General features: G+C 43.4%; 3 protein-coding genes across 5 annotated transcripts; 1 reads left to right on the plus strand and 2 right to left on the minus strand.

Moving 5' to 3' along the window:
- Window positions 1-19,024: 19,024 nt before the first annotated feature.
- On the plus strand, window positions 19,025-29,464 carry LOC123139685 (CLIP-associated protein-like). The gene is made up of 18 exons (XM_044559420.1): window positions 19,025-19,312; window positions 19,717-19,882; window positions 20,553-20,714; window positions 20,821-20,918; window positions 21,183-21,257; window positions 21,351-21,419; window positions 21,491-21,576; window positions 21,651-21,768; window positions 25,509-25,607; window positions 25,689-26,007; window positions 26,107-27,656; window positions 27,820-27,867; window positions 27,977-28,078; window positions 28,200-28,274; window positions 28,365-28,433; window positions 28,558-28,626; window positions 28,961-29,062; window positions 29,324-29,464. The coding sequence occupies exons 1-18, from the start codon at window positions 19,025-19,027 to the stop codon at window positions 29,462-29,464; spliced, it is 3,636 nt and encodes a 1,211-aa protein (XP_044415355.1).
- A 4,174-nt stretch (window positions 29,465-33,638) lies between these two features.
- Window positions 33,639-37,796, minus strand: LOC123139811 (disease resistance protein Pik-2). Of its 2 annotated transcripts, none has more exons than XM_044559504.1 (3): window positions 36,776-37,796; window positions 34,092-36,109; window positions 33,639-33,999 (listed from the first exon to the last, which is right to left on the minus strand). In XM_044559504.1, exons 1-3 carry the CDS (start codon window positions 37,591-37,593, stop codon window positions 33,986-33,988), a joined length of 2,850 nt encoding a protein of 949 aa, XP_044415439.1. In that variant the 5' UTR covers window positions 37,594-37,796; the 3' UTR covers window positions 33,639-33,985. The 2 variants fall into 2 exon arrangements, with proteins under 2 accessions (XP_044415439.1, XP_044415440.1); XM_044559505.1 differs by lacking the exon at window positions 33,639-33,999 and having other exon boundaries at window positions 34,310-34,615; window positions 34,704-36,109.
- A 29,100-nt stretch (window positions 37,797-66,896) lies between these two features.
- On the minus strand, window positions 66,897-71,086 carry LOC123139812 (disease resistance protein Pik-2). 2 transcript variants are annotated; one of them, XM_044559508.1, is made up of 3 exons: window positions 70,123-71,086; window positions 67,424-69,431; window positions 66,897-67,289 (listed from the first exon to the last, which is right to left on the minus strand). In XM_044559508.1, exons 1-2 carry the CDS (start codon window positions 70,938-70,940, stop codon window positions 67,469-67,471), a joined length of 2,781 nt encoding a protein of 926 aa, XP_044415443.1. In that variant the 5' UTR covers window positions 70,941-71,086; the 3' UTR covers window positions 66,897-67,289; window positions 67,424-67,468. The 2 variants fall into 2 exon arrangements, with proteins under 2 accessions (XP_044415443.1, XP_044415442.1); XM_044559507.1 differs by having other exon boundaries at window positions 66,897-67,310.
- Window positions 71,087-72,089: the final 1,003 nt, after the last annotated feature.

A 72,089-nucleotide genomic window follows, 5' to 3' on the forward strand; every position in this document is an offset into this window, starting at 1 on the left:
ACTCGTTCTCAAGTTCATATGTATCCATCCTGGTTGATGTAATCTTAAAAGTATGTATTTCCATTACGTCAAAGCAATGCAAAGGGGCAAGCCCAGTTCAAAGCTCCGCCACTCTGTACGAATGCAATGCTCTGAGATTAGTATGTGTTTATTCAATTAGTTCCTCTACATTCACGTTGGGATTGATGTTCAAATCAATGCCCACAACGCCTTTATAGAGTAACATCACTCCCATCAGCTAGCTAGTCTGCCCTTATATGATATTGTTTTTTTTCTTCCAAAAATAGGGAAAACACTCGACCTCTGCATCTAGTGATGTACTAAGCCTATTAACTGGGATCTCTTACGTAACAATAGATCCCTATCAACTTCATCATTATCGTATCCACAAAAAACAGATGAATATTGACAAGTTGAACCAAGATATATGTACTATATTTAAGAACAAAACCTTGCACGTAAAGCAACTTGGCGCAGCCACTCGTGCCAGTTAGACATGCATGAGCATGACAAGCGAGAGACGTATGCATTGGCACGGTAAAGAAAGCGATCTCTCACAATACAAGCGGCTGATCAATGAGGCATCGATATCTTCTATCTATTCAAGGTCGCCGGAGAAGGAAAGAAACGTTCAAGGTCCATATGCATATGCATGGACCAGGGGCGAATTAAATTAAGGGTAAAAAAATCAGCTGCATGAGGCTCGAAATATGGTTGTCGTACATGGACAGCTCTGCATGATATGGACTTGACGTATAAGGCTGCCTGTAGTGGGTAGTACCATAACTAAAGAACACCATGTATTCTGCCACATTGATTTTTATTGAAGCCACTCATGCTAAGCGCACATGCATGTCATTGGCAACATCGCATGAGAGACATGTGCGTTGACACGGTGAAGTAGACCTCACAGCACGAGCAGCTGATCGACGAACCAAGCTATGTACGCCCTCGCCGGGGTAGAAATATTTTCTAAGTGTCGGAGAAAGGAAAGAAACATTCAAGGCCGAAAGAGAGTCTACCCCATGTGCATGCATGCATGCATGGCCACATGAATCCTAAAACTGCGGCTAACTCGCACTAGCATCGTCGTAACAGCCGGTGTGTAACTGTGTATATATACTAGCGGTTGGGGCGCCGTATAAGAGGAAGCTGGGCGGTGTCAGGTGGGATACGCTTCTTTCACTTCCCTGTTTATACTATCCAGTGTTACTGTTATTGCATCAGACACAAAGTAACAGGTGCATATGAAGCAGCAGGGTTTCAGATCATCGGGACAAAAATAGAGAGTTCATTACACACACTTGATGGAACAAGTGACACATGCATCTTGGTTCTAACATCACACTGATAAAGAGTACCGAAATCATCTCGACAAAAAGAAGGAAAAAAAGCGGTGAAATAAAACATGTAACGGCAATAACATGATCTGCAACCTAGATAACCAAGTACATCAAGCTAATAGTGCAGGGAGCGATTCATACTATACTCGGGTTTTCTTTTTCGAAAATAGGGGAAATACTCGACCTCTGCATCTAGTGATGTACGGAGCCTATTAACTGGGATCTCGTACGTAACAATAGAGATCCCTATCAACTTCATCATGATCGTATCCACAAAAACAGATGAATATTGACTGGTTGAACCAAGATATGCGTATTATATTTAAGAACAAAACCTCATACGTAAAGCAACTTGGCGCAGCCACTCGTGCCAATTAGACATGCATGAGCATGACTAGTGAGAGACGTATGCATTGGCACGGTAAAGAAAGCGATCTCTCACAGTATGAGCGGCTAGCTGATCGACGAGGCATCGATATCTTCTATCTGCATCGACATCTTGTATCTATTCAATGTCGCTGGAGAAGGAAAGAACGCTCAAGGTCCATATGCATATGCATAGACCAGGGATGAATTAAATTAATGGAAAAGAAATCAGCTGCATGAGGCTCGAAGTATGGTCGTAGCTGGCATGTACGTATGTACGTACGTGGACAGCTCTGCATGATATGGACTTGAACGTACAATTACCAGCTTGGAGAAAAGCAATCGGCAATGTAGTACGGAGTAGGTAGCAGCTTCGTTCTCACGGCTGCTAGAGTGACGACGGCGGGACATCGACCGTCTTTTATCCTTATTGTCGGAGTTGGAGTCACAGAAGTCTGTGCGCACCGCATGCTGTATTGCTAGCTGTATCGTATACGTCGATATAACTCTTCCATTGGTTCGTACAATCCCATTTTATTGTTGGATGGAAAATAGTATCGGCCAGCATTTTTGAGAATATATAGTTTCTTCCTGTCCAGGAGCTGTCATTCATCAGGCCTCCTTTGATTTGCAGAAATTTCATAGGATTTCTGTTGGATAGGATTTGCAAAAAAAAAAAAAAAATCTTTGGAGCCCTTCGGTTTGTAGGAATGGATTCCTATTCCTATGTAGGATAGGAATCAATCCTTCACATTTTGAAGGAAAAAAATACATTAGTTAAGATTTAATGAAAAATTCATATTCTATGCATCAAATGACATCTTTTTTTCTATAGAAATTGAGATGCATGTCATCTCATTTCCTATGATTTTCTTATTCCTATAACATTCATATCCTATGAACCAAAGAAAGCCTCAGTGTGAAAGTTAAATAGTATCGACCAGCCTTTATGAGAATATATATTTTCTTCCTGTCCAGGAGTAGTACCTTTTGTTCTTCATGTGGTACAGGGACCAGGATAGACGTATGTGATTGCTCTTCTTGCGCACGCTCCGTGCCAGTCATGCATGGGCAGATATTAGATAACTTGGTTATCCAATGAATAATATATATTTTTTCCTGTCACAAAGTAAAATTCATTTGCACAAAGAATAGAAAAGAGGTGGAAGAAAACAACTGCGCTTTGTTCATTGTTATTTCTTCGCAAGACAAACAAATACAACAAAAGCTACATAGTATGCTCGTGCACTTTCTTCCAATAACAGCACTTGAATTAATATGTTTGCTCCTTCTATGTAGTATTCGCTAAGACAAAAGAAAATCTAGAGAACACCATGTATTCTGCTACGTTGATTTTTGTTGAAGCCACTCGTGCTGAGCACAGATGCATGTCATTGACAACATGGCATGAGAGAGACATGTGCGTTTGACACGGTGAAGAATTAGACCTCACAGCACGAGCAGCTGATCGACGAACCAAGCTAGGTCCGCCGTCGCCGCGGTAGATATATCTTCCAAAGGTCGTCGGAGAAGTGAAAGAAATATTCAGGGCCGAAAGAGACAACGTACATGGTACATGGACAACTTTAAGAGTACTGAGAGCATAATTGGTTTGATGCCAATATTTGGCATGCCAATACTTGGCAAGCCAACAATTGGCAATATCAAAAGTTGCCAATAATTGGCAACTTTTTGTGAGGTTGGCAAGTAGCATGGTAGCCAACCAAGTACTAGCCAAAATTTGGCATTTGCCAAATGTTGGCATGCCAATTTTTGGCATCAAACCAATTATGCTCTGAATCTTCAACGCGGAAAAATCTATGCCTATGCCTATGTACCGTGTACGAATGCAGCGTACGTGCATGGCGTCCTCGTCACGGCTGCTATATATAATGGCAGCGGGACAACCGGGTGCATAGGAATCTCTGGGTGCATTAGGCCATCTTCAAAGCTGACCCGCAAATAAAATTATTTATTTTTGCGGACATGATGTGGAAGAAAGCATCCAATATTATTCACAAATTAATCCGTGGTTGTTTGGTTGGGAGGAGAAGAGGGATACCATGCATGCGGTTGCTTTGGTGCGGTGTTTGGTTGGGAGGAGAGAGAGGGGAGAGGAACTATGCAAGTGAAGAGAAAGAAAAAAGAGAAGAAACACGCGGAAGCTCTGTGTTGATGAACTATACGTCCGGACTCCTGCAAAGCCCCATGTTTATTGCTGGGATCCTGGGATACCAGAATCGTACATTCGAGTTACTAAGCGGATATATACGAGTCTCCGTTAGATGGCAAAACTGTTTCGAACACTCCGGTCTTGTTTAAAGGTCGCTTTGGAGATGCCATTATGTGATGTATAGTTTAAGCCAACCAACATGAGTAATTTACACTTGTTGAGTATGTATTTTGTACTGCATGTATATTGGAGTTGTGGCCCACATTGTAGTCTTGTGTAGTTGAGGTAGAGACCTTCCTTTGTATTATATATGCGTACACCAGCACCCCAATCAATCATCGTACTGCAAATCATCTGCCTATATGGTATCATCCTCTCCGGTCTAACCCTAAGGTCAGCCGTCGCCGCCGCGCCTCCCTTTGCCGCCGCCGCACCCCATCCTCGCTTCCGCACCCTGCGCACCCCGTGCCGCTTCTCCGCTCGTCACGCCGCGACCGCGTTGACCGTTGGCTAGCTAGCTTTCCATCGCTAGCTAGCTAGCTTTCCATCGCGCGGCTGCCTTTTTCTATCGCCGCGTGCATCTGCCGCTTTCCTCAGCCACCACGCCTTCTCGCCCCCGCCGCCGCCGCCCCCTTCCTCTTCCCGCCACTTCTGACGCCTTCTATGGACTCTCCGGGCTACTTCACCATCTGCGCAGGAACCGCTCTACCGGCCGCGCCGATCCAGTCGTGTCCTCCCGCACCCGTCGGGTGTTACCCGTCGTCGCCACCAGCGCCTCCCCCGCAGCACCCGCACGGGGGAGGGGGTCGACGCAACCGGCGTGGCGGCGGTCGCCGCCGCCTGCAGCAGCAGTGGGCTCGGGACGCTGGGGGGGGCGCCGCACTATCAGCAGGCTTTCCCCGCTGGCCAGCACGCGTTCATTGGCGCGCCCTTCCAGCCGACTGGCGTCGGCTACAGCGCCCTCCTTGCGCCGCCGCCCCTCGGTGGTTATGGCGCGCCCGTCCCAGTGCCGTCCTACGGGGGCCTCCCGCCGCCGCCGGTACCTGTGCCCTGGGACCCCACCCTCCTCGCCGCCCAGCACTCTACGTCGTCGCCGAGTAGCTCTGTCGTTGGAGGCGACTGGTACATGGACTCAGGTGCTACTGCGCACATGGCAGCTCATCCCGGTAACCTAACCTCCTCCACTCCCATTCACACACCCACTCGTATCACTGTCGGCAACGGCTCCTCCTTACCTATTACTCATATCGGTAGCACTAACTTTCCCTCCACTTCCACACTCATCACTATGTCTAATGTCCTTGTTTCACCTGATTTAGTCACGAACCTAGTTTCTGTTTGTCGTCTTACTCGTGAGAACCCAGTTACTGTTGAATTTGACGGTGTTGGTTTTTCTGTGAAAGACGCCTGTACCCGGATGGTCCTTCACCGATGTGACAGTCTCGATGAGCTCTACCCCGTGCACGCCGGCGCCTCCACCTCCACACCCGTCGCCCTTGCCGCCGGTGTTTACCTTTGGCACGCTCGCTTGGGTCACCCCAACCACACCGTCTTACGTCAAATTTTTAGGAGTTTCTCTTTCTCATGTGATAAGCTCGACGAGCACTCTTGTGAGGCTTGTCGCTTAGGCAAGCACGTTCGTCTTCCCTTTAGTGCATCTTCTTCAGTCTCCACTTTTCCGTTTCAATTACTGCATAGTGATGTTTGGACATCTCCCGTTGCGAGTAACACGGGCTATCTTTACTACTTGGTGATTTTAGATGATTACTCTCATTATGTGTGGACTTTTCCCCTTCGTCGTAAATCCGATGCTTTAGCCACACTCACCGCCTTTTATTCCTATGTCACCACCCAGTTCGGTCGCCCCATACTCGCACTCCAAACTGATAACGGAAAAGAATTTAACAACGTCGTTTTTCGCACACTTCTCACCTCTCACGGCACCACCTTCCGTCTGACTTGCCCCTACACTTCTCAGCAGAACGGTCGCGCCGAGCGCATTCTCCGCACTCTTAATGACTGCGTTCGCACGTTACTCTTTCACTCTAACGTGCCCGCTCGGTTTTGGCCCGATGCCCTCGCTACCACCACTCTCTTAGTTAACATTCGTCCATGTCGCCTTCGGTGGAACTACGCCCCTCACCACCTTCTCTTCGGCACACCACCGTCCTATGATGGTCTCCGCATCTTTGGGTGTCTCTATTATCCTAGCACCGCGTCCACCACGCCACACAAGCTTGCACCACGATCCCTCTCATGCATCTTCCTTGGCTACCCTCCTAACACCAAACGTTACCGGTGCTATGATCCTGTCACTCGTCGTGTGTACACCTCGAGGCATGTGTACTTTGTCGAAACGGTGTTCCCTTATTTTCAGGTTCCTCCGGCTTCGGTCCCTTCGGCGCCGTCCCCCGAGCCCCCTTCGTGGAGCGATGCGCGGCGGCAGCCCCCAGCGGCTCCCCCGGCACGGCGCCCTCTGCCGCCAACACCTGGCTTCGCGCCTCCCTCCCCTGAGGTCGAGTCCGAGCGCGCCCCCGGGTACCCGTCTCTCTCATACGAGGTTGAGCCCGGCACCCCGCTCGCCCACCTTGTGACGGGCTCGACGTCACCCTCGCCCGTCTCCTCTTCCGCCGCCGGCTCGGCTGACGCTGCTACCGCCGCGGCCCCCGCCGCTGCGGCCCCTGCCTCCGCGGCACCCGCCGGCCCTGCTGCCCCGCCACTTGGTGTGACTACCCGTGCCCGAGCAGGAGTGCTTCGGCCCAGCACGTGCTACTCCGCTGACGAGTATGCGTGCGCCGCCTCGATGTCGACGCCATCATCCGTCCCCACCTCCGCCCGCGCTGCCCTTCGGGATCCCCACTGGCTAGCTGCGATGCGGGAGGAGTTCGACGCCTTACAGCGCAACCGCACGTGGCAGCTTGTTCCGCGACCCCCTCGTGTCAACATCATCTCTGGCAAGTGAGTGTTTCGCCACAAGACTCGCCTGGGCGGTTCTCTCGAGCGCTACAAGGCTCGGTGGGTAGTTCGTGGTTTTCAGCAGCGCGCGGGCGTGGACTTCACCGACACCTTCGCCCCGGTTGTGAAACCGGGCACGATTCGCGCCGTGCTTTAGCTGGCGGTCTCACGCGCCTGGCTGTGCACCAGTTGGATGTCTCCAATGCCTTCTTGCACGACCATCTCGCCGAGCAGGTGTTCTGTGAGCAGCCCACTGGTTTCGTCGACGCCGAGCACCCCGACTTCGTGTGCTTGCTCTCCCGTTCTCTTTATGGGTTGAAGCAGGCGCCTCGGGCTTGGTAGCAGCGTATCGCAACCTTCCTGCAGTCTCTCGAATTTTGGTCCACTCGCTCCGATGCTTCACTATTCGTGTATCATCAGGGAGCTGACACGGCATATCTGCTGCTCTACGTCGACGACATCATCCTCACGGCGTCCGCCCCCGACCTCCTTCAGCGGCTAACTGCTCGTCTTCGTGATGAGTTCGCCCTCAAGGACTTGGGGCCCCTGCACTACTTCCTCGGCGTCGAGGTGGTCCGATGGACTGACGGCTTCTTTCTGCATCAGCAGAAGTACACCCACGAGCTCCTGGAGCGTGCCGGTATGCTTAACTGCAAGCCGGCGCCCACCCCCGTCGACACGAAGGCAAAGGTCTCTGCTCCCGAGGGGTCTCTTGCGTCCGATGGAGCGTTTTATCGCTCTATTGCCGGTGCTTTACAGTACCTGACGCTGACTCGTCCCGACCTGCAGTACGTTGTCCAACAGGTGTGCCTCCATATGCACGCCCCGCGTGACTCTCACTGGACTCTGGTGAAGCGTATTCTCCGTTACATACGCGACACCATGTCTTTGGGACTCACCCTGACGGCCTCCGCCTCCACCGACCTCGTGGCATACTCGGATGCCGACTGGGCTGGCTGCCCTGACACGCAACGCTCTACGTCAGGCTACTGCGTCTACCTTGGGCCCTCGTTGATCTCTTGGTCATCGAAGCGGCAGCCCACGGTCTCCGCTCTTAAGGTCGAGCCGGGCCGGCCCGAAGCCCGACGGGCTTTTACGTGCTCGGGCTGGGCGCGGGACTAGAAACACAGGCCCGATGGCCGGGCCGGGCCGGGCCTGAGCCTGGGTTTTTTGTGTCGGGCTTGGCTAGGCCCGGCCCGAAGCCCGGCCCGGCCGAGGTTTGGCAAGGTATAGTGTCCCCCCATCAATCTCCCTCCTTCCCGTGCTTTCAGCCGTCCCATGCAAAACGGTTCCTCCTTCTTGTCGTTGCCAATGCACAGCCGGCCAAGAAGGGCCTCCAGCTCGCAGGTAAACTCCATGAGCTCGGTCATCAGGCCGAAGCCGACGAGGCTGAACCGCTGAACGGGCGCCCGGAGATGTCGTCTTAGCAGGTTTCATCGGATTCATCATGGCACGACGCGACGGCCTTCGTCGCTTCCTGGAGAGGCAGCGACGGGCAGAGCTCCACGGGGGTGGGATCGAAGATGGGAACACGGGTACAGTAGGTTCACCTCCAAGGCTCCAACGCCGATCTCCTCGTCACACTTCTGCTCCTCCGACGAGTTCCTGCCGGACGGCTCGGGACAATGTGTTGGAACCGCCACTGCCTCGCTGCAGCTCTCCTCTCCCTCTCACTCTGCTCACACTGGCTTGCCGTGGCTCGATCAGCAAAAGGAGGAAGAAGAGATTCAGAGAAGTTCAGAAAATGGTGGACACAGGGATTTTTCCAGCGCACGTACGCTTTTTCCTTTCCTCGAGCACTAACTCATGTCAACGAGTTACAGAGAGGAACCAGGGTTTTATACCCGCGAACACCGGCCTGCACGGCCTCGCCTTGCACCCACTCGCCCACCCTCTCCCCCACGTCCTCCGCGCTCTGGCCGCGTCCACGCACCGCGCCCGAACGCGATCGCCACGGCCTCCCAGCGCGCCCGACGCGGTCTACCCCTCCTGTTTGCTTGCTAACAACCCGGCGTGGCCCCGCGCACACACGCACTGGCTCACGCACTCACACACGCACACCTACGCACACACACACCGCGGACCTGGCGCGCCCGGCACGTCTGGTGCGCGCCCATACACGCACCAGCCGCGCCTGGAGCGATGCCGCGGCTTATTACGCCCAACACAATGAGCCACCTCGACGGGAGCTGCCCTATGCCCCTTGTTTGCGAGCGCCTTCGGGACGACCAGCCTCCTCGACAGGAGGTGTTCGATGCTCCTGGCCTGCGAGCGCGAGGGTTCATGGAGTTACGCACCCCAACATAGGAACACGTAGTCCGCCGTGGCACGCACGCGCCGCCTTGCTCGCCAACATACTGTCTGCCGCCTTCCCAAAGCTGCTCATCAACTGAAAATCAAAGTGGCAAGCCGCATCGCGCAACATACCAAACTAGAATCTATTTCGTGTCGCTCTACACTTGGTTGCAGTGGCTTCGGCCGGAGATTCGCCGTCGGCATGGAGATTTTGCGGCGGCGTGGTTTCGGGAGTAGCGGACGAGTGGGTCGGCGTGGATGGGATGAGATTAACTTTACATAAAATTACCAATATATCCTAGAGTTTAAATTTTACCGATCCATATTAACCATTACATCAACTAAATACTACTCACTCTATTGGGTAGTATGATGTACCGTAAAAAAAATCTCTTTTTCTTGGTTTTCATATTTGTTATGTTTCTTTATTGTTCTGGTTCTTTTCATTCCTATGTGGGAAGAACAACACAGGAGTGCTTCACGCCGAAGCACAGGTGTGCTTCTTTTTTTTTTTCTTTTTTTTGCGGAAAGAAGCACAGGTGTGCTTCACCTCCACATGAGCACATGTTAGTACCGTTTGGGAGCAAGACTAGTACACTTGGGTACATCTGGGAGCACACATGATAGTGCAGATCTAAAAACACAGTTTAGTGCAGTTTGGAGCACATACTAGTACAATTTGGGAGTATAGGTTAGTAATATTTGTGCTTCACCCATGCGGGAACACATGTTAGTTCACTTGGGAGCATATGTCGGTACATTTTGGGAGCACATGCTAGTTCACATTGGGAGCACAAATTTCACTCGGAAAAAAGTTCGTTGGAAGCTGTCAACATGAGATCCAGTTCTGAAGATCTCAAAGCGAGTAATGCAATAGAGAAAAGATTTATAGTTTAGATGAATAGTTCACGAGATATTTCTCTACATATCCCTTAGAAAAAAAAAGCACAGACATACAACCACGTATCCCTTACGTGCGGGTGAAAAGACCAACAAAACTCTGGTGGCGCCAAGTGACGCATATGCCTTACGTCACTTGTCACAACCTGAGGAGTTTTATGGTAAGATTTGCAAAGAGTACCCTTAATTAGTGGTTTCTGTGAAGCATGGGAATAATTGGCTAAGGGGTAACCTTCCCCAGAGGTCACTTACGGAGATCTAGTGGCCCAACGTGTGACACACGCATGCAAGCGAAGTGGAGCTCGAGGGGCTTGGTGAGCGAAGAGAAGAGCCCATAGGTGAATTTTCTTCATTGTCTGTCTTATTTGTTTATTATCTCTGGGTTTTTGCATTGTATTTATACCTGCGTCGCGCGACTGATCATATATGTTCGGCAAGAACATGTACTCCGCAACACATTACAGTTGTGTGCTCTGTGGTGGAACATAGTTATGCTTCCCGGTGCAAAGTAGATGTGATGCGTAGTGTGTGGAGAATCATGAGGTATTGGAGGTGTGCTATACGCGCGAAACCACTATGCATTGGGAGCACAACCTATACTACCATAAGGATTACGAGTATAATACATGGATGATTACAAGTTTACTAGAATGAGCAAAAATTGAGTGAAAAATGTTTGTCAAAACCTATCATTATGCAACCTAGATTGGAAGATACTGACCCGAGGAGCATGAATGAAAACGGTTCTCGATTTGGACTGATTTTTGAGATATATCCTTTTGGGAAAATGGATCTAGCCAAAAATAAAAAGCACTTATCAACCCTCCCATCCCTCACACATGTGGATAAGACCCATCAATACTTCCTGGTGTGACGCACATGTGTTATGCCACTTGTCTGTGATTAGAGGAATGCAGAAGTAACCTTTTCAAAAGGTATCCCTCTAATGATTTGGGGATTTGATTGATGATGCACAAACTAACTTACCATATCACGTGTTCAAGCATGGGCTTACTTTCCCTTCGACTTTCTTGACCCAAAATAAACAGTACACCCAAGAACACAAGTGGCGTCAATCACATTTCAGATAAATTCTATTTGCAATGTAACGTGGCCGATACCACACAAACGCACACCATGGACAGAACACTAGCAACTACAAGGGTTGACCATCTTAAGAGTTTTCTTGTGTGAGCTTCTCACCAGTTTTGGGAAGGTTCTAGAACCTTCTTTGACCTACTTTTTCAAGTGTTTCTTTTTGCTGGTTTTCTTTTTTTTCCTTTTTTCCTTATTTTATATCGTGGAACCAGCAAAATACAGAATCCGCAAAGATTTTTTCAATTTTGCAAATAATTTTTGTATCCACAATTTTTTATCAAAATCATGGAAAACTTTATACCCGCTAACAGTTTTTGAATCACGAACACCATAAAACAAAGTCACAAGCATTTTTTGAATCCACTAATATTTTTAAAGTTCATGAACATTTGTTTCAAATTTGCAAATAATTTTGGAGGTGTTTCAACATTTTATGAATTTGCAAAGTTGTTTTCAATTTCTTAAATATTTTTATTTTTATATCCGCTAATATTTTTTGTATGCGCAAACAACAACAAAAAACTCACGAGCATTTTAGGAATCCGCTAATATTTTTCAAAATCATCAAAAACTGTTTTGAATTCGATCTTTTGGGAATTTCACAATATTTTCTGATTTTGCGAAAAAAATTGTGAACATTTTACTAATTATCAAAAAAAAATGGAACAGAAAACCTTTTCAAATTTGCAGCTATATCTTAAATCCACAAACGTCTACAAAATTTTCGAACATTTTTTCAAATTCACTAACGTCTTTAAAATGCTTTTTTGAACACAATATAGACGCATGTGCATATGTATGAATTTTTGGCTGTGTACTGTGTTAAAAAACATTTTTTACAACCTTGAACATTTTTTAAGTTCACTAACATTTCTTTACTTCCTGAACAATTTTTGAATTCATGAAAAAGTTTGAAATCCAAAACATTTAGAAAAATTCTTAATCATCTGAAAAAGCCAGAATATTTAGGCAAAATCACTAACAATTCCTAAATTCCGTTCGTGTCTGGCTTTTGGGAGGAAATCCGATTATAAACTAGAGTTTTTTTAGCTCATAAAACCAGAGCTACAGAAGGCCTGATACCCATATCACGAAAAATAGAAGGAAGCGCTCGAAAAACGGCCGCCCAGGACACAAATGGGTGTGCGTTTGCTAGATATCCCGCGCGCTACATTTCCTGAACTGTTCCTGAGACGTTTCTCTGTGTCTCTTTCTAGTGGTTTTCTTAATTTTCTTCCTTCAGGTATTTATTTATTCTTTCTTAATTAAACATTTTTCTTTATATTTTCATTTTATCTTTACTTCATTTTCTAAATTTGGGATCATTTTCTAACTACTCCGAATTTTTTAAAATACACAACTAAATTTAGAAACCGTGAACATTTTATTGAATTTTGTGATCATTTTTGGTACTCAGGAATATTCAAATTCATTATGCTTTTTCAAATTTTCAGATACTTGCTGAAATTTGTAGCTTATTTTTCAAAATTTTCAACATTTCGAAACTGAAGAATATTTTTTAAAACTATAAAATAAAATTGGATCATTTTTCAACTTTGCTAACATTTTTTGACATCAAGAACATTATTTGAAATTCCTGGATATTCTTTAAATCAGGATTGTTTTTTGAATTTACAAAAAAAATGAATTAAAAATGTGGCAACATTTCTGGAAGTTCGAAACTTTTGTTGGAATCTGTGAAGAAATTTCATTATCGACAAATTCTTTATTGCTTCAATTTTTTGTTCTTTTCAATTTCATTTTCGCTCTTTTTTTTTCTTCATTTCTTTAGTATTGGCGTAGGCTGAGTTCGGCCGATCGCCCATCAGCAGAAGCGAGCTTCTCCATGTTCCCAGAGTTTAAATAATCGAACCAGCAATCGAATCGGTGAGGCTACTGTTCAGATTTTTACTGGTCGGATCGCTGGTTTTATCAGTTCATTTGCGAAACAAACGGAATATTTTAAGGTATTTTTTTAAAAATTTGACCTCACATCATATAGTATGTAAACCATTAATAAATCACAAAATGTTATGAGCCTAGTTGGTTATTGGGCTTTTGGCATGCCTTGCTTCAAGATTAGGTATTCAATTCCTTGTTGATGCAACTCTTTTTGAATTTTTTTGTTTTTTTCTAAAAGACCTATACACTGTTAAAAAATGGGAAGGCACAGTTTTTCCAGTTAGACTACCGGTCCGGTCCAGTTTTTAAACTATGAACGCCGCCTTAGTCTGGCCCAAACTGCGCGAGTGGTTGCGTGCGTGGTCGCTCCTCAACGCATGGCGAGCACCTATTTAGTGACATGCGTGTTGAAAATCGAGCAATCGCGTAGCGTGAGTGAGTCCAGCATCGGTACTTGGGCTGTTACAATTCTCGTTTGCTCACCTTTTTCCTCTTTCCAATGCTCTTTTGAAGAAGCGAAGGTTACTTGGGTGCGACGCTCGGCGAATAAGGCGGCACATAAGCTAGCGCGGGTAGGTGTAGGAGATGAAATAACTAATGTATGGCGTATGGTGCCTCCAGACTCTATATTGGATGTAATAGCGGATGAAATTCCGAACCTTAATAACTAAATAAAGTGGAGTGGTACCCTTCAAAAAAAAATTTGCTCGCATGCTCGTGTTTACATTTCTTTCACTTCCGTTGTGAACTTCCTTGGCCGTTTTTCTTTTTTCTTTTTTTTCTTTTCCTTTTTTTCTTTTCCCCTCTCTATACCCAAATAAAATAAAAATCTTACCAAACTTCAACTAAATCAAAACTTTCCTTGCATTCCGCTACACATACTCAGATTAAATCAAAATGTTACTAAAATCTAGAATAAGGTGAGTGTAAGGTATATGTTGGACACAATTGATGTTGAACTATTAGAATATGTATGCCCCGCGAACCAACCTGTGGTTGGATGGTTAGAGAAACAGTGACATCCCCAGCCCACCAAGGCTTAGTCTCTCGAAAGTGCTCATAAGGATAGGGTGTGCGTGTGTGCATTCATAGGGGTGAGTGTTGCTTCAGCGTTTCAACGAGAACATACAGTGTATGTACTTTCTCCTCATGCATACCATCGATGAGGGTTGTACATTCACAAAACCATGGAGGCATGGACTACAGAGAGGGAAAACGTATAAATCCAATTCACGCATGTCTTTAGGGACAGTTAACATCAGTTCACGCGTTGGTGTCACTGCTTCGGTCAGAGACCTAATAGTGGCTATATATAGCAACCATGAGGTAAAATGTACAGTGCATTTCAGAAATAAAAATACAACATGAAGTGGCGGTCGCATTTGATTTTCTGACAGGCTTGTTAGTTGAAGTCCTAACACTCAGTATCACAGGCTAACTGCTCCCTGCCTCCGGGTGATCTATGAGCACAAGACGTTGAAGGTTGGTAAGCCATCATCATGCAGTGCGTTTTAATTATTAGCGAAAGGAACACTTAGTCTCTATAGTATGCGTGGACGTCACTTGATGAGAGGCCGGGAAACTATACAAACGTACGTGGCCGCGTTGTGTACATGGTATGATCAATGCTGTGAGTATTCTACAGGCATGTACGTACACAACAAACGTCTGTAAAAGACCCAGACGTGTACGTATGACCCACCAAACATAGTCGCGGAGAAATTTAGTTCGTGATCAGTTGGTGCGTCGTTCGTCCAGTGCATGTCCTAATCGTGCCTCAGTATGTACACCGCATCACGAAAATACGACTAAAACAAAGCACAGCATATATAGTTGTGGTTAGATTTGGACTCCTCATTCTTGTTTTTAAGTTCTGCACCGTCCGTTCGGTCGTATGGCCACCTCCGAGTACGGTACGAATACCGCAGCCTGTTTCTGTTGGGGTCGGTCGTCTTCTCCGTGGAGCCATTTTTTATTGAGGGCAGCTGAGCCTACCTTGTAACGAGACAAGGCGAAAGATGTTCGGATCTCAGGGCTACGTGAGAAAGTCAAGATCAACGCTGCTGGCTTTGCATTTGTTAAACGACGACGTTCCGAGCGGTCGTCGTCGTCGTCGTTGTGTGTGCTTGTTTCTTCATTAACTGGCCTTCACTGGCCCGATCGTTCGTTGGCTTCTAGCCACCGCATAAGAGCCAACAGAAATCTCTCCATGCATTTGTAATCATGCATGGCAATCTTATCAAGCAATCTAGCTAGCTGGCTTTCTTGCCGTGTGTGTGGTTTGACTTTGATGGTTCATACACACGCGGTGTCTGTCTGTTCTCGAGTCTCTGACATGCATGTAGCGCTGTGTGCCCGGCTCTTTTTTTTTTACGGCTGGTGTGCCCGGCTCTTTCAGAGATGGTACATGCATGAGGTTCCACTACTGGTGATTACAGCTTAGATAATTAGGGCGAGTAGTCACTTCTCAAAATATCTACCTAGATTAATTGATGCCCTCAAAGCACGTGGAGCCAGCTAATTAACCTATTAGCACATTATCTCCAGGGAATATTGTAGGTACTCCCTCTGATCCGAGTTAGTAATAGAAGCATGTATAGAGGCCGCGTCAATTAATTGAAATCGGAGAGAGCACTATTTTTAAGTCGCGGCAAATATATACTCCTACACTGCATTCTGCACTCACTGATCACCGCTGCACTCACTGCTTGTGACGGGCGAACGAATGAGCACGTAGGACGTATGACGACACGTCCTCTCTGAAAGAAACACTGAAGCAATCATGCATAGAGTGCAAACTATTATTTTATTTTTCTCCGGCGAAATTTGTTGTACTAGCTAATTAAACCACATGTTGTTTATTCAGTCGCGAACGTATGACACGTTTCCATTACAAACAAACTTTGGACAACAAGACAAAGAACGAACAACCCAGCGTGCACGCGTTGTTGAAATGACGTACATATTGGTCCGTAGATAACTAAGAATAGTCTCGAGGACATGAGTTCGGGTTGTCACAACAACGATGCTGCAACAGCCAGGGGTTGGTCGAATTGACATTCATTTTGACCGGCATTTTATCATACAACTCATAGGTAGTAGGAGAGAGCTAGTATAAATTAAGTCTTCCATAGGTGTCCCTCATTTCTCTTTGGATGTATAGCTAGGTCTCCATTTGTTTTAAGGAAACATTATATTTTTATTTGCTCAACTATTGCCCAAGTCAACAAGTTAGGTTGTAATATAGTCAGGATTCCCACCCCTAGTCCGGTGTGTGTGGTCTTCGCCGGTTTCCCTTAATTAACCGATGCATGTATGGTTTTTGGGTCCGGTTTTTCTTATTAACCGGACCAACTCTCTTCTTCTATATGCAAATGCGGGAGCTCCCCGCCCTCTGACGAGGTTTCGTCAAAAAGGATTCCCACCCCTAGTCGCCACCATCAAAGCTTTCCTACACTTCGTTGCCTCGGTCCCCCTCCTCTTCCCCGTCCAGTGGCCTCATCAGCAGCAGGAGTGGGATCCATTCGTCTCGTCTTTTTCCCCTTAGCCTTTTGTTTCCTTGGCAACATCGATGAGGTGGTGGCGGTGATGGTGTGTTGGAACAAGGTCTCTCCAGTCTTTTCCTACCTCGACGATGTTCGATCCAGCACTGACGATGGGTCTTTGAGAGTATGTGTCCTTAGATATGTTGGCTCCCTTTGATCTTGATGATTGGTGTGCGTTCCAAGGAGAGCTATTGGTTGACTATTGGTGCAGCGACTACGACATCTTCTTCATGTTGTTACGTGGTTTGGTCCGGTTTCTCCAACCCTCTAAACTTGTGGTGTCGGATAGCAAGCATGTACTGCATGAAGTGATACTCCAACCGATGTTGTTTCAATGATTTCTAGATCTTTTCTCAAAGGGCCAATGACTATTGCGGTCTTCAAAGCCTGGCATGGCCGGCGAGGGCGTTTGCAGATGTCCTTTTTCCATTACTGCTGGTTCAGTATAATTTTCAATCTTTTTGTGCAGGTGGCGTACAATTGAAGGATGAAGAAGACTAGTATGATTTCCAATGCATTTTTAATTTTTACTGGTCGTTCCACATCCAGTTACCTGTCAATTGTACTCGCTATTGTTTTCCTTAATATTTATCAGATCTAAGATGCTCTTTAGGTATCTTTTTGAAAAAAAAGTTAGGTTGTCCAATACTAAAAAAAACTATAATCATACTTGAATTTTAAGGTAACCATAATCACAAACAGGGTGAATATAATGCACACATGTGAAACTAACCAGATGGATAATAAAAGTATGTCCATAGACCTTTGGAAAACCCCTCCAAGATAATAAAGGAGAAGGAAGTACAGAGGTACTGATGCAAGTATCATCGCCGCCACTAACCTTCATCGGATTCGGAGGAGAACCATATCCTGGAAGGGCGTTTGGAGTTGAGGAAAAAGTCCGTCATCGGCAAGCTAGGTCTTTGTCAATGTGGAGCGTCGACAGGGGATCATCTGACCCTCCTTGTGTCCTGGAGGCCTGAGCCACCTTCAAACGTCAACATCGAGCGCCAGCCGCTGCCGCCAATCCTCAAGCAAGGATTTGGAACCTCCATCCCCTCTCTCGCCCATTGGTGGCACTACTAAGATAACAACCAGCAGATCGAACCTAAAACCTCCGACCGGAAGGGTTGATGGGAGACCAAGCCCACCGGGTCTGATGCTGCCATCAATGCCGTCGAGACATGACTAGAGCTCGGTAATTATTCTTGGATGTGACGCCGCCATCATCGCCAGAAATAACATCGTCCCACACACGAGGCCTACCCTATCTACAGGTCGGCGCCAAACCATTGGGGTCCCCAACCCCTTTAGTCGTTGGAGAAGGAAATGGAGGAGACAGGGACTAGCGGCATCAACGACGGAGAAAGGGAGTAGCAGTTCGTCTTCCAAGTCGCCTCATACCATTGGGAACGAAGGGAATTGTGCAGATCAATTACCGCGATAAGTTTATTTGGGTTACAATGTTCCTTCGTTGGCGAACATCACAACAAGTTTGGTTCCATGGTTCGTGATGTAAGGGTATAGATGCAAGGTGCCGGCAAATCAAACGACTAAGCAACGACCACGAAGACATGACAAATACAGAAGAATCGGACATAAGCAACATGGACGATGAGTGTAGGACAAGAGAGAAGGTTGTTGAGCATAGATTGGTCATTTGGGTATCAAGACAAGTGTGTTGGGCGATGATAACTTCTCAATCTTTTGTGGTGGATGGAGGAGGACTAGGGACGATTGAGAGGTGTGGCACGGTGAGGAATTGCTAATTCTTGGATAATGTAGTTCTCCCTCTTTTCTCTAGTTTAAAAGGCTTGCGTGTATTCTTAGATCCACAATTCAACGAGTATAATACTAATTGTATGCCATCAGAGTTATATGATTATAAACACTTGACGTTTCTACTGGTATAGTTTTGTGATATATACAACTCTGCTATGTTGGCCAAATTATTGATCTACTGATACGCATGAGCCTTTTGAACCGAAAATGAGGTAGTATATCATTGATAGGTACCATTGAGATGAACAAAAAATTGGATGCTTGTATAAAGAACACGGCCGCGATGTCATGCTCATGCCCACTTGAATCCGGGCAATTGAGTCTGTACCCATATTTGCTCGATTGGGTGGGAAAGAAAAGGAAAAAAACATTTTAGCTAGGTTTGGATAGAGATGGGTTTTTATTCGAAAAGCAGCGCAAAAGAATCACTAGGATTTAATTCTAGACATTGATCAACAGAATATGAATATTTTGAAGTGTCAACCTCCAACCCAACAGACGCAACCTGGTCAAAAAATCAGTTCTAGACCGCGAAACCCGCGCCCATAAAACCATCACTACTCCCATGCCAAAACCTCGTTCAGTTCCCTCTCTCGCCTCAGTCCGCTCCCACCATTTCCATCGCCTCGCACACCCAGCAACCACCAAACCCACGCGCCGGCGGGATGGCGTCCTCCGCTGCCGCCGCGGTGCGGCTGCGGGAGCTATCGCCCGGGCCTGGTGCGGAGATCTCAGCAACTGACGCCGCCGCCCTCGCCGAGTGCTGCGCGGGCCTCCTCGGCTGCGGAGACGCCGGGGCAGCGTGCTCGGCGCTCGACGCGCTGTGCGCCGCCGGAGGAGACGCGATGCGGCGCCACGCCGACGAGCTCACGCCGCTGGTCGTTGGGCGGCTCGGGGACGGCGACGCGGCCGTGCGGGAGGCCGCCAGGAGGTTCCTCGTGCTGCTCATGGAGGTATTGGCCTATCGTGGTTCTGATTTCGATTCATTCTCCTCCAGGGTTTAGCTCTCGTCGCCATGTTATTGCATGATTATTATCTGGGTATTTCGCGTCAGTACTAGTTGTGTTTCAGGCTTTCAGCTAATTTAAAAGAAGCACACATGGATGTGGGGGCATATGTAATTATTTAGTGTATATTTGACTAGCTCGAGTACTTAATTAACATGTATATCTCCAATCAAAGGTCTGGGCTAAATGCCTGCATAATTGAAAACTTGAAAGAATACTTATCCAATTTATCCCAATTTTATAAGAAGCTGTTTGTTCTACCTCCTAGACTAAATGCGGAGTCCGGAGCGATCACTTATTATAATAACTTCAAAACAAAAAGCTTGACTAGTTTGGTTGTGATTTTGCAGATGAAGGAGATGAATGCAAGATCAGAAAATATACAAACAGCTTCTAGTATACCAGATGTCCACCGCAGTAGTTGTACAACAACCGAAGCTGAATCTTCTGGTACCAATCAAGTAAAGAGAAGTTCGAAACAAAGGATCAGCACAAGAGATATGTCCCTTCTAGCAGGTATAGACTTTACTTCTCGTCAAGCACCCAATTAATTAGATCCAGAATTGTAGAGCGCGTATATAGTAGGATTACTCTGTTTTTATCAAACAAGAACCTTTCATACCAAACCCATTATAAAAAACTAAAACATGCTTGTTTTGTTAAACATTATACATTTATACTATGTAATTTACCATTTCCGTAATAATTTAACCTACATAATTCAATACCACTGAGGTAGATAACAAAAATGGTCATGACATCATATTTGAATCAGAGTCTGTTTCTGAAGAGATGCCTCAGTTTATAATGAAGTATGTTATGGAATAATCTACAATGAAGTTTAATGTTAAGGCCCGTTGACCATCTGTCTATTCATACCGGTTGACCATTGTATGATACTTACTGGCCTATACTCAAGATCAGTTTTCGCAGCAGGTCAACCTCATTACTATACTACTACAACAAATAATTAGCATCCAACTAACTGGCAGTACTCAGTAGCAAGCTTAGAGCAAGCAATGTTGGTATTGGAAATTTGAAGGCCAAGAATATGATGTTTGATGACTTATTGTTCGTTAATTATGAATGCCCTTCCACTTCTGATATCCTTTGTTTAAATACTTTTAATCTTACATTATCTTTTTCTGATTATTGGTATTTGATCTATCCGCCGTACATTATGCAGGGGAAGAAGATATTACAAGAAAATCAGCTGAACCTATAAAAGTATTCTCTGAAAAAGATCTGATAAAGGAAATGGGAAAAGTAATGTCTACTTTACAACCAGATAATGTGTGGTCAATCAGGATAACTGCAATGCAAAGAGTGGAAGGCATAGTTCTTGGAGGTGCTAATTCCATCTTGTTTGTGTTGGCTTCACTCTGCACATTAGACAATTAAGTTTGTCGAGAAAGTCAAATCTTCTGAGTGCATTTCTTCTTCTTCTATTACAGGCGCCGCAGATTATTCAGCCTTCCCCACGCTTCTAAAACAACTCGTGGCTCCTCTTATAACCCAGCTTCTGGATAGGAGATCTAGTGTTGTAAAGCAGGTTTGGCTATTTCTGTTTCACGTCCGTAGTAGTGAGACTTATTTCACTATTCTGTTGAAGTGAATGCTGCAAGTATGTACTGCAAATCAAACATAGTTGCCACAAAAGGAGCAGAGCAAACAGTAAAGTAGCGTGACCCAAAAGGATATATTATGTTTAATCATCTATGCGTCTATGGCCCTATGGAACTCATCACATTTTGTACCATTGGTTTGCACACCCACTGAAGCATGGCTTTCTACTTATTTTCTATGATATTTCTAGGCATGCCATTTGCTAATTTTCCTATCAAAGGAGCTACTGCGCGACTTCGAACCATGTGCTGAATTGCTTATTCCGGTATGTTGTTGATTTCCTTTATTTTGTGCATCCTATATCTATGACTATTTTGTTGTATATGAAGAGACCCTCTTTGCTGTCTGATATCTGCAGGCCCTTCTTAAGAATGTCGTAATCACCGTTCTTGTAATTGCCGAGTCTGCTGATAACTGTATAAAAGAGGTACATACACAAGTGTTTTTTTTCTGGACATTTGATTGTAACGTGTTTGATGTACAATGTTATCTCTACAGATGCTACGAAACTGCAAAGTAGCTCGCATTCTACCAAGAATTATTGAATTCGCAAAAAATGACAGAAGCGCAGTTCTTCGTGGCAGGTAACAGGAAGGCACCAAGATGGGTGATATGCATTGATCTTGGATGAATGCTTAAGAATGTCTTACTGCTGTAGGTGTTGTGAGTATGCAATACTGATGCTAGAGTATTGGGTTGATACTCCCGAACTACAGAGATCAGCTAATCTGTATGAAGAACTCATAAAGTGTTGCATAGCAGATGCTACTAGTGAGGTATTTACATGTCTACAACTCTCCATTCATTTTACATTTTTGAGGAGTGTGAAATGAATATTTAAATTCCTTTCTTATCTTTGCCTTTTTATTGATTCATCTCAATGTATCTAGGAAAAGTTTGACATTTGGCTACAAACAAATCTCTTGCCAATAATTTTTGGTTATCTAGTTGAATATTTTTTGTGTTAGTTACCCTTAGTATCGTCAATTCTGCCCTTAGTAACTTGATATTATATGTAGAAAACACGCACTTGCTGAAATGAATGAAAGGAAAAAGGAGAAAATTATAGATAACCCCCACATATTCCGTTTCGGCCACTTCACCCCCAAATTTCAAAAATCACGATCTAAAACCCTCAACTATTACTTCACCTAGTAAAAAAACTATCACTACGTGGGAGGTGGGCAGCCTAGTGGAGGTGTGATGCGCAGGGGTGTGGTGTTGGGCGGTGCTCCAAGCGAAAGCTTGTCGGGCTCTTGCCAGCCGTCGGCAATGGTGTCTATGGACGTCAGTTCACCTCCTTGGAGGCGTCGGTGTGGAGTCCAACCCCTGCACACCCCAGGATCCAGTTTCAATCAGGTTGGGCGTTGGCGTCGGCATCGTCGGTTCCCCTTTGGGGCATCATCTTGAAGACCTAGGGATTTCGTTTGCACTCTCTATGTGCTTGGCTCTCACAGCATTGCGGTCAACAGGTGCCAGACTAGCAATATGGTGGTGTGGCGTCATGCTTGGCAAAAATCATGATGGCTAGTGGTGTAGGGTCGCGACAGTGCTTCGGTTGTCGGTTCCTTTCCTGGTGCTTCAGTTGTCGGTTCTTTCCCGGCGCTACAGTTGTCGTTCTTTCCCGGCGTGCTCAACAGGTCCCTTCTAGGTCTCGCCATGTTGTCGCAGAGTTGGGGGAGGTGCCTACACAGTAACAATGACAGGCGACTGGTGGTCTTCATGGAGGTGTTGGTTTTCGCAACTCTGCCCGTTTCTCCTGTGTTTTGGTGATCTTCTTAGTCAGACCTTTCTGGGTGCCTGCACCGGTGGTCGACCGTCTGACAATGGGCCGACATAGGTTCCGGCGTTTGCGGCAATGAGGACTTTTTGGCGAAGTCAGGGTCGCTGACTCATGCAGGAGTGATAATGATGACACTTGGTGACGTCCTTAACCTTATGTTTCTTCTTCGTGTGGGTGGCTAGATTGGCCGATGTTGCCCTGTGTGAGCCGCCGTGACGGTTTTAGCCCATTTCCCATTAATTAACCAGGAAACCCTCTAGCCTGACTTAAAAAAGACCAGAAAAAACACCCTCCAAAGACCATGAAGCTGGTTTTGTAGATAGGGTTTCCCGCGTGCACACTGACCAGATTTGACTTACACAGCCATCCCATTCTAGGACCCACATGTTAACATAATACTCCCTCGACCATCTTTCCTCTCCCTGTGCTATGACACACTCTCCCGGCCAAGGCATGACCTCGCCGTCGAGCTGTGTCTGGGCGCACCTGCGCTGCAGTGTCTCATCGACCCCTCCCTCCACGATGAGGGTGGCGACGCGCTCGCGCCAGATCCGCTGGAGGTCGTGCAACGCCTCCATGAGTGATGCCCCCGTGGGCAGTGAGGACTCCATTGAGCTGTGCTCCAGCCAATTAAACAATCTCTAACAGCAATGTCTCTGGCCTCCGGTGTGGGCGGCGTGGCCTGGATGCCCGTGGTAACACGGAGGTGCGTGCACTAATCCCGGATGACAAGGACAGACGGCTCTAGGTGCGGAAGAGTATGTCCTCCATCTTGGCCGGTATCACGACGCCGATGTAGGCACCGAGCATGCATGCGTTGATGGGCGCGCTACAGGGTAGGTGGAGCTTGGGAAGGTGTCCCGCTCTGGATGGTCTCCACTATCAGCGCCGCGGTCGATGGCCTCGACCGTGGCTCCTTCTGTGGGCATGGTACACCCAGGGTCGGCCCATAGGCCAGGCAAAGAGGGCGACCGCTCCGGGCCCAAGAGGAGAAGGGCCCCAAATATGAAATATGGTACTATCCATATAGTATTATCTATCAAGTCATATTATCGGTTATGTTCAATAGATTATTCCAAACATGTAAAATAAAATTCAAATTTTACAGGAGCAAATCAACATCACATAACTAATAACCAATATGATAGGCAATAGTGAATGCGACAAGTGACAATTGGCTTAGTTAGCCTGCTAGCCTCTCTTTGATAGATAGATTATAAGTTTAATCTGTACAAAACCTTTCATTTTAGAAACTGGCATGAGCTCTATGTATACACTAGATGAAACTAGATGTCTAGATGCGCATACCAAGTCAATAAATTGTATGTAAGCATATCTGAATTGGTGATATGTTATGTTCGTCGGTGACTATTTTCAATATCATGCATATGTTAAATTTATTATTGTATCTAACTTGAAGCACATTTGCAAATAGGACAATTTTTAGGTTCTAGAAATATGCACACCTAATAATACACTAGAAATCTCTCACACGGTATTTAATGAAAAAAACCATACATGAACATATGTACACACATATAACTATATAGTTGTGCACTATGCAGAAAATTTCAATTGTCACAAAAATAATTCAAAGATAACTTATGTCACATCATTTAATTCTAATTTAGCACAAACAAAGTGACCAGTCATAAACATTACAACTCACAACAAAGAACACATGTTAACTATATATACCACCTAAATTATGTGATTAGATTTACCAACTAAAACTAAAATTATACTCCTTAATATTGTAGGAAGATAAAAATAAAAATAAGCAAGTATAAAAGTTTGGTATAAAACTATCAATGTTATTTTGCCCCAGGCCCCTACCGCACCTCCAGCAAGATCTCAGCATTGCTCCCATATGGCAACCACGACCTTCTTAGGGTGTGTTTGATTCTCTCATCAAGCTTACTTAGCCAGACATTAGAATCTGAGCGTAGCTCATGTGAGAAGGCCAGTCGTTTGGTTCTTTTGGTAAAGCTGGGTGGGAGTTGTGCCAACCGACAACCTTTCTTCGTGATCCATAATTTTCGTTCCTTGCCTCAGAAGGAGAGTCGATTCCACTCTCCTGGCCTAGCAATGGTTTCCTAGCCCCAACTGCCTCTTTGGCCTAGCGAAGCGAGAATTTTTTGGGTTACCAAATGCCCAGTCTTGTCTGACAAGCCTAGCGTGGCTTTTGACTAGTATCCAAACATGCCCTTATTGTCTTCAGCTGCTACGACCACCCAGTCTTGGGCCGCAACGCCGATCTCTTAATGGGCGCATGAGAAGTGTTCGGCATGATAACGAGCACATTGGAGACTTTTGTGTCTCGCTGCTTAGGCAAAACCGCCACGAGAAGACGCTCAACGGGACTAAGGGGGTGATTTATTTGGTTTGTGATAGTTGAGGGGGATTAAGATCCTATTTTTATTTGGGTTAAAAGTACTTTTTTTCAAGGATAAACTATGACCATAATGTATCTTGGCTACAAATATATTTGGCTACTCAACTCGATATTCTGAAACATGGTTCTGAATCTCTTTCAGAAAAGATGGTTCTACATTCATTAGTACATTTTCTTCTAACCTTTTTGTAATGGTTCCTATGTTTCGCTTAGGACTTCTATTTTATAACATGGCATTGTACTCTGAGCTACTTAAGTTCTTTTTCTGACTGCCCTATCCAAAACTATTCTGCATGGTTATTTGGTTCTAGGTTTTGAGCAACTTTCTTTATTTGAAGGTTCGATCGGGTGCTAGGGCATGCTACATGATATTCTCCAGAATTTGGCCTGAACGTTCTCATCAGCTCTTCTCATCATTTGAACCATCCAGGCAGAAAGTATAAATATATCCTCAAATTTTTCTTACATATTTGCCTATTTGGTCATACTGTTTGACTCTATCATATCAACTTTTGTAGATGATAATTGATAATGATGCCGAGACACATCAAAAGCAGTTGTCTCCAATAGAAGGAATTAAGCTCGGGCAACCTCAATCTGTTCCTTGCATTTCAACTGCAATGGACAAGGTTGTCATGGTCGATTCTCAGACATCACTTTCTTCTGGAGACCTACAATCAACATTGGTGAAAATATCTCTTCGGCATTCTGATACGACCCTTAAAATTCCAGCGGAAGATAGTAAAGATGATTTAGCTATTGGAAGTTCATTCGAGGATATGAGCCCAATAGAAAAAGAAAGAATTCCAGTTCGAGACACTGATGAACGCATTTCAGGTATCTGTCATGGAAAAATACCTTGCTATTTCTTCTTTTTTCTCGGTTTGGACCACTCTGCTTTATTGGCCAACTTGTTGAATTCATACCAAAAAGCAGGTATCAGTTCATCATCCCATGATTTGCCCTCTGCCACTCCATTTGAGCCAACTCCAGAAATTTTATTGTCAGAAGCAATTGTCATAGCAACTTTCGAAGACAAGGCCGAGTGCAGGCCGGAGGTTGAACATATAATTTCTTGTCAAGTTCAAGCACTAAGGGATCCTTCTGAGATGTTGATCCTCACTCCTGCTAGTTCAGAAGAGTCAGAAAACTTGCTAAACCAAAGGCCCACTACAAGCTCTAATGGAATATTAGGTGGAAGATCAAGGACCCAACAAGAAGAAAGACCATGTGTTAGAACTCCTCGTAAGAGTGTAGTTCCGAAGCAGTCACCGAATAACCACACTCCTAACTTCCGGCGACCTCTCCTGAGTAAGCTGATGACAAACTGGTTCTATGCTAGTACGAGAGGTGATTTAGATGGCAAACAACTCATCATAGGTGAAATGGCCAATAGCATGGATGTGCCCTCATCTCTCACAGGGGCACTTTCTTTAGGCCTCAATCCCAAGTCAGATTGGATGATGAGGGTATATGCATTTAATTTCTTGCGCCAACACTTGCAAGAGCGAGGACCAAAAGGCATTCAGGAGGTTGCACAAAATTTTGAGAAGGTTATGAGGCTTGTTAGTCAGTATTTGGATGATCCGCACCATAAAGTGGCGCATGCTGCTCTCTCATCACTTGCTGAGATCATGCCGGTTTTCAAGAAGCCTTTTGAACATTATCTGGACAAGATGTTGCCCCATGTTTTCTCTCGATTAAATGATCCAAATGAGTCAACCAAGCAACAATGCTTAACAATTCTGAAACTTGCAGGTGAAAGTTACTCCATTGATTCTCTCTTACCTTCTCTGCTTCGCTCTCTAGACGAGCAAAAATCCCCAAAGTCAAAGCTTGCAATTCTTGAGTTTGCAAATTCCTCTTTTGTGAAATGCACAGTTAGCTCTGACATCTATCCTGGTAGCAGTTTTCTTAAGCCGTGGCTTGGGAAGCTAACTCTTCTGTTCAAGGATAGAAACAAGAAGCTAAAAGAGGCTGCGGTGGTTGGTTTATCTTCAGTCTATTGTCATTATGATCCGGAAACCATGTTAAGCTTTATAGTTACCTTGTCCATGGAAGAACAGAAGCAACTTACGTGGGCAATTAAGCAGTTAATCCCTATGATAGGGACCGACCTGGAAGAGTTCTTGCAGCAAAGGAGACATAAGCAGAAAGTGCCATCTTTTGCTCGCTTTGCTGCTACAGATCCTCATCCCAGAAGTTATGTTGGAAGGCAGCATAAATCCCAGCAGCATGACGCATATCAGTCCAGTGATGTCAGAGGTGATCAAGTATTTAGCTCCGCATTCCACTATCTCCCGAGCACTCACTTGGAAGTCTATGGGCGTCGTACTGCGAAGGATGAATCTCAATTGGGTGGTGAATCTTATGGTCACAGAGCTGAAATGATGGGCAAAAAGTTTAGTCCTGCAAGGCGAAGCAAGGATATGATGATGAATGGTAGTCAGAGCCATGAGCCAAGCATTTCCCAGATGTATCATCAGGTTTGTAACTATTTGATTGACCTGTTTGTTTGCTGTTATTTCTGTATCATTATGTTTAAGCCTATTTCCATTTTGACTACAGTTATAGCGCATACATGTAGTGCCGTTAGAGGATTCTTTTAGGTAGTTACCTAACTAACAGATATGGTTTTCCGATAAACAGGGCACGAGGAGTGTTTGTGTGACAAATGGTCATTCAGCGCCAATCAAGGTTTGGCTGATCTATTTGTATCGCCGAATTTACTTTTTATCTTAATAAGGGGTATTCCACTCCTAGGTTTGTTGGTTCTGATGTCACCTCATACTTATTCCTTTCTCAGAATTTACATCATATGTCCTCTCTCCTTGAGATGCTTGATGACCCAGCTGAATCCACCAGGGAGCTTGCACTTTCTCTATTGGTTGGAATTCTTGAAAAACAAGTAAGAGTTTCTTTTTTGGGTGGGAACACAAGTATTTCTGATGAAACTACTTAATAGCAAGCATTTGTGCCATTGATGGGCCTTCCATGAAAATGACCTCTGCTATGGTCATATGTTCCAGGAAAGGGCCCTGGAGAATTGTTTCGAGACTCTTGTAGTTAAATTGCTGCATGCAACCAAAGATGCTGCCTTGAAGGTACTGCTGCATTGGGGGCATTCTTCTTTGGTTTGCATTGGCTCAACCGTAAAGTTACCTTCTCAAGCCTTTATGTCATTGTGATTGCAGGTAGTAAATCTGGCACATATCTGTCTGACAACCGTGGTTACTCAGTTTGATCCACTGCGATGCCTTCGGGTGAGGTTCTTTTTATATTATGTTTTCAGTTAGAACTGTAATTTGATAGATGCCTTGGAAAACATATTGTTCCTTTCCCTTTTCACAGTAGCTGGCATCTTATCTTTGTCATCTAAATACGCAGGCAATTGCTTCTCAGTTGGTCTCCCACGATGAGAAAATCCTTATTGTCAGCATCAACAGTCTGAGCAAGGTAAATCCCTCCAAGTCATACAGTTGATGTATGTAATATTGTGTGCGGTCACACGATTTGATCTCGGATTCTCGGTATTGGAATGAAAAAGAAAATTTGGATAGTACTTCAGAGTACATCTCCCGGCCTATGACTAGTAGGATGCACACAAGTATTGTTAGCATCAACAGTTCTACTGTTTTATGCCGTCAGATTACATTGCAGATAAGCTTGTGTTTGATTTTAGCCCATTTCATTAGCAGCATCACTATTTCTTTCCTTTTCACTTTGCTATTAGTCAAGCAAGTCATAGTAGTTTGCTTCCGTTTTCCTTACTGTCTCCGATTTTTTGCAGCTTGTGATGCGGCTGTCACACGACGACCTCATGACTCATCTGTCAACATTCCTACCCGCGGTCTTGGACGCCTTCGAAAACCACAGTCCATATGTTCGCAAGGTTCATCCATCACCACTTTCCCTTATTTTTAGATTGTGTTTAGGACCATCTTCTACTTTCTGGGAAACACTGCTCTTTCCTTTCATCTCCCAGAAATTCCTGAATTCGCAAAGTAAAATTTCATGGAACCCTCCAGAAGATTAAAACTTAACATGATAACCAATTTCATTTCGTCTTGCGACCGTGCGGGCCTTGCATCTGAACATTGTGCTAGAATTTAAACCTGTCTGAAACTTAACACTGCGCTGCATTGCATTGCAGGCTATTTTGTTGTGCCTGGTGGACACGTTCCTGAAGCTGGGGCCGGCGGTGGCGCCGCACCTGGAGCGGCTGGGCGGCCCGCAGCTGCTGCAGCTCGTCGTCTCCACGTCGGCGGGCAGACTGTCCAGGGCGGGCGTCTGATACTCTGACGATCGATGATGCCAGCGAGGACTGGTGCGTCGATGGTTCAGGCCGGACGGAAGGCAGCTCTAGCCATGACTCGTTTACGTGTACGTTTACGACCATGTGTCCATTGGAGCAGCTACGTCTCCTGTAATTCAGTCGATGAAGAGTTGAAGACCACAGTAATAAAGCTCTTGCTGAACGGTTTCGAAAGTAAAAAAGATCCCCTGTTTTTGGCCGCCATGGCAGCGGCAGAGCTCTGTTTCGTCCTTCATTCAGAACGAAAGGGAAGAGAGGTCACACGTTTTTTTTTTTTTGAGAGAGAGAGAGGTCACACGTGGGCCATAGGCATCCGATGGGATTGCTCGTGGCCCAATTAATTTCCCAGCAGCCCCCCAGTCCCCCAATTCACGCCCGTTTGTTGGTGAGACACAGCCGCAGCCGCCTTCGCTCTCGGTCCCGGCGACTCGGGGGCTCAGCGCTCCCGCCCAGCGGCGACGGCGGCACTGCAGGTGACACACCACCGACGGCCAGGCCGGAAGCGGCGACATAAAGGTGAGGATCATGGCTGCTCCTTTGGCTAATTTTCTTCAGTCTATGCACTTTTTAGCAAACCATCAATCGGATCTTCAGTTTTGGTTAGCTGTCGAGTGATCTATGCTCGGTGAATTATTTTTTCTTGGATGAATACCCATTGTGCAAATCCTTCGCCCACCACTGGTTCAGAGTATATGAGTGACAATAACGTTACTACAACTCTGAAACCTGACAGCATATATCTCTCAACCCAGCTGTTTCAGCTCAACTGAATGTACACATATCTCAACCCAGCAGTCCATCAAATTAAGTTACATACACAAGTACTCGAGTACATACGCAACAGAGAAACTTCACCTAGAGGCGAACTTAAGATCTTAGCAATAGTAATCAAGGCAACAACATCTGATAGCACAACAGTCCCTGAAAACAAAATAGTAACATATAGCAGAGCAAGTAACGACCACTTCTTGTGGGACACTTTTATTTGAGCTTCCACCCACAACTAATCAATCCAGCTTCATGGTTCAGGCATCACCACAACATTCCAATCAAACCGGCAGCACACCATCACACACTTGCATTCAACGGAAGATCCCCTGAATAGATGAAGGGAGAACATGTCACGTATGGGCATGAGAAATTGTTGATGAAATGTCATGATATACTGCGTCGTGGACACGTCGGCGAGCAGACTGTCCAAGGTGAACGCCTGATGGTTGAAGGCACGAGGGAAGGCGGCATCTGGTAGGCGTGTACGTGCAGCTACTACATCTCTTGTGATTCACTCAGTGTAAACATCAATAATATAATGCTGCCTCAACGGTTTCATGAAAAGAAATGCGTTCACCAGACAGTAAAAGGTCGCTCTGTTCATTCTCACCTGCTGGATCCCCTGTTTCTGGCTCCCATGGAAGCAGAGCAGCTCTGTTTCCTTCTTCATAGTTTTTTTAGGAAAGGGAGAACCCAGGAATTTCTGCTTCTCCTGTACAGCCCGTACTGTGTAGAAGCCCAATAACAGTCACTGGCATGATGACTCAGTCGTACATTTAACCGTTTCTGCCCCTCAAAGAAAAAAGCTACTGTTTCTCACAAAAGTTAACTTTCCTTTCTTTCTCTGTTTGAATCTCGCATCTCGAGATATGATCGACTGTAAACGGACGACCAAATGACTCATTTGTCGACATTTTTTCTTGGGCCCTTCGACACTTATGTTTGCGAGGTTTCATTCGTTCCACCTTACTTTGGTAGATTATGTTTAAGACTAACTAAGCATCTTCCAATTTCCTGTCAGCACCGCTCCTTCTCTTTGATCTCCCAAGAGTTTCTGAATCCCAAAAGCAATAGCTCATGGAACCACTAGCTACAAGTTTAAAATCTCACAAGATACCATCCCAGTTGGCCTTGCAACCGTCCAGGACTTGCAAGCATGAATGAACCATAGCATCCAAACATTTTGTGGTATTAGAATCTAAAAGTAGCCTGAAACTCCAAAATCTGGCCTGAACCTCACGTTTTCACTGCAAATTCACTAGCGGATGCATGTTGAAAGAAGCTTATGTAGAGGGTGATGTCGTGGTCCTAAGACTGACGAGTTCAGGCCCTTCGCGGAGGAAGTAATAACCCTACGTCTCGGTGCCCGGACACGGTCGACTGGATTATATGTGTATGGTGTTACAGGGGGTGCGAACCCTTGTCCCAGAGGAGGGGGTGGCTTATATAGAGTGCGCCAGGACCCCAGCCATCCTCCATTACAAGGGCGTAATGTACATAAAGTAGGGGCGTTACTGATAACGCCAGCCATAAGTGCTATTAATGACCTTAAAGACTACAGAGTGAATGTCTGACCATTGCAGTGTTGAGTGACTCCTGGCCTTCAGTAGGTCGAGTGATTCCTTATATGGTCGAGTGACAACAGGTAGGAGGGGTACCCGAGTGATATGATTGGTCGAGTGGATTGCACTCGACACCTTTGACTGGGGGTTCTTTGTTGCCTCTTGGACTTCTTATCTTCTACGGTAGTGACCTTGGGTAGGGCGTATAGGTCAGACCTATGACCCTACCCCGGGTCTGTATCCTCATCAGTAGCCCCCGAATGGATTAAGGTTCGAGTGGAAAGTAGGTTGAAGTTGAACTTGTTCCGAGCTTTGTGTCTCGCGAGTGTTTTACGCAGGACGGAAGGCTTATGTCGGTACTTCAGCTTCGATTCAGTCGCCTTGATCCAAAGAGTTGCCGACTGAACTTGTAGCATCATCCGCCGAGTGTTGTCTTGGGGTGCAGAATCTTTGGCGCGATTGATTGTAGTGTATCCCGGATTTCACGGGATTCAAAATTTCAGGGTAGCACACGGGACGGGGCGTGCCGAAGTAAGCGGGGCGGATAAACAATAGCGCCTCGATCTCCATGCCACCTTTTTCGCCACGTACGTCACGCGCGACTGTTGCGGGATTTGACAGGATCGCCCGGTCCCACGCGTCAGCCACTCGGAAGCGGCATCTGGTAGGCATGTACGTGCAGCTACTACATCTCTTGTGATTCACTCAGTGTAAACATCAATAATATAATGCTGCCTCAACGGTTTCATGAAAAGAAATGCGTTCACCAGACAGTAAAAGGTCGCTCTGTTTATTCTCACTTGCTGGATCCCCTGTTTCTGGCTCCCATGGAAGCAGAGCAACTCTGTTTCCTTCATAGTTTTTTTAGGAAAGGGAGAACCCAAGAATTTCTGCTCCCATGCCCAGAGTTCCTGAATCCAAAAGCAATAGCTCATGGAACCACCAGCTAAAAGCTTAAAATCTCACAAGATTTTCCTTCCAGTTCTGTCTTGCAACCGTCCAGGACTTGCAAGCATGAATGAACAATAGCATCCAAAGATTTTGTGGTAGGATTCTAAACTAGCCTGAAACTCCGAATCTGGCCTGAACCTCACGTTTTCACTGCAAGTTCAGTAGCGGGTGCATGTTAAAAAAAAGCTTCTGTAGAGGGTGAGGCCCCTGATGCGCTATGTTGGCTAAGATTTCACATGGAAATACCCCACGGTGGTTGTTGGCCAGCAGTCCAACGGTGGATACTTGTTGCCCTACAGGACAGCAGCCGGTGCCGGCGGCGACACTACTAAGGCCAGTGGGATTGAGTGGCGTGGGCGCCGTCGAAGAAGGAGCGACATCGTAGCGGCTAGTGCAAAGTCTTCGCCTGTTCCTGCTGGAGAAGGTGAGCAACCTTACTGAGTACTTAGCACACAATCGATTCAGGTAGTGTAGTTACCGACTTACAGTACTACTACTTGTTGCCTGTAGCAAGTTGTACATATGAAGAAGTGATGTACGACATTGCTGGCCTCAACTTCTGTGGTAGCCGAAGCATCAAGCAACAACTGTCCTCTGTTTTATTGACTTAATTACAAGATATGTTCAGCAGATTACTGGAGCTCACTATCCAAAATTTCGGTGAATTTCATTTGAATTTGGTGGGTCTGAAATTAACCAAATATTTCCCAAGATGTCTGAAATTTCGCGGGTCACGGAAACTTTCCCATCACAAATTTTTCTTCCCTGGTTCAGAGTATAGCAGTCCACTGACAGTAGAGTTCAGAGTGTAGAAGTGACAAAATGTTACAAGTCTGAAACCTGACTGCATATATCTCTCAACCCAGCTGTTTCGACTTAACTGAATGCATAATCCATCAAATTAAGTTACACACAACACAAGTGCCTGAGTACATAACAATGGAGAAACTTCACCTAGAGGTGAACTTAGTTCTTAACGGTAGTAATTGGTGCAGCAAATTCAAGTTCAAAACAAATAAATAGATGCAGCAAGATAGTACAAGATTCCCTGAAAACCTAATAGTAGCATGTAGCAGAGCAACTAACACCAGTCGTCCTGGGACACCTTTGTTTGAGCTTCCACACAAATTGTTGGCCGTCTGAAAGGCAAAATGAATGACAGCTTCAGGGTTCAGGGCCCAATCAAGCCAGCAGCACGCCATCACGTGCTTGCATTTCATAGAAGACCCCCTGAATAGATGAAGGGAAAACATGTGGCATCAGAGCGTGAGAAAGGTTGCCTACTGAAAGTGTTGTACGAAATTGTTGATTATGATTAATACCTCTTCCATTGGTAGCTCTCTTCCTCCGTGTAGTTCCCTCACTCCTGATAGTTAATCTGGGATGGTTGGGGTGGCTCTTTGCCTCTTTCTGTATAGCGACAATTGCTGCAGAGGTGCTTTTGAACAATATGCCATTGTAGATAGTAACTTCGACAGCTCTCAGACAGGGGAGGTGGCCAAGACCCAAGTAGAACCCATACGCTTCTGCAAGTGAAACAAACAACGGCAGCCTAAGCTTGTCCAGCTTTGGCAGTGCCCCTTCTTCAAACGTCAAGTAAATTGCACTTGCACACGAGGCAGAACGAATAATGAAAAATTCCCTCAGACACTGGAATGCAACGCCTTGTATGGTAAGCCTTTCTTTTTGGACAGTCTTGAATGTTATACTCAGGCAAAGTAAACTAGGCATCTCTCCAAGTATCCGCAGATCCTCATCTGTTGCTTCAACCAAATTTATATCCAGGTGTGCAAGACTGGTGAGTGCTCGTACAATCCACTTTGGCATCTTTGGTAAATAGTAGTTACTGCACATCGAAAATATTTGGAGGTTATCCGGCAGAGGGGACCAGGAATTTAAGAACTGAAGGGGCGTTGAATCACAAGAGATTATACATAAAGACTGAAGTTTGCAGGTGCCAAGCTTGCATAGTGAGGAGAGTAACATCTCTTCGTGCCTCTTATATTCTTGAGATCCTCCCCCTTCCAACTGTAGATAGAGTTCTTTCAACCCGGTCAGGCTCCCTAGCTCCTCGACTGCACATAATGAACTCTTGAAAATATTAATGCCCGAGATAACCTGTAAATTCCTCATATCTCCAATCCCATATGGTATCTTTGTTTCACCGTAAGGATCACCAGAAGGGCAATATCTTGCAATGAGTAAATATTGTAGCTTAACAAGCTGAATAATTCCAGTGGGCAATTCTTCTATATGTGTATTTCTAAGATCTAGCGTCTCTAGATCATATAGCCTCACAATTCCTGATGGTAGCTTTGACATGTCAGTACCCCTAAAGCTAAGGTACTTCAGCTGGAATAGTTTATCTATGCCATTCATATCATACTCATGCAGATTCTGACAATCTTGAAATTCTAGGACACGCAAAGCTTCAAAATGAACAAGCCTAGGCAAGTGTTTTATGCAAGGTAATGATATCACTGTCACAGATCGTACATGACTTAGATCTTCATTTGCCAATATTGATGCAAGCTCTTGGTCAATATGCTGGACAGATAGTCGCCGAATAAGACCATGACGATTTGCCAAATAAGTTTGGTCATGGCCTGCCAAAGAGATGAAATTATCTTCAACCGATTTTGAAATAATGAGCTCGAGCATCATGTCATGGACTTTGCAAGCACGAGCCTTTCCATCATAGCCAACTTCCAGCGGTTGAACCATACTTTTGTTTATTAGCTCATAGAAATGGTTCTCGGCGACCACTTGTTTTGTATGTCCACGTTCTTCAGAGATAAAGCCTTCGGCTATCCATCGCCTCACTAAAATATCTCTCTCAATCACATAGTCCTCGGGATATGTACATAAATATAACAAGCAGGTCTTTAGATGCGGTGGAAGGTCATTGTAGCTAAGGGATAATATGCTATTCATTCCTTCTAAGCTTTGGTTTTTGTCCAATGCAGAACCAATAGACCTTCTCACCCTCTCCCACTCATCTTTGATCACCGGTCTGTTTGCCAATAAACTTGATATGCTGATAATTGCCAATGGGAGGCCTCCACATTTCTTCAATATATTATTTGAAATTTGTTTTAGCACATCAGGGCAACAGTCTTCGGAACCAAATATTCTTTTGAAAAACAATCTTTTGGAGTTGAGATCACTCAGGGCTTCCATTTCATACATGCGACCATTACCACCTTGACAACAAGATCTTGCTACATCAACATTGCGTGTAGTAGCAATAATTCTGCTACAAAAATCATTCTCTGGGAAAGCATACTTAATAGCGTCCCATGCTGATATGGACCATATATCATCAATAACGATGAGATACCTAATGAATATAAGTACATATTGTTAACCACTATGAAAAAGATCTCAAATATAGAACATAAAGATACCAATATCATGTATAAGGAATTCAAGCATAATACACACAGAAAAAGCACTACAAACTCCAAGGGGATGGTAATAACAAAAATCAGCAATAAAAATAAACCAAGATACTCTGAGCATCATGTAAGCTGCAAGCACTCAACAAGTTATCTAAGGTCCACAATGTGCTTATTACATATGTTGCCTTGTGTACTTTGCTTAGTTAACCGAGACTTCAGACATAGATGCAACACCAAACTAACCAACTTATGTTCAAAAAAATTCTCACTTTAACAATGTTTTCCCATGTTCATACACACATCATTTCAAATACTAGTTTGAGTATTTTTGTCCATAACACTTGTTTGAATATCTAATGTGTGTGGTGCCATACTTAGAAGTAAATTTTTATATCGTATACTCATGTGTCAACAACCTGCATATATGTTATTCATGCTTTAAAGGTTGAGTATTTTCTTTTTGAATCGTTTGAGTACATCACTAATCTTGAACCTCTATACATATTTGTTTACAATTTGATTTTATTTCAGTGCAGTATCGTTAGGCTTGTATTAATAAGAAACTAAAAAAGATGTGGTGGGGAAGGGGGGGGGGGTGAAATTACCTCTTATCTTTTAAGAGCGCTTTTAGCTTCGCAATACGTTTCACATCATCCCAGGTGTCGATACCTTCTCTAAAATCTTTCTTGCAAGGCATCTGGGAGATCAAATCCTTCATAATTTTCTTTACATTAGGCCTTTGTGAGACAGAGACAAAAGCCCAACAATGGAAATGTCCTTGGATCTTGCGGTAGACCTCCCTCGCCAGTGTCGTTTTCCCCAAACCACCAAAGCCAACAACGGACAACACCTTGCGCTGCTTGGCCGAGTTACTTTCATCTTCCAGCATCCAATTGATAAGATCATCTCTGGGACCATCAATGCCCACAAGGTGTGCTTCATCAACAAAAATAGCAGACAAGCGGGGATCCACAGTTGAATGTTCACAGGGAATATCATCCAGCTTGTAACTAGTCTTCAACTCTTTTACCTCCTTGAGACGAATCTTCAGATCGTCGATTTGGCTGGCAAGTCCACGACGAGAGCCTATCGTCTTGAGACGACGAGCAGTCTTACGAAAAAACTCCTTGAAACCACCCTGGTGGTGGCCGCTAGTACCGAGTTGGTGGATGAACTTGTCGATGACATCCTCGATGTCATAGGCCAGCTCCCTCAACAACGATATCCACGCCTTCACCTGGACATCAGGATCTTGTAGTGTCGTGTACTTGTGGACGGCAGCATGCACGCCGCTCAGCTCAGATTTGAGCGAGCGGATCTCACGCCGGACGCCTTTGAGGCGGGCACACTCACCGGCGAGCAAACTGGTGAGCTTCCCCAGCAGGGGACCCAAGACGCCATGTGAAGCACTCACAGCATCCATTGATCTCTCTATTCCTCTCTCGCACCCATTTCTTAGGTTGTGCTTGGTGTGTGTTCAAAGTGGAGACTAGTGCAGGAAGAGGACCGACTAATGGAGTATATATTACTGCAAGTGCCTCTTGAAAAAAATGAAGGGTACATCTAAAAAAAGATTCTCTTGCACATTAAAAAAATCAAGGGTACATCTCATATGCAACTGACTCTTAAAAAAATCAAGCAGAGAAAGGCAAGTGGAGTAAGCGAGTTGTCCTACTGCCAGATTATTTATCATTGCAGGCCAAAAAAGAAGAGCTGAAAGCATTGAACAGAGGGAGCATCCAACGCTTGAACGTCGTGGGAGACTGGTTGTGGACGGACTGGGATCAGGTGAGTTGCCCACTGGCAGTCACGTCGTAGCATACGGCCATCAATTCAGCGTCCATTCAACATTCAATGGAGGGGATTATGAGAAACAACCCAGCACTTAGCAGTTTTTATATAGGACGCCCACACTTGTAGTTTTACGTGTACATGCAACAAGCTATGCACTAAGCTATATGTCCTGTAGTGAATTTCTCTAATTGAATTGATCAGCAAGACAACAACTTTTCCTCTTTTCCCCCATCTTTACTAGGCAAAGACTTTGGGAAAGCGTGTGGCGTCTTTTTTGTTTGGCTAGAAGGCAAGCTAGGGTTTCTTGGCCTCCCGCCGGCGTCACTTCCGGTCCGCCTCGTCTCCGGTGGTCGTAGGGTCATGGAAGCGTTGTGGATCCCGGTCCTTGCCGGTGGGAGAGCTCCATCTTCATATTTTTCTCTGAGTTTTGTTAGGATTTGTGTTCTGCTCAGGAAGGCGAGATGATGGCGACTCCCTCAAGATGAAATAAAGGTCTCACCACTTAGTCCCCCTTCCGGTGGTGCGTCTAGCATCATTGGTAGGCGTGTGGAGGTGTGTCTCCGGCGGATCTGTCTTTGATGGATTTGCTCGGATCTGGTCGTCGTCTGTGTATGTTCATGTGTTTTGAGGTTGGATCTTTCTGATCTACACTACTATTCATCGGCGGTAGTTGCTGTTCTGGTGCGTTGGCCCTATGGGGCCTTAGCACGACGACTTCCCGACTGTCTACTACTCCCTCCATTCCCTTATACAAGGCCACTATCAAAAATACATTTTGCATCAATACAAGGCCACCAACAGTAATCGAGGCAAAATTAATGATGTTTCCTCATACTAGCAACTTTTTAATACTTACATGCATGTAGTCATAATGACACTTAGGCACTTCCTTCCCATTCATTCGTTGCATGCTTGTGGTGTATTAATGATCCCAGTTAATAAAATGAAAAGTTGACTTGCAAAGGAGTCATTAAATTTTATCTTGATACCTGTAATATGAGTTTGTGGCCTTGTATAAGCGAATGGAGGGAGTATTACAAGTTTTGCCCGACTCCGGCGAGGGAGGGGCGATGACATCGGCGTGCCTTAGGCTCGCTCAGTGCTTGTAGTCGTCGCTGGGTGGTTTACGGATCTGGATATAATTTTTATTATTTTTAGTGTTTGTTGTACTAAATTGTTGAAGATGAATAGATCAGAAGTTTTTTCTGGAAAAAAAATAAAAAGGCAAGCCAGCCATGTGGTTTAGTTTTGGTAATTTTTTCTAACACATGGGGTGAGCTGTTGCTTCTTTCTTCGTGGAGGTTAGCTAGTGATGTGTGGCCGAGCTCATATAGGATTGGACGCAATTGCTGTGTAATTGCATGTATCAAGAGATTATGGTGGTCTAATGGGTAGAGTTAGTTATACTCCTTTCTTGTGAATTTATTATGCATATCTTAAAAATCACTACTATAACAGGTTTGGAGATTCTCGAAAGAATGCATGGGTTCCTCCTGTTCAGATTCAACATAAGTCCTTCAAATCATGTCGACAAGGACGAGTCAAAAATTCTCAGTGTTGAGAGAAAATGATCCCAATCATGTGTTGGACGATGTAATAATGCAACTTGCGTGGTTTGGATACTCCTCTCCTTCACTCGTATTCCATACTGGAAATCAAAATCAGACTGAAAATTGATGTGATTGTAATTAAAATTTGCCTATTTCCAAAGAAAAAGATCTTACAAAACTGAAAGATTGAGATTTTTAGATGCACTCACATACGAATATAAAAAAAAGCCAATGTGAATGGACCCGTTCTGACGTGAAGGCCTTGTGCGCTTCATACTCGAACGATTACAAAAGAGAAAAGTATGTTTTTGGTCCCTCAAGTTTCCAAAAAGTATAGACTTGGTCCCTCAAGATTTTTTGGTATACATTTGGTCCCTCAAGTCTCAAAACCGAACAAGTTTGGTTCTAAACCAGATTTGACCCCGTTGACCGGGTTTGACCGCCACAAAACCGCCTAATGAACAGTAAATTCGAGTTTTATTAGAAAAATCTTCAAAAAAATCTGAAATTTTTTGGGATCCAATATGCTTACATGCGTAAAGTGCGACCAAATTTTCGTGGTGTTTCGGCACTCGAGGAGCTTGTGAAAAAAAGAACAAAAATATCTGTCCGATGAATAGAAAATTTGAAAATAAAATAAAAAAATTCAAAAAAATCAGAAAATTTTTGGGGTCCAATATGGTTACATGCGCAAGGTGCGACCAACATTTTGTCATGAAATGACGTAGGACGGGCTGTAGCAAAAAAAAACAAATTTTTGCTATTTTTTGTGAGCGAAAATTTGTTTTTTTTGCCACGAGCTCCTTGAGTCTCGAAACACCACCAAATTTTGGTTGAACCTTGAGCATGCAATCATATTAGACCCCAGTAAATTTCAGATTTTTCTGAATTTTTTTGATTTAGTTTTCGAATTTACTGTTCATTGGACGTAGATATTTTTCTTTTTTTGCCACGAGCTCCTCGAGTGTCGAAAGACCATGAAAATTTGGTCGCACCTTGCGCATGTAAGCATATTCGACCCCAAAAAATTTCAGATTTTTTTGAAGATATTTTTTAAAAAAACTCGAATTTACTGTTCATCGGGCTGTTTTGTGGTGGTTAAACCCGGTCAACGGGGTCAAATCTGGTTTAGGACCAAACTTGTCCGATTTTGAGACTTGAGGGACCAAATGTATATCAAAAAATCTTGAGGGACTAAGTCTGTACTTTTTAGGAACTTGAAGGACAAAAACATACTTTTTTCATTACAAAATGAACCAACATAAACTAGTGCGTTCACCTCGCTACCGTTCAAACGTCCACATCCATCCCCGTCGGACCGAGTAGGTATGTGTGTCAGCGTGTATACCGTGTCGAAGGGTCGACAGAGAGTAAGACAACTGACCGGATACTACTTCAATTGATCAGCAACCTTTTCCTCTGTTTTTATCCCTGTGTTTCTGGGCAAATACTGGAGCCGTTGAGCGGTCCATTTTCAGGACAAGACTTGGCAGCGTCTTCTTTCTTTCTTCTTTCTTTTTTGCCCCAAAAAAGGCACAAGATTGGTTCAGCGCTGTGGTTTTTGTGTTTTCTACGGAGCCGGGTGAGCTGTTGATTCTATCATGTTGAACAGATTTTTACCTAGTTGTCTCGCTCTAGCAGAGGAGATGATTTCGGGGCTGTTTGGATTGTGACTATATTTGCTATATATTGTCATATTATTTTTTGCCACACTTATCACACTTGCCTAACTTGAGTTGCTTAAATTGTTAGCCACACTTTGGCTTGCCTAAGGAAATCTTGCCACACTTTTTGTGTATATAACATGTGGGATTCACTTCTCATAAAAAAATTCTTGCCTTATGTGTGGCTAGAACCAAACACCCACCTAACTTGATTAAATTTGTCTAAGATGAGATGTGGTAAAGTGTGGCAAGATATGGCTAGAAACCAAACAACCCTGAATTCTGTACTAGCCTGGGGCTTGCTTGGTATCCCTTCTTCTAGGACAAAATCAGGCTTCTCTTGCTTGTCACGAGTGCAGGACCTGGCTGCGTCCCGCGACGGACGCTCAACGGCCATGGCATCACCGTTCGGCTCACTGCCTTTTTGATAAGACGATGCCAAATGTAGTGCAGAGATCAATTTCACTAGGCAGGCAACGATAGAGGAAGGAAACGGAGCAACTGCCGGCTGTTGCGAGGTTTCTCATGTTACCAGTCAGTTCCATCAGGCAACGTCAGGACTGCCAAGTGGTTGCCGAGTAGATGTAGTGGTGGTTGTTCGCCACTAGTTCAATGGTGGATACATACTTCCTGCTGTATCATTTTTCCTACTGTACGACCAGCTTACATCACTTGAAAGCGAAAGCAGGTAGGAGCAGCAGTCTTTTTTTTTTTTTGAGAATTCTCGCCTGCTTTATTCATTCAAAACAATTGCCATAGGTACAAGGTTTGAGTCATGGGGGTTGCCCAACCAAACATGTCTACCTATGTCTAAATTACACGCAACAAAGAGCAAGAAATAAAACTATTACAGTGATTTGTTATTTCATGCACCAACGCAGCATTGGGTCATCCTGTCCCTCTGTTGATGTCATTCACAGCTTCTTGACAGTCCAAGGCCACACACACCTTCTGCTCTGCAAGGTCGTCAGCCAGTGCCAGGGCTTCGCGGCAAGCGTAAGTCTCCAAAGTTAAAGGATCAGTAATCCCATGAAAAAACACCGCCGATGAACCCAGATAATGTCCATCTTGGTCTCGGCATAATGCTGCGACTGCTCCTCCTCGCCGGGATCTCGCTACTAGTAGGAGCAGCAGCAGTCAGTTCTTCCTTTGCCGTTTCGAAATTTCCATGGGCCCGGGATTTTCATTCTACCAGTCAATTTTTTGGATGCGGCCATTGAGAGTTGAGCCCAGCCCAGAAACATGCTAGTACAAGCCCAGCCCATTCACGGACGTGACTCCCATTCATGCGAAATCACTAATTGAGTAGTACTCCTTTCAAAGATCACTTCACACTTCTTAGTTTGTGACAAGTGGTGCACTGCATGTGCGCCACTTGTAGCAACCAGAGAGTTTTTTTTTTTAAATTCGTAGATTCGTTTTTTCAAAATGTTTTATCTCTTAAACCGTGCATCCAAATCTCGAACCATTTTCACCATTGGATTTCTCATGTCGAGATCTTCAAAACCAGATTCCTTGTTCACAGGTTTTGACTATTTTTTTCACAAAACAAACCAAACGAAAAAACCAAACCGGAAGCAAATCCCTGCCTCTCGCGGAAACAAAGAGGTCTCTAACGAAAGAAGAAAAAATAAAACACGTTTTTTTCTCCCATTTCCGAGAGGCACGGCCGTGCCTCTTTGAAAGATCGTGGATGTCGCCTAGAGGGGGGGGGGGTGAATAGGCGTTTTAAAATAATTACGGTATAGGCTTGAACAAATGCGGAATAAACCTATCGGTTAATTTGTCAAGCACAAAACCTACAACAACTAGGCTCACCTATATGCACCAACAACTTATGCTAAGCAAGATAAGCAACTATGAGATAGCAAGATATATGACAAAGAACAATATGGCTATCACAAAGTAAAGTGCATAAGTAAAGGAGCTCGGGTAAGAGATAACCGAGGCACGCGGAGACGACGATGTATCCCGAAGTTCACACCCTTGCGGATGCTAATCTCCGTTTGGAGTGGTGTGGAGGCACAATGCTCCCCAAGAAGCCACTAGGGCCACCGTAATCTCCTCACGCCCTCGCACAATGCAAGATGCCGTGATTCCACTAAGGGACCCTTGAGGGCGGTCACCGAACCCGTACAAATGGCGACCCTTGGGGCGGTCACCGAACCCGTACACTTTGGCAACCCTTGGGGCGGTCACCGGTACCCGTCAAATTGCTCGGGGCGATCTCCACAACCTAATTGGAGACCCCGACGCTTGCCCGGAGCTTTACACCACAATGATTGAGCTCCGAACACCACCAACCGTCTAGGGCGCCCAAGCACCCAAGAGGAACAAGCTCAAGGGCACCAAGCACCCAAGAGTAATAAGCTTCTCAACTTGTAACTTCCACGTATCACGTGGAGAACTCAAACTGATGCACCAAATGCAATGGCAAGGGCACACGGAGTGCCCAAGTCCTTCTCTCTCAAATCCCACCGAAGCAACTAATGCTAGGGAGGAAAATGAGAGGAAGAACAAGAAGGAGAACACCAAGAACTCCAAGATCAAGATCCAAGGGGTTCCCCTCACATAGAGGAGAAAGTGATTGGTGGAAATGTGGATCTAGATCTCCTCTCTCTTTTCCCTCAAAAACTAGCAAGAATCCATGGAGGGATTGAGAGTTAGCAAGCTCGAAGAAGGTCAACAATGGGAAAGAACACGAGCTCAAAGGATTAGGTTTATTGGGGAAGAAGACCCCCTTTTATAGGACCTCCCAAATCCAACCGTTATGTGCTCATGTCGTGCACAAGCGGTACTACCGCTTGGAGGAGCGGTACTACCGCTTAGCACGGTCAAAACAGCCCAAATGAGAGAGAAAACACGAGATTTTGGTCCGGGGCGGTACTACCGCTTAGGAGCCACGGTAGTACTGCTCTGGAGCGGTAGTAAAAAATTACATCCGCTCTAGTCGCGGTAGTACCGCTGCAGCCTTTACCAAAACAGCCACAACTTTTGCAAACGGACTCCGAATTCAACGAAACCAAGTTTGTTGGAAAGCTAACGACATGGGCTAACACAATATTGATAGAAATATCAAGAATAAGCAAATGAGAAAAGTCCCATAAGAAAATGGTGAGAACCCTTCATCGGATAAGACCGGTAAAACCTCCAACACCGAAAACATCATAGAAGACGCATGCGAACTCCGTTTTCGATGAACTCAAGCTTGTCATCAAGATGACCATAAGCTCTAAGACTCACAAAGATAACCAAACAAGAACCAAGAAACATGATGCAAGGATGCAATGGTTTGAGCTCTCTACTAACGATACGATCAAGCTACCAACTTGAGAGCCCCCCTTGATAGTACGGCAAACGATCCTATAACTCGGTCTCCCAACTACCACCACAAGACCGGTAAAATAGAAAACCTATCAAGGGAAAACCTTTGCCTTGCACATGGTCCACTTGAGCTAGATGAAGACGATCTTGACTCCCTCAAGTTGGACCACCTTTCTTGATTGCGTTGGCTCGATGAAGACTAGATGATTGCTCCCCCATAGTTCACTATGGGTGAGCCACTCTTCGGCACATCTTCACAAGTCCATTGACACCACAATGGATGGCAAGATTCAAGCACTTGATCTCTTCGTGATGCTCCACTTGAACTTGCACACGGCAATCTTGATGACGATCACCACTTGATGTCATCCTTTCCATGGGTTGTATGATATCTTCCTCTTGACGCAAGCCCATGGATACGTACCTAACCCCACATACAACTCTCACATAGACCATGGGTTAGTACATAAAGTGTAATGGACAATGCTTACCATACCATGGGATCACTTGATCCCTCTCGGTACATCTTCTACGCTTTGTGAGTTGATCAACTTGATTCACTCTTGACTTAGTCTTGATCAACCTTGAATCTTTGCAACTCTCTTCATTTGGATGATGTCTTGAAGGTAAACATGAATGATCACACAACCTTCTTCTTCAAGACATGCTTGCAATAAGCTCAACACTCGCATGACCAATCTTTGGATAATTCCTTAATAGCACCTTGGTCAACTCAAAAACTCCTTGAAACCAACACATGGACTTCAAGAAAAGCCTATGGACAAATCCTTCAAATACAACTCAAGACAACCATTAGTCCATAGAGATTGTCATCAATTACCAAAACCAAACATGGGGGCACCGCATGTTCTTTCAATCTCCCCCATTTTGGTAATTGATGACAATCACTTTCAAGAGAGTTTATATAAGGAATTATGCATCACCATGCAATGCAACAACTAATAGTGCATGCGAATGAGATGCAAATGCTAAGGAACAAAAACAAAGCAAGAAGAGATAACTCTCTAAACTTCTCCACAAAACTCTCTGAAACTTCTCCCCCATTGGCATCGATTGCCAAAATGGGCGAAAATCTAAGAAGGCCAATATAAATTGTGGTCCTCCATAAATTGTGTATTTCTCAACAAGAGAGTGGAATGCAATACACATACCCAACTGCCAATACTTGGAGGAAGACAAACTATATTGATGCCCAAAGATTGCAACAAAAAGATATGCCACAAAGACATAACAAAGAGAGACACAAGCAATCAGAAGATACCAATTGAAGCAAGCAATCAACGGATATCAATTGAACCAACTAGACCAATGATCCTACATGCCACAAGAATAAAGATATTATGAAAAGCGCAAAGGAGTGTTCTAAAGAAACTAGAGAAGCTCCCCATGATTTGTGCACACATAAGAATTTTTGTATTTGAATACAAAGTGCACAAAATAGGATCATAGCTCCCCCAAAATCAATAGAAACTCACATCCAGTGCAAGTGAGCATATAGGAAACAAAGCCTAGCGCTTGCAACAAGCACATGGTTGAGCAACATGTAAAAGAGGCAACTTAAGAATAGGCTCAACCAAAATGATGTGTGTGAGTCATGGCGAAGCACTTGAGAAGACTAAGATTAGGATGAGCATTAAGCATCAACATAGTCTTGAAAGAATGAGGCACACGGTGCAAGGCCTATCATTCCCACACACAACTGGCAAATGGGTTCACAAGCTTACTAATAAGCAAAAGAGAACCTATGCTTGTGACAACCCGTGGTGAAGATAGACGAGGGGAGGCTCATCAAGACGAGGGATACCAATTAAGATGGCAAAAACCTCGTAAAGATAAGCAAGAGGAAAATAATCTTCACCACACAAGAGTGCAACAAGATGCAACGATAGAGGACACGCACTCAAGGCAAAAGCTTTCACGGAGCCACCAAAGAAATAACATAAGAAAGACAAGGTGGACGTGAAAGAAAAGATATCAACTAGAGATGTAATTTCTCTCAAGTGTATAAGGTTCTATGTAGACGAAATCATGATGATATATATATCTACAAAGAAGGATGTACACCCGAAATAGTTACAACACGAAGGAACAAGATATCCACAAGGAAGTCATAAATATACCAATAAGATATTTGCTTGAAAGCATAGCACTTGGCTAGATATGGTCTTATTGTATATAAATGAAGTCCAAACACACATCCATCAAAGGCATCACAACTAGCAACAAGAGATCATCGTTGGGATGCTTTGAGAAAGGAAACAAGTATCACAAGATATGAAATGAATATCATGCCAAGATGCAACCTACACAAGGTTGAATGCAAGAGGAGAAAGCATGAATAGATACTTGTTACCGAGATATCATTGGAAGGATGTAGTAGATACCAATTGAAGGTAGATAGTAGTTCATTGATCATCCTAGCTTGACTCCAATATGCACATGGTGACAACACCTTCCTTGTGAGTGAGCCGAGCATCCAATGCATCTCCAAATGTTCCTAGAAGAACAACACAAACTAAACGGTACCCAAACTCATCGGGACCAAATAGTTAGAAACACCAATACATAGGACAAACTCCACATAAATATGTGCATATAGATATGAAAATGAATTTCATGCACATCTCATCCAAATTGAGACTAGGTGGAGTTTCCCCTATATATTGAGTCAAAGAAAGAAAGCATGCCAAATGAAATACATGAAGTAAACATGCATGCTCAAGACTTTCAAAACCCGAAACCAAAAACAAAGAAATGCCAAGTGAAAAGGATACCAAATGGAGAAATCATCACTTGGAAGATATCATTAAAGATACATCAAGGAATGAGATATCCATTGATACACACTAAACTAAAGATGTCAAACTCCCAAAGAGAGGATGGTTCCAAACAAACCAGGCTCTCAACAAAGTTTCATGATGGCACAAAGTACCAAAAAGAAATGGCTTGCCTTCCACCAAAACACACTTGATAAGGATCACAAGAAGAGTGTTCTAAAGAAAATAGGATAGCTCCCCCACGAGTTGTGCATTATATAGGATTTGCATTTGAATACAAAATGCACAAGGTGGGATCACTACTTTCACTATATCTAGAAAACACTAGACAAGAACAAGAAATAAACAAGATCCACAAGTGGTAGGGAAGACACCGGGAGTTGACACAAACCTTGGCAAGAGAAAAGGCAAATAAAACAAAAGCCAAAGTAAAGATGATCAACAAATTCTACCACACATAAGTGACTACCAATTGTCAAAAGACAAGAAGTATTTGGAAATAATTCCCGGTGGTAGATAACAAGGACATCCAACATCATCTTCACAACAAACACAAGCAAATTGCAACTTGTAGAGCTAACATGCCACCTAGGAACAAGATAATCTACAATATCAATTCTAGGTGACAATATCTCAAATGTACACATTTTCTAGGCTTGTAATATGCACTTAGCATATTACTCCCCCATAATGTGATACCAATAAGAACTTAACAAGAGGCAATAAGAGGAACAAACAAGAGATAATTAATGGACTATTTAGAATTTGAATTTCTCATGAGAGATATACCACCTAGCGACTAGATAATCTTGTAATATCAATACTAGATGGTATTCCTCATGTACACACATTTATAGGATTGTGAGGTGCACAAAGCACATCACTCCCCCAAAATGGGATGTTCCATTAATCTCTCACACGAGCCAACTAGGATACAAACAAGAAGCATAAAGGCTCAACGCACGACACACACGTACATGGTGTGCAAACCAACACACACATACTTGATTGCTCAAGATAAGCAAGTTGGAATCACAACATATACAAACACATGCAAGGAACAAAACCAAAACATGCAAGGGGGCAAGTAACTTTCAATGTAAGCAATTTAAGTACAAGTTACCGCAAGGAGGCACATTGGATATAAGATATAAACTTGATGATCCAATTGACTTGGCTTGAGACAATAAGAGTGATGAAGTCCCCTTAATTCTTCATAATGTAGCCAAGTCTCCAATGCCCTCCAACAACACCTATTGATCAAGTTTGAGCTTGTTGGTCCCCAACCAAGTTGGGTCCTAAGAGGTTAGTCACAATAGGTTTGGCTACCCAAATGGTTCTTTGCTTGACACCACTTTGAGTACCAACAAACTTGGCAAACACATTGCCAACCTTATCCTTACCAAGAGAATAGATATCATCAATAATAATTGGGTTGGATAAGTTACCACTAGTGCATGAAGAAGCGACGTGACCTTTCTCACGACATAAGTAGCAACGTCTACTCTTCACTTTCTTCTCACTTGATTTCTCAATTTGAGAAGCATTAACTTGAGTCTTCTTGGGAAGAGGCCTTTCTTCAACTTGATGTTGAGCATGAGATTGAACTTGTGCCCTCTTCCCTTGTTGCTTGACACTAATGGCCTTCTTCTTCAATGGGCAAGATCTAACATGATGCCCTTCGACTTTGCACTTGAAGCAAACAATCTTGGCCGAATTCTTGACTTGTTCTTGGCCCTTCTTCTTGTTCATCTTGGACTTCTTCTTCTTGTTGGAGTTGAATCCAAGTCCACCTTTGTCATTGGGGGATTTTTGCACACTCAAGATATTGTTGAGTGTGGATTTCCCTTCATGACACTTTTCCAAGTCTTTCTTCAAAGAAGTGACTTGGGCCTTGAGCTCTTTGATTTCCTCTACATGGTTAGTCTCAACACAAGTACTAGAGGAAGTATAAGCTTCATCGTTAGAGCAACAAGGCAAGGAAAGCAATTCATCACAAGATGTACCAACATTGTGAGTAGATGAATTACAAGGACTAGCACATGGCAATATACTATTTTGACTAGAAGTAGTGCTAGTATCCACATGAGGCTCACTAGATGTTACCTTAGCAATCATGGCCTCATGAGCTATCTTTAGCACACTATGGGATACTAGAAGATCATCATGAGAGCTTGAGAGCTTTTCATGACTTTCTTCCAATTTCCCATAATTGCTAGATAGCACCTCAAGTTGAGCCCGTAGCTCAACATTCTCCTTCAAAATGGATGCTTCACAAGTAATAGAATTAGTAGCACAAGCATCATCATTAACAACAAGAGGAGAAGGCAACTTGGCAAGCTCTTTTAAATAAGAAGCTTCAAGTTGGGCATGAGACTCGGTGAGTTTGATGAGCTCACCCTTGATGACCCTTGAGCCATTTTCGAGGTGCTCAAAATCCTCAAGGAGTCTAGCATGAGAAACTTCAAGCTTAGCATTTTTAGTTTTGAAATCGTTGGCCACCTCAAGAGCTCTATCATGAGATTCCCTCACTCTAGATAATTCTAGAGCAAAAGTCTCCTCAAGAGATTCGGAGGTGGTTTGTTCATGTTCAAGAGCTTGAGATAGCTCCGCGATCTCATTTGCGTAATCACGCCCATGAGCTTCCATTTTCTCAATGGTGACCTCATGCTCCTCGAGATGAGATTCCAACTCCTCAATATATTTCTTGCCCTCAATGGCAATGGACATAATTTCCATGAAGTTGGAACGAGCAATTTTATTTTTATGAAGAGCTTTAAAAATCATCTCCCCCTTAGTTTTTAAGGAGGCAACATTATCATTCTCTTCATCATTATCCTCATCATCATTAGCATCAACATCATCATCAAGAGACATATTGGGGTACAAAGTAGGAGATACCTTTGATGCCTTAGCCATAAGGCAAAAAGCAATAGATGATGATGTAGGATCCCTTGAGGCACCATTAAACACCACATCTTGTTCCATGGAGTGTTCGGTTTCCTCTACATTGTTAGCACAATAATTCGAGGAAATAGATGCATTTTTATCATGGCAACAAGACATAGCAAGCATATCATCATGAGATTTAGTCAAGCAATTTCTACATGATATGCAAGGACTATCAACACAAGCATGTGAAACATTTGGAGTGCTCGAAGTGTTAAAGCCCAAAGAAGGAGCATTGCAATAATATAGTGATGAAGGATCATCCACAATAAGCATACTATCATCATTGCAATGACCAACACTACTCACCATATCATTACCTTGTGGCAAACCACATGTAGGTGAAGTAGAAGAAGTTGAGAAGACTATACGACCGGAGGTGGAGGGAGAACAATCATCCCCACAAATCTTGGACACACCATATTTATCTTGAAGCTTTGTCCACAACTCATGAGCATCCCGGAACGGCATGAGTTGAAATATAACTACATTGCTCAAAGCATCGAAAAGCACATTAGAAGCTTGAGCATTGAGATAAGAGTTTTTCTCATCCTCTAAAGATAATCTTTGGGGATCCTTTGGAGGAGAAAAACCCATATCTACAATTCGCTCTAAATTTGGGTCCATGACCCTAAAGAGATTAAGCATGCGAATTACCCAAACATCAAAATTTGTGCCATCGAAACTAAGAGTGTCAGAGAATCCTAATCCCCTAGTCGACATCTTTACTCTCTAGGCGGTTAAGCCTAACAAAGAGAGACGAGGCTCTGATACCAATTGAAAGATCGTGGATGTCGCCTAGAGGGGGGGGTGAATAGGCGCTTTAAAATAATTACGGTTTAGGCTTGAACAAATGCGGAATAAACCTAGCGGTTAATTTGTCAAGCACAAAACCTAAACAACTAGGCTCACCTATGTGCACCAACAACTTATGCTAAGCAAGATAAGCAACTATGTGATAGCAAGATATATGACAAAGAACAATATGGCTATCACAAAGTAAAGTGCATAAGTAAAGGGGCTCGGGTAAGAGATAACCGAGGCACGCGGAGACGACGATGTATCCCGAAGTTCACACCCTTGCGGATGCTAATCTCCGTTTGGAGCGGTGTGGAGGCACAATGCTCCCCAAGAAGCCACTAGGGCCACCGTAATCTCCTCACGCCCTCGCACAATGCAAGATGCCGTGATTCCACTAAGGGACCCTTGAGGGCGGTCACCGAACCCGTACAAATGGCGACCCTTGGGGGCGGTCACCGAACCCGTACACTTTGGCAACCCTTGGGGGCGGTCACCGGTACCCGTCAAATTGCTCGGGGCGATCTCCACAACCTAATTGGAGACCCCGACGCTTGCCCGGAGCTTTACACCATAATGATTGAGCTCCGAACACCACCAACCGTCTAGGGCGCCCAAGCACCCAAGAGGAACAAGCTCAAGGGCACCAAGCACCCAAGAGTAATAAGCTTCTCAACTTGTAACTTCCACGTATCACGTGGAGAACTCAAACCGATGCACCAAATGCAATGGCAAGGGCACACGAAGTGCCCAAGTCCTTCTCTCCCAAATCCCACCAAAGCAACTAATGCTAGGGAGGAAAATGAGAGGAAGAACAAGAAGGAGAACACCAAGAACTCCAAGATCTAGATCCAAGGGGTTCCCCTCACATAGAGGAGAAAGTGATTGGTGGAAATGTGGATCTAGATCTCCTCTCTCTTTTCCCTCAAAAACTAGCAAGAATCCATGGAGGGATTGAGAGTTAGCAAGCTCAAAGAAGGTCAACAATGGGGGAAGAACACAAGCTCAAAGGATTAGGTTCATTGGGGAAGAAGACCCCCTTTTATAGGACCTCCCGAATCCAACCGTTATGTGCTCAGGTCGTGCACAAGCGGTACTACCACTTGGAGGAGCGGTACTACCGCTTAGCACGGCCAAAACAGCCCAAACGAGAGAGAAAACACGAGATTTTGGTCCGGGGCGGTACTACCGCTTAGGAGCCACGGTAGTACTGCTCTGGAGCGGTACTACCGCTCAGGAGCAGCGGTAGTACCGCTCTGGAGCGGTAGTAAAAAATTACATCCGCTCTAGTCGCGGTAGTACCGCTGCAGCCTTTACCAAAACAGCCACAACTTTTGCAAACGGACTCCGAATTCAACGAAACCAAGTTTGTTGGAAAGCTAACGACATGGGCTAACACAATATTGATAGAAATATCAAGAATAAGCAAATGAGAAAAGTCCCATAAGAAAATGGTGAGAACCCTTCATCGGATAAGACCGGTAAAACCTCCAACACCGAAAACATCATAGAAGACGCATGCGAACTCCGTTTTCGATGAACTCAAGCTTGTCATCAAGATGACCATAAGCTCTAAGACTCACAAAGATAACCAAACAAGAACCAAGAAACATGATGCAAGGATGCAATGGTTTGAGCTCTCTACTAACGATACGATCAAGCTACCAACTTGAGAGCCCCCCTTGATAGTACGGCAAACGATCCTATAACTCGGTCTCCCAACTACCACCACAAGACCGGTAAAATAGAAAACCTATCAAGGGAAAACCTTTGCCTTGCACATGGTCCACTTGAGCTAGATGAAGACGATCTTGACTCCCTCAAGTTGGACCACCTTTCTTGATTGCGTTGGCTCGATGAAGACTAGATGATTGCTCCCCCATAGTTCACTATGGGTGAGCCACTCTTTGGCACATCTTCACAAGTCCATTGACACCACAATGGATGGCAAGATTCAAGCACTTGATCTCTTCGTGATGCTCCACTTGAACTTGCACACGGCAATCTTGATGACGATCACCACTTGATGTCATCCTTTCCATGGGTTGTATGATATCTTCCTATTGACTCAAGCCCATGGATACGTACCTAACCCCACATACAACTCTCACATAGACCATGGGTTAGTACATAAAGTGTAACGGACAAAGCTTACCATACCATGGGATCACTTGATCCCTCTCGGTACATCTTCTATGCTTTGTGAGTTGATCAACTTGATTCGCTCTTGACTTAGTCTTGATCAACCTTGAATCTTTGCAACTCTCTTCATTTGGATGATGTCTTGAAGGTAAACATGAATGATCACACAACCTTCTTCTTCAAGACATGCTTGCAATAAGCTCAACACTCGCATGACCAATCTTTGGATAATTCCTTAATAGCACCTTGGTCAATTCAAAAACTCCTTGAAGCCAACACATGGACTTCAAGAAAAGCCTATGGACAAATCCTTCAAATACAACTCAAGACAACCATTAGTCCATAGAGATTGTCATCAATTACCAAAACCAAACATGGGGGCACCGCATGTTCTTTCACTCTTGTGGAAGCAAAATCATGTCTCTCACGGAAGAAAATAAAAAAGAGAAAATGTTTTTTTCGTTTCCGAGAGGCCTTGCCTCTCGCGAAAGCATAACTGTGCCTCTCATGGAAGAAAAAAAATAAAAAAAAATCGTTTCCGAGAGGCATGAGCGTGCCTCTCGTGGAAGCAAAACCATGCCTCTCACGGAGCAAAAAATGGGTTTTTCGCTCAATTTTTTTAATTTTTTTCTTTTTGTCGAAAAGTTAAGAAAGGCCGGTGGAAAACGAAAAGTCGAAAAATATGAAAAAAAACATTTTAAAAGCCGAAAACGCATGCGGAAAAATTGAAAAACAAAATTCGGAAGGAGCGCTCAAAGCGCGACACGTGGCGGCGGCAGCCACCCCATGTGATCGTTGGCGAGGCTCCGGAAGAAGCGCTCCTCAACTAGTTGCTCTTCCCTTCGTGTATGTAATACGTCTTGCCTACACCACGAGGCGCTACCGGGTCGGCCCAATACTGTAGCTGCACACAACTTCTTTTCTGTTATTTTTTAACTATTTTGCATCGGTTTTCTTCAGGGTTTCTTCTGTTTTTCTATGACTTTCTTGAAGATTTTTTTATTTATTTCTTTATTTTTTAACACATGTCTAATTTTTTCATGCGGATTGTACATTTCCCTCTCTATTATACGCCGGGAAGATTGTTTGTACATGTTTACATTTTTTAAATACATGATTAACATTTTTTTAAAATATATATTTTCATATTTTTCAAATACCAGTGGAAATAGTTATTTGAATGATTCAATTTTTTAAAACTATGTGAGAATTTCTTTTACATTGTATAAAATCTATTTTAGAAATGCCAAAAACATATTTTTGAAATGCATGATTTTTTTTTAAAATGTAATGTACATTTGTGAAAAGGTAAATTACTTTTTTTTAATACTTGAACATTTTATTGCACTGTATTATATTTTTTTAAAATTCACATATATTTGTACTTAAACATTTTTGAAATGTCGTGAACAGTTTTTTTGAAGGCTATAGTTATTTTTATAAATTATACTAACAAAAATTTGCATCACATTTTTCAAATTTTAGGTTTTTATTTCTTTGAATTAGATATAAGTTTGGAATATACTATGTATTTAGAAATGTTTGAAAAGTATGAGAAAAACAAAAGAAACGAATGAAAAGACAAAGAAAATCGAACAAACCTCGAACATTCTCGTAGTCTCCGTTGCAAGAAAATCCTGCGGCGTCAGTGGCACAACCTCGAACATTCGAGTCCGGTGACGGCACAAGATGGCAGGGACGAGCACAAAGTCGCCCCTCGGCGCGGCAGCCGGTGCCGGCGGCGACGCTGCTTGCCTGGAGCCAGTTGGTGGAATGGTGCTGGCGTCGTCAGAAAGGAGCGACGGCGGAGAAGGTGAGCAACCTTGCCGCCACCAGCACACAATCTATTCAAATACTAGCATAGTTACAGACTACAGTACTGGTACTAGTAGTTGCTTGCAGCAAGTTGTTCATGAGGTGACGATTGACATCGCTGGTCTGAACCTCTCTGCAGTAGCCGAAGCATCAAATAGCAATGTCCTCTGCTTTATGTTTAGTAAATTACTTGAGTTCACTAGCTAACAGCAAAAATTCAGTGAAATTGCAGTCATATTTCATTTCAATCTGTGGACCTGTTTCGGTGTGAAGTTAACAAAATATTTCATGAGATATCCGAAATTTCGTGGGTCACAAAAAATTCCCCATCACTGATCCTTTTCCCCTGGTTCAGAGTATAGTTGTTCAGAGTACAGAAGTGGCGAAACGACGTTACAACTCTGAAACCTGACAGCATAACTCTCAACCCAGTTGTTTCAACTTAACTGAATGCATGATCAATCAACCTAGAGGTGCACACACAAGTACGTACTTGAGTACGTACACAACAGCTAAACTTCACCTAGAGGTGAACTTATAGTTGTTAAAAATAGCAATCGATGCAACAAATTCTGATAATACAAGATCCCCTGAAAAGCAAATAGTGGCATGTAGCACCCTCAACACCCTGCTGCACCTTCTTCTTGTGCTACCTGTGCACCCTCAACTTTGTACTAGCTATAATCAAACTGCAACCAGCTTGATTATAAATTTTCAGACTAGGTACTTATTTGAGTGATGAGATCCATGCAGATGGTCGATTGTTTCCACTAGGCAGCAGAGGAAGGAAACAGAGCAAGAGGGTGAATGGCTGGCTGTTGCCAAGTGCCGAGTTGATGCAGCTGGCCAGAAGTTCAGTGCTGGATAGTTTCTACTGAATCATTACCTTACTGTATATCCCAAATCTCACGCCCCGCTTACATCAATCTATCAGACGGAAACCAGCTAGGTGAAGCAGTTTAGAGTACAGCACTTCAAACTACAGTAGAAGAGTTCACAGTATTGGAGTGACAGAACAATGAATACACACACAGTAGGGAAACTTCTCCTAGAGGTGAACTTAATACTCCCTCTGTCAACTAATATAAGAGCGTTTAGTTAACTAAAGTGGTGATCTAAACGCTCTTATATTGGTTCACGGAGGGAGTAGTTTTTAACAATACTAATCAATGCAACAAATTCTGATACAAGATTTCCTGAAAACCAAACGGTGTCATGTAGCAGAGCGACTGACACCACTTCTTCGGTGACGTCTTCAGGGTTCAGGCATCACCATAACGTTCCAATCAAGCCAACAGCACACCATCATGCACCTGCGTTTAACAGAAGATCCCCTGAATAAATGAAGGGAGAACATATAAGCATGCGAAAGGTTGCATACAGAAAGTGTTGTACAAATTTGTGTTGGTAGCAAAATGTCATGATATAACAATTCTCTGAAAGCTACCTCTCTTCATTGTCGGTGGAGCTCTCTTCTCTCTTCCATTTCGCCCTAGATAGATAACCTGGGATGATTGGGATGGCTATTTGCCTCCTTCCTTATAGCACCAACTGCAACAGAGTAGCTTTCATAAGATGTGTCAACATCATTGCAAAGGTAAAATTTGGCATCTCTCAAACATGGGAGGTGGCCAAGACCCAATTGGAACCCATTGGCTTTTGCCACTGAAACAAACAACGGCAGCTCAAGCTTCTCCAGCTTTGGCAGTGCCCCTTCTTCAAACGTCAAGTACATTGCATCTTCACAACAAAATTCCTTCAAACATGGGAATGCAACGCCTTGTACGGTAAGCCTTTCTTTTTGGATAGTTTTGACTGCTAACTTCAGACAAAGTAAGGCATGCATCTCTCCGAGTATCCGCAGATCCTCCTGTGTTGCTTCAATCAGATTAATGTTCAGGTATGCAAGACTGGTGAGTGCTGGTACAATCCACTTTGGCATCTTTGGTAAATAGTAGTTAGTGGTCATCCGAAACATTTGGAGGTTATATGGCAGAGGGGACCAGGAATCTATGAACTGGAGGGGTGTTGAATCAGAAGTGCGTATCCATATAGACTGAAGTTTGCATGTGCCAAGCTTGCACAGCGAGGAGAGTAACATCTCTTCATGTCTAAAATCTATTTTAGAAATTGTGAGAATTTCTTTTACATTGTATAAAATCTATTTTAGAAATGCCAAAAACATATTTTTGAAATGCATGATTTTTTTTAAAATGTAATGTACATTTGTGAAAAGGTAAATTACTTTTTTTTAATACTTGAACATTTTATTGCACTGTATTATATTTTTTTAAAATTCACATATATTTGTACTTAAACATTTTTGAAATGTCGTGAACAGTTTTTTTGAAGGCTATAGTTATTTTTATAAATTATACTAACAAAAATTTGCATCACATTTTTCAAATTTTAGGTTTTTATTTCTTTGAATTAGATATAAGTTTGGAATATACTATGTATTTAGAAATGTTTGAAAAGTATGAGAAAAACAAAAGAAACGAATGAAAAGACAAAGAAAATCGAACAAACCTCGAACATTCTCGTAGTCTCCGTTGCAAGAAAATCCTGCGGCGTCAGTGGCACAACCTCGAACATTCGAGTCCGGTGACGGCACAAGATGGCAGGGACGAGCACAAAGTCGCCCCTCGGCGCGGCAGCCGGTGCCGGCGGCGACGCTGCTTGCCTGGAGCCAGTTGGTGGAATGGTGCTGGCGTCGTCAGAAAGGAGCAACGGCGGAGAAGGTGAGCAACCTTGCCGCCACCAGCACACAATCTATTCAAATACTAGCATAGTTACAGACTACAGTACTGGTACTAGTAGTTGCTTGCAGCAAGTTGTTCATGAGGTGACGATTGACATCGCTGGTCTGAACCTCTCTGCAGTAGCCGAAGCATCAAATAGCAATGTCCTCTGCTTTATGTTTAGTAAATTACTTGAGTTCACTAGCTAACAGCAAAAATTCAGTGAAATTGCAGTCATATTTCATTTCAATCTGTGGACCTGTTTCGGTGTGAAGTTAACAAAATATTTCATGAGATATCCGAAATTTCGTGGGTCACAAAAAATTCCCCATCACTGATCCTTTTCCCCTGGTTCAGAGTATAGTTGTTCAGAGTACAGAAGTGGCGAAACGACGTTACAACTCTGAAACCTGACAGCATAACTCTCAACCCAGTTGTTTCAACTTAACTGAATGCATGATCAATCAACCTAGAGGTGCACACACAAGTACGTACTTGAGTACGTACACAACAGCTAAACTTCACCTAGAGGTGAACTTATAGTTGTTAAAAATAGCAATCGATGCAACAAATTCTGATAATACAAGATCCCCTGAAAAGCAAATAGTGGCATGTAGCACCCTCAACACCCTGCTGCACCTTCTTCTTGTGCTACCTGTGCACCCTCAACTTTGTACTAGCTATAATCAAACTGCAACCAGCTTGATTATAAATTTTCAGACTAGGTACTTATTTGAGTGATGAGATCCATGCAGATGGTCGATTGTTTCCACTAGGCAGCAGAGGAAGGAAACAGAGCAAGAGGGTGAATGGCTGGCTGTTGCCAAGTGCCGAGTTGATGCAGCTGGCCAGAAGTTCAGTGCTGGATAGTTTCTACTGAATCATTACCTTACTGTATATCCCAAATCTCACGCCCCGCTTACATCAATCTATCAGACGGAAACCAGCTAGGTGAAGCAGTTTAGAGTACAGCACTTCAAACTACAGTAGAAGAGTTCACAGTATTGGAGTGACAGAACAATGAATACACACACAGTAGGGAAACTTCTCCTAGAGGTGAACTTAATACTCCCTCTGTCAACTAATATAAGAGCGTTTAGTTAACTAAAGTGGTGATCTAAACGCTCTTATATTGGTTCACGGAGGGAGTAGTTTTTAACAATACTAATCAATGCAACAAATTCTGATACAAGATTTCCTGAAAACCAAACGGTGTCATGTAGCAGAGCGACTGACACCACTTCTTCGGTGACGTCTTCAGGGTTCAGGCATCACCATAACGTTCCAATCAAGCCAACAGCACACCATCATGCACCTGCGTTTAACAGAAGATCCCCTGAATAAATGAAGGGAGAACATATAAGCATGCGAAAGGTTGCATACAGAAAGTGTTGTACAAATTTGTGTTGGTAGCAAAATGTCATGATATAACAATTCTCTGAAAGCTACCTCTCTTCATTGTCGGTGGAGCTCTCTTCTCTCTTCCATTTCGCCCTAGATAGATAACCTGGGATGATTGGGATGGCTATTTGCCTCCTTCCTTATAGCACCAACTGCAACAGAGTAGCTTTCATAAGATGTGTCAACATCATTGCAAAGGTAAAATTTGGCATCTCTCAAACATGGGAGGTGGCCAAGACCCAATTGGAACCCATTGGCTTTTGCCACTGAAACAAACAACGGCAGCTCAAGCTTCTCCAGCTTTGGCAGTGCCCCTTCTTCAAACGTCAAGTACATTGCATCTTCACAACAAAATTCCTTCAAACATGGGAATGCAACGCCTTGTACGGTAAGCCTTTCTTTTTGGATAGTTTTGACTGCTAACTTCAGACAAAGTAAGGCAGGCATCTCTCCGAGTATCCGCAGATCCTCCTGTGTTGCTTCAATCAGATTAATGTTCAGGTATGCAAGACTGGTGAGTGCTGGTACAATCCACTTTGGCATCTTTGGTAAATAGTAGTTAGTGGTCATCCGAAACATTTGGAGGTTATATGGCAGAGGGGACCAGGAATCTATGAACTGGAGGGGTGTTGAATCAGAAGTGCGTATCCATATAGACTGAAGTTTGCATGTGCCAAGCTTGCACAGCGAGGAGAGTAACATCTCTTCATGTCTAAAATCTATTTTAGAAATTGTGAGAATTTCTTTTACATTGTATAAAATCTATTTTAGAAATGCCAAAAACATATTTTTGAAATGCATGATTTTTTTTAAAATGTAATGTACATTTGTGAAAAGGTAAATTACTTTTTTTTAATACTTGAACATTTTATTGCACTGTATTATATTTTTTTAAAATTCACATATATTTGTACTTAAACATTTTTGAAATGTCGTGAACAGTTTTTTTGAAGGCTATAGTTATTTTTATAAATTATACTAACAAAAATTTGCATCACATTTTTCAAATTTTAGGTTTTTATTTCTTTGAATTAGATATAAGTTTGGAATATACTATGTATTTAGAAATGTTTGAAAAGTATGAGAAAAACAAAAGAAACGAATGAAAAGACAAAGAAAATCGAACAAACCTCGAACATTCTCGTAGTCTCCGTTGCAAGAAAATCCTGCGGCGTCAGTGGCACAACCTCGAACATTCGAGTCCGGTGACGGCACAAGATGGCAGGGACGAGCACAAAGTCGCCCCTCGGCGCGGCAGCCGGTGCCGGCGGCGACGCTGCTTGCCTGGAGCCAGTTGGTGGAATGGTGCTGGCGTCGTCAGAAAGGAGCGACGGCGGAGAAGGTGAGCAACCTTGCCGCCACCAGCACACAATCTATTCAAATACTAGCATAGTTACAGACTACAGTACTGGTACTAGTAGTTGCTTGCAGCAAGTTGTTCATGAGGTGACGATTGACATCGCTGGTCTGAACCTCTCTGCAGTAGCCGAAGCATCAAATAGCAATGTCCTCTGCTTTATGTTTAGTAAATTACTTGAGTTCACTAGCTAACAGCAAAAATTCAGTGAAATTGCAGTCATATTTCATTTCAATCTGTGGACCTGTTTCGGTGTGAAGTTAACAAAATATTTCATGAGATATCCGAAATTTCGTGGGTCACAAAAAATTCCCCATCACTGATCCTTTTCCCCTGGTTCAGAGTATAGTTGTTCAGAGTACAGAAGTGGCGAAACGACGTTACAACTCTGAAACCTGACAGCATAACTCTCAACCCAGTTGTTTCAACTTAACTGAATGCATGATCAATCAACCTAGAGGTGCACACACAAGTACGTACTTGAGTACGTACACAACAGCTAAACTTCACCTAGAGGTGAACTTATAGTTGTTAAAAATAGCAATCGATGCAACAAATTCTGATAATACAAGATCCCCTGAAAAGCAAATAGTGGCATGTAGCACCCTCAACACCCTGCTGCATCTTCTTCTTGTGCTACCTGTGCACCCTCAACTTTGTACTAGCTATAATCAAACTGCAACCAGCTTGATTATAAATTTTCAGACTAGGTACTTATTTGAGTGATGAGATCCATGCAGATGGTCGATTGTTTCCACTAGGCAGCAGAGGAAGGAAACAGAGCAAGAGGGTGAATGGCTGGCTGTTGCCAAGTGCCGAGTTGATGCAGCTGGCCAGAAGTTCAGTGCTGGATAGTTTCTACTGAATCATTACCTTACTGTATATCCCAAATCTCACGCCCCGCTTACATCAATCTATCAGACGGAAACCAGCTAGGTGAAGCAGTTTAGAGTACAGCACTTCAAACTACAGTAGAAGAGTTCACAGTATTGGAGTGACAGAACAATGAATACACACACAGTAGGGAAACTTCTCCTAGAGGTGAACTTAATACTCCCTCTGTCAACTAATATAAGAGCGTTTAGTTAACTAAAGTGGTGATCTAAACGCTCTTATATTGGTTCACGGAGGGAGTAGTTTTTAACAATACTAATCAATGCAACAAATTCTGATACAAGATTTCCTGAAAACCAAACGGTGTCATGTAGCAGAGCGACTGACACCACTTCTTCGGTGACGTCTTCAGGGTTCAGGCATCACCATAACGTTCCAATCAAGCCAACAGCACACCATCATGCACCTGCGTTTAACAGAAGATCCCCTGAATAAATGAAGGGAGAACATATAAGCATGCGAAAGGTTGCATACAGAAAGTGTTGTACAAATTTGTGTTGGTAGCAAAATGTCATGATATAACAATTCTCTGAAAGCTACCTCTCTTCATTGTCGGTGGAGCTCTCTTCTCTCTTCCATTTCGCCCTAGATAGATAACCTGGGATGATTGGGATGGCTATTTGCCTCCTTCCTTATAGCACCAACTGCAACAGAGTAGCTTTCATAAGATGTGTCAACATCATTGCAAAGGTAAAATTTGGCATCTCTCAAACATGGGAGGTGGCCAAGACCCAATTGGAACCCATTGGCTTTTGCCACTGAAACAAACAACGGCAGCTCAAGCTTCTCCAGCTTTGGCAGTGCCCCTTCTTCAAACGTCAAGTACATTGCATCTTCACAACAAAATTCCTTCAAACATGGGAATGCAACGCCTTGTACGGTAAGCCTTTCTTTTTGGATAGTTTTGACTGCTAACTTCAGACAAAGTAAGGCAGGCATCTCTCCGAGTATCCGCAGATCCTCCTGTGTTGCTTCAATCAGATTAATGTTCAGGTATGCAAGACTGGTGAGTGCTGGTACAATCCACTTTGGCATCTTTGGTAAATAGTAGTTAGTGGTCATCCGAAACATTTGGAGGTTATATGGCAGAGGGGACCAGGAATCTATGAACTGGAGGGGTGTTGAATCAGAAGTGCGTATCCATATAGACTGAAGTTTGCATGTGCCAAGCTTGCACAGCGAGGAGAGTAACATCTCTTCATGTCTAAAATCTATTTTAGAAATTGTGAGAATTTCTTTTACATTGTATAAAATCTATTTTAGAAATGCCAAAAACATATTTTTGAAATGCATGATTTTTTTTAAAATGTAATGTACATTTGTGAAAAGGTAAATTACTTTTTTTTAATACTTGAACATTTTATTGCACTGTATTATATTTTTTTAAAATTCACATATATTTGTACTTAAACATTTTTGAAATGTCGTGAACAGTTTTTTTGAAGGCTATAGTTATTTTTATAAATTATACTAACAAAAATTTGCATCACATTTTTCAAATTTTAGGTTTTTATTTCTTTGAATTAGATATAAGTTTGGAATATACTATGTATTTAGAAATGTTTGAAAAGTATGAGAAAAACAAAAGAAACGAATGAAAAGACAAAGAAAATCGAACAAACCTCGAACATTCTCGTAGTCTCCGTTGCAAGAAAATCCTGCGGCGTCAGTGGCACAACCTCGAACATTCGAGTCCGGTGACGGCACAAGATGGCAGCGACGAGCACAAAGTCGCCCCTCGGCGCGGCAGCCGGTGCCGGCGGCGACGCTGCTTGCCTGGAGCCAGTTGGTGGAATGGTGCTAGCGTCGTCAGAAAGGAGCGACGGCGGAGAAGGTGAGCAACCTTGCCGCCACCAGCACACAATCTATTCAAATACTAGCATAGTTACAGACTACAGTACTGGTACTAGTAGTTGCTTGCAGCAAGTTGTTCATGAGGTGACGATTGACATCGCTGGTCTGAACCTCTCTGCAGTAGCCGAAGCATCAAATAGCAATGTCCTCTGCTTTATGTTTAGTAAATTACTTGAGTTCACTAGCTAACAGCAAAAATTCAGTGAAATTGCAGTCATATTTCATTTCAATCTGTGGACCTGTTTCGGTGTGAAGTTAACAAAATATTTCATGAGATATCCGAAATTTCGTGGGTCACAAAAAATTCCCCATCACTGATCCTTTTCCCCTGGTTCAGAGTATAGTTGTTCAGAGTACAGAAGTGGCGAAACGACGTTACAACTCTGAAACCTGACAGCATAACTCTCAACCCAGTTGTTTCAACTTAACTGAATGCATGATCAATCAACCTAGAGGTGCACACACAAGTACGTACTTGAGTACGTACACAACAGCTAAACTTCACCTAGAGGTGAACTTATAGTTGTTAAAAATAGCAATCGATGCAACAAATTCTGATAATACAAGATCCCCTGAAAAGCAAATAGTGGCATGTAGCACCCTCAACACCCTGCTGCATCTTCTTCTTGTGCTACCTGTGCACCCTCAACTTTGTACTAGCTATAATCAAACTGCAACCAGCTTGATTATAAATTTTCAGACTAGGTACTTATTTGAGTGATGAGATCCATGCAGATGGTCGATTGTTTCCACTAGGCAGCAGAGGAAGGAAACAGAGCAAGAGGGTGAATGGCTGGCTGTTGCCAAGTGCCGAGTTGATGCAGCTGGCCAGAAGTTCAGTGCTGGATAGTTTCTACTGAATCATTACCTTACTGTATATCCCAAATCTCACGCCCCGCTTACATCAATCTATCAGACGGAAACCAGCTAGGTGAAGCAGTTTAGAGTACAGCACTTCAAACTACAGTAGAAGAGTTCACAGTATTGGAGTGACAGAACAATGAATACACACACAGTAGGGAAACTTCTCCTAGAGGTGAACTTAATACTCCCTCTGTCAACTAATATAAGAGCGTTTAGTTAACTAAAGTGGTGATCTAAACGCTCTTATATTGGTTCACGGAGGGAGTAGTTTTTAACAATACTAATCAATGCAACAAATTCTGATACAAGATTTCCTGAAAACCAAACGGTGTCATGTAGCAGAGCGACTGACACCACTTCTTCGGTGACGTCTTCAGGGTTCAGGCATCACCATAACGTTCCAATCAAGCCAACAGCACACCATCATGCACCTGCGTTTAACAGAAGATCCCCTGAATAAATGAAGGGAGAACATATAAGCATGCGAAAGGTTGCATACAGAAAGTGTTGTACAAATTTGTGTTGGTAGCAAAATGTCATGATATAACAATTCTCTGAAAGCTACCTCTCTTCATTGTCGGTGGAGCTCTCTTCTCTCTTCCATTTCGCCCTAGATAGATAACCTGGGATGATTGGGATGGCTATTTGCCTCCTTCCTTATAGCACCAACTGCAACAGAGTAGCTTTCATAAGATGTGTCAACATCATTGCAAAGGTAAAATTTGGCATCTCTCAAACATGGGAGGTGGCCAAGACCCAATTGGAACCCATTGGCTTTTGCCACTGAAACAAACAACGGCAGCTCAAGCTTCTCCAGCTTTGGCAGTGCCCCTTCTTCAAACGTCAAGTACATTGCATCTTCACAACAAAATTCCTTCAAACATGGGAATGCAACGCCTTGTACGGTAAGCCTTTCTTTTTGGATAGTTTTGACTGCTAACTTCAGACAAAGTAAGGCATGCATCTCTCCGAGTATCCGCAGATCCTCCTGTGTTGCTTCAATCAGATTAATGTTCAGGTATGCAAGACTGGTGAGTGCTGGTACAATCCACTTTGGCATCTTTGGTAAATAGTAGTTAGTGGTCATCCGAAACATTTGGAGGTTATATGGCAGAGGGGACCAGGAATCTATGAACTGGAGGGGTGTTGAATCAGAAGTGCGTATCCATATAGACTGAAGTTTGCATGTGCCAAGCTTGCACAGCGAGGAGAGTAACATCTCTTCATGTCTAAAATCTATTTTAGAAATTGTGAGAATTTCTTTTACATTGTATAAAATCTATTTTAGAAATGCCAAAAACATATTTTTGAAATGCATGATTTTTTTTAAAATGTAATGTACATTTGTGAAAAGGTAAATTACTTTTTTTTAATACTTGAACATTTTATTGCACTGTATTATATTTTTTTAAAATTCACATATATTTGTACTTAAACATTTTTGAAATGTCGTGAACAGTTTTTTTGAAGGCTATAGTTATTTTTATAAATTATACTAACAAAAATTTGCATCACATTTTTCAAATTTTAGGTTTTTATTTCTTTGAATTAGATATAAGTTTGGAATATACTATGTATTTAGAAATGTTTGAAAAGTATGAGAAAAACAAAAGAAACGAATGAAAAGACAAAGAAAATCGAACAAACCTCGAACATTCTCGTAGTCTCCGTTGCAAGAAAATCCTGCGGCGTCAGTGGCACAACCTCGAACATTCGAGTCCGGTGACGGCACAAGATGGCAGGGACGAGCACAAAGTCGCCCCTCGGCGCGGCAGCCGGTGCCGGCGGCGACGCTGCTTGCCTGGAGCCAGTTGGTGGAATGGTGCTGGCGTCGTCAGAAAGGAGCGACGGCGGAGAAGGTGAGCAACCTTGCCGCCACCAGCACACAATCTATTCAAATACTAGCATAGTTACAGACTACAGTACTGGTACTAGTAGTTGCTTGCAGCAAGTTGTTCATGAGGTGACGATTGACATCGCTGGTCTGAACCTCTCTGCAGTAGCCGAAGCATCAAATAGCAATGTCCTCTGCTTTATGTTTAGTAAATTACTTGAGTTCACTAGCTAACAGCAAAAATTCAGTGAAATTGCAGTCATATTTCATTTCAATCTGTGGACCTGTTTCGGTGTGAAGTTAACAAAATATTTCATGAGATATCCGAAATTTCGTGGGTCACAAAAAATTCCCCATCACTGATCCTTTTCCCCTGGTTCAGAGTATAGTTGTTCAGAGTACAGAAGTGGCGAAACGACGTTACAACTCTGAAACCTGACAGCATAACTCTCAACCCAGTTGTTTCAACTTAACTGAATGCATGATCAATCAACCTAGAGGTGCACACACAAGTACGTACTTGAGTACGTACACAACAGCTAAACTTCACCTAGAGGTGAACTTATAGTTGTTAAAAATAGCAATCGATGCAACAAATTCTGATAATACAAGATCCCCTGAAAAGCAAATAGTGGCATGTAGCACCCTCAACACCCTGCTGCACCTTCTTCTTGTGCTACCTGTGCACCCTCAACTTTGTACTAGCTATAATCAAACTGCAACCAGCTTGATTATAAATTTTCAGACTAGGTACTTATTTGAGTGATGAGATCCATGTAGATGGTCGATTGTTTCCACTAGGCAGCAGAGGAAGGAAACAGAGCAAGAGGGTGAATGGCTGGCTGTTGCCAAGTGCCGAGTTGATGCAGCTGGCCAGAAGTTCAGTGCTGGATAGTTTCTACTGAATCATTACCTTACTGTATATCCCAAATCTCACGCCCCGCTTACATCAATCTATCAGACGGAAACCAGCTAGGTGAAGCAGTTTAGAGTACAGCACTTCAAACTACAGTAGAAGAGTTCACAGTATTGGAGTGACAGAACAATGAATACACACACAGTAGGGAAACTTCTCCTAGAGGTGAACTTAATACTCCCTCTGTCAACTAATATAAGAGCGTTTAGTTAACTAAAGTGGTGATCTAAACGCTCTTATATTGGTTCACGGAGGGAGTAGTTTTTAACAATACTAATCAATGCAACAAATTCTGATACAAGATTTCCTGAAAACCAAACGGTGTCATGTAGCAGAGCGACTGACACCACTTCTTCGGTGACGTCTTCAGGGTTCAGGCATCACCATAACGTTCCAATCAAGCCAACAGCACACCATCATGCACCTGCGTTTAACAGAAGATCCCCTGAATAAATGAAGGGAGAACATATAAGCATGCGAAAGGTTGCATACAGAAAGTGTTGTACAAATTTGTGTTGGTAGCAAAATGTCATGATATAACAATTCTCTGAAAGCTACCTCTCTTCATTGTCGGTGGAGCTCTCTTCTCTCTTCCATTTCGCCCTAGATAGATAACCTGGGATGATTGGGATGGCTATTTGCCTCCTTCCTTATAGCACCAACTGCAACAGAGTAGCTTTCATAAGATGTGTCAACATCATTGCAAAGGTAAAATTTGGCATCTCTCAAACATGGGAGGTGGCCAAGACCCAATTGGAACCCATTGGCTTTTGCCACTGAAACAAACAACGGCAGCTCAAGCTTCTCCAGCTTTGGCAGTGCCCCTTCTTCAAACGTCAAGTACATTGCATCTTCACAACAAAATTCCTTCAAACATGGGAATGCAACGCCTTGTACGGTAAGCCTTTCTTTTTGGATAGTTTTGACTGCTAACTTCAGACAAAGTAAGGCAGGCATCTCTCCGAGTATCCGCAGATCCTCCTGTGTTGCTTCAATCAGATTAATGTTCAGGTATGCAAGACTGGTGAGTGCTGGTACAATCCACTTTGGCATCTTTGGTAAATAGTAGTTAGTGGTCATCCGAAACATTTGGAGGTTATATGGCAGAGGGGACCAGGAATCTATGAACTGGAGGGGTGTTGAATCAGAAGTGCGTATCCATATAGACTGAAGTTTGCATGTGCCAAGCTTGCACAGCGAGGAGAGTAACATCTCTTCATGTCTCCTGTATTCCTGAGATCCTCCACCGTCCAACTGTAGATGGAGGACTTTCAAACCGGTCAGATTCCCCAGTTCCTCAACTGCACATAATGAACTCTTGATAATATTAAAGCCCGAGATCACCTGTAAATTCTTCATAGTTCCAATCCCATTTGGTATCTTTGTTTCACCGTGAGCAAAACGGGAATATGGATATCTTGCAATGAGTAGATTTTGTAGCTTAACAAGTTGAATAATTCCAGTGGGCAATTCTTCTATATGTGTATTTCTAAGGTCCAATGTCTCTAGACCATAAAGCCTCACAACTCCTGATGGTAGCTTCAACATGTCAGTGCCCCTGAAGCTCAGGTACTTCAACTGAAATAGTTTATCTATGCCATTCATATCATACTCATGCAGGTTCTGACAATCTTGAAATTCCAGGACACGCAAAGCTTCAAAACAAACAAGCCCAGGCAAGTGTTTGATGCAAGTTGAAGCCATCACTGTTAGAGATCGTACATGGCTTAGTTCTTCATTTGCCAATATAGATGCAAGCTCTAGGTCAATATGGTGGACTGATAGTCGTCGAATAAAACCATCATACTTTGCCAAATCAGTTTGTCGGTGGCCTGCCAAAGAGATGAAATTATTTTCAACAGATTTTGAAATAAGGAGCTCAAGCATCATATCATGGACTTTACAAGCACGAGCCTTTCCATCATAGCCAACTTCCACCGGTTGGATCATACTTTTGTTTATTAGCTCATAGAAATGGTTCTCGGCAACCTCTTGTTTGCTCTGTCCACGCTCTTCGGAGATAAAGCCTTCTGCTATCCATCGCCTCACTAAAGTATCTCTCTCAATCACATAATCCTCAGGATATATACATAGATATAACAAGCAGGTCTTCAGATTAGGTGGAAGGTCATTGTAGCTAAGGGATAGTATACTATTCATTCCTTCTAAGCTTCGGTTTTTGTCCAATGCAGAACTAATGGACCTTCCAACTCTCTCCCACTCATCTTTGACCACCGGTCTGTTTGCCAGTAAACTTGATATGCTGATAATTGCCAATGGTAGGCCTCCACATTTCTTCAGTATTTTATTTGAAATTTGTTTTAGCACATCAGGGCAACAGTCCTCGGAACCAAATATTCTTTTGAAAAACAATCTTTTGGAGTGGAGATCACTCAGGACTTCCATTTCATACATGCGACAATTACCACCTTGACAACATGATCTTGCTACATCAACATCGCGTGTAGTAGCAATAATTCTGCTACAAAAATCATTCTCTGGGAAAGCATACTTAATAGCATCCCATGCTGATATCGACCATATATCATCAATAACGATGAGATACCTAATGGATATAAGTACATATTGTTAACCACTATGAAAAAGAGCTCAAATATAGAACATAAAGATACCAATATCATGTATAAGGAATTCAAGCATAATACACGCAGGAAAAACACTACAAACTCCCAAGGGGATGGTAATAAACAAGAATCAAAAATCAAAATAAACCAAGATACTCTAAGCATCGTGTAAGCTGCAAGTACTCAACAAGTTATTTAAGGTCCACCATGTGCTTTTTTTTGCGGGTATACCATGTGCTTATTACATATGTTGCCATGTGTACTTTGCTTACTTGACTTCGGACATAGATGCAATACCAAACTAACCAACTTAAGTTCAAAAAAAAAACTCACTTTAACAATGTTTGCCCATGTTCATATACACGTCATTTCAAATACTTGTTTGAGTATTTCCGTCCATAATATTTGTTTGAATATGTAATGTGTGTGGTGTCATACTTAGAAGTCAATTTTAATATCGTGTACTCATGTGTCAACAGCCTACATGTATGTTATTCATGCTTTAAAGGTTGAGGATAATATTTTGAATCGTTTGAGTACATCGGTAATCTTTAACCTCGATACATATTTGTTTACAATTTGATTGTATTTCACTGCAGTATAGTCAAGCTTGTAATAAAAAACTAAAAAATATGTGGTGGTGGTGGGGGTGGGGGGGGGGGATGAAATTACCTCTTATCTTTTAAGAGCTCTTTTAGCTTCGCAATACATATCGTTTCATCCCAGGTGTCGATTCCTTTCACAAAATCTTCCTTGCAAGGCATCTGGGAGATCAAATCCGTCATCATTTTCTTTACATTAGGCTTTTGCGAGACAGAGACAAAAGCCTGACAATCAAAATGTCCTTGGATCTTGCGATAGACCTCCCTTGCCAGTGTGGTTTTTCCCAATCCACCAAAGCCAACAATGGACAACACTTTGCGATCCTTGGTCGAGCTATTTTCATCTTCCAGCATCCAGGTAACAAGATCATCTCTTGGACCATCAATGCCCACAAGATGTGCTTCCTCAACAAAAAGAGCGGACAAGCGGGGATCCACAGCTGAATGTTCATAGGGAATACCATCCAGCTTGTAACTAGTCTTCAACTCTTTTACCTCCTTGAGACGAATTTTCAGATCATCGATTTGGCTGGCGATTCCACGGCGAGAGCCGAGAGTCTTGAGACGTCGAGCAGTCTTGTGGAAGAACTCCTTGAATCCACCGTGGTGTTGGCCGCCATTACCGAGCTGGTGGATGAACTTGTCGATGACATCCTCGATGTCGTAGGCCAGCTCCCTCACGAGTGATATCCAGTCCTTCACCTGGATGTCGGGATCTTGCAGCATAGTGTACTTGTGGACGGCGCCATGCATGCCAGTCAGCTCAGCTTTGAGCGAGCGGATCTCGCGGCGGACGCCTTTGAGGCGGGCACACTCACCTTCAAGCAAACCAGCGAGCTTCCCCAGCAGGGGACCTAACACGCCCTGTGAAGCACTCACCACCTCCATTGATTTCTCTATTCCTCTTGGTTTGTGCTTGGTGTGTGCTCAGAGTACGCACTAGCTGCAAGATTCTTATAGAGTTTGGTTTGTGCTTGGTTTGTGCTCAGATGTGCTTGGTGTGTGCTTGGTTTGTGCTCAGTGTGTGGATAGAAGTGCAGGAACAGGATCGACAAATGGGGTACGCACTAGCTGCAAGATTCTTATAGAGTTTTTGCTTTAGTTCAGCCGAACCATGACGATAGCTGAGGGTAAACAGTTGACAGCGTCCTGTCTAGGTCACAGCTCCGTAGGCCTATATCACAAAAATAAATATCCTTCTCTCACACATCTCATATCATTACTTTTCAAGAAAGCAGACAAAGGGAAATGGAGTAATTACGCGAGCTCTGCTATTGATCATATTTAAAACGTGCACTTGTCATTCTCTATGTCTTCATTGCCTACATTGTTGTTTTTCTCTATTGACTTCTCGAGCTTGCACACTTCTTTTTTCTCCGTCTTCACACAATATAGGAGTGAAGGCATTTTTTTACTTGGGCAAGTGAGCAGCGGAGTAAATATAAGAGTTCGCGGTGCAGAGGAGTATAATTTTTTTTCTCCTCCTCTGCATGGTGGAGCTAAGAATCTCGATGAGGACGATGCGAGCTGATAAAGCCACAAGCAGCACGAAGCATCAAGAAAAGTCAGAAAGATTAGAGCAATGGAAAGTGATACGTCGCCTACCCCTTTGCTAAAGTTATTCCGGTCGAGAGCATATGCATATATGCGTTGGCAAGTTGGAAAATGATGTATTGATGGGTACGGTGGCACTCATCATTTTTATTGAAGACATGCACGGTCATGGCAATTATTGGCAAGCTGCTCTTTGGTCTATAGGAAACAATATACTTTCTCTGGTCCTTTTTACTTCGCATATAAAATGTGTTTGAAGTCAAACTTCATAAATCTCAACTAACTTTATAGAGAAATAGTTCAACATTCAAAATATGTAATCAACATCATTAGATGCATCATGAATTTACGTTTCATATTCTATAACTTTAGTATTATAGATATTGATATTTCAAAATTTAAATATGATAAAACTTTACAAATTTTGACTTCAGACAAATCTTATATGCGAAGTAAAAAGGGCGGCGGAAGTACAAGTTGTGC

The sequence above is a fragment of the Triticum aestivum genome, chromosome 6B, assembly GCF_018294505.1.
Source record: "Triticum aestivum cultivar Chinese Spring chromosome 6B, IWGSC CS RefSeq v2.1, whole genome shotgun sequence".
Taxonomy (NCBI): domain Eukaryota; kingdom Viridiplantae; phylum Streptophyta; class Magnoliopsida; order Poales; family Poaceae; genus Triticum; species Triticum aestivum.

Bases quoted from the DNA above. Each gene is read 5' to 3' on its own strand.
- LOC123139685 (XM_044559420.1), top strand. From the start codon at position 19,025: ATGGCGTCCTCCGCTGCCGCCGCGGTGCGGCTGCGGGAGCTATCGCCC. The intron at 21,577-21,650 runs GTAACAGGAAGG...TTACTGCTGTAG, and splicing joins AGCGCAGTTCTTCGTGGCAG to GTGTTGTGAGTATGCAATAC. The intron at 28,627-28,960 runs GTAAATCCCTCC...GATTTTTTGCAG, and splicing joins GCATCAACAGTCTGAGCAAG to CTTGTGATGCGGCTGTCACA.
- LOC123139811 (XM_044559504.1), bottom strand. From the start codon at position 37,593: ATGGATGCTGTGAGTGCTTCACATGGCGTCTTGGGTCCCCTGCTGGGG. The intron at 36,110-36,775 runs GTAATTTCACCC...TATATTCATTAG, and splicing joins GCGCTCTTAAAAGATAAGAG to GTATCTCATCGTTATTGATG.
- LOC123139812 (XM_044559508.1), bottom strand. From the start codon at position 70,940: ATGGAGGTGGTGAGTGCTTCACAGGGCGTGTTAGGTCCCCTGCTGGGG. The intron at 69,432-70,122 runs GTAATTTCATCC...TATATCCATTAG, and splicing joins GAGCTCTTAAAAGATAAGAG to GTATCTCATCGTTATTGATG.